This window comes from Pseudophryne corroboree, chromosome 12, assembly GCF_028390025.1.
Source record: "Pseudophryne corroboree isolate aPseCor3 chromosome 12, aPseCor3.hap2, whole genome shotgun sequence".
Lineage (NCBI taxonomy): Eukaryota > Metazoa > Chordata > Amphibia > Anura > Myobatrachidae > Pseudophryne > Pseudophryne corroboree.
This window is the reverse complement of record NC_086455.1, coordinates 73451545-73523633: the sequence shown is the minus strand read 5'-3', so window position 1 is coordinate 73523633 and position 72089 is coordinate 73451545. Positions and strand designations below refer to the sequence as shown.

Sequence of the window (72089 nt, the reverse complement as noted above, 5' to 3'; positions counted from 1 at the left end):
TGAACAACTGGCCCCCATAATCTGCAGGTGTTGCTTACTACTCCTTGGATCTTTATATCAAGGTTTTCAGCGAACCCTTACAAACAAACCAAGATGTCCTGGGCAGGCCGGCGGTGGCGGTTTACCAAGTACCCCACTTACTTCTCGCCCACGTTGGCCAGTACTGCAATCACTGTAACCAGAGCTGCTGTACCCAACTCAGGGCCCCTGTGAACCTGTGTTTACTGGAACATATGAGGGTTACCCGCAGGACACTTACTCTTTCCAGTAAAGGTGGGGTTGTTAGATAGTTCCTGAGTGACCAGCGAACTTCCCTTTAAAAATAAAAAATTACACAAATCACGTCAGAATGTACAAATAGCGTTTGTGACCACTTTACTCTAATGGTATTAGGTCAGATTACTAACTACTGCACACAATTACGTGCGGTCCAATCGTTCAGTACATAAGCACTACCTGTTATGTACTGAGAGATTAATGGAATCGATGTTTCCGGCCGCGATTCCTTCAGCACTCTTTATCTAAGCGAAGCAGACGCTTATCCCGTCAGCACTGCGAGACAACCTCCCACCCTTTGCTGGGGGGATAATGTCTGCTGATCTACCTAGTGCAGATATGAGAAGGATCGGACGAGTCCCCAATTGACAATGCTAAATTCCTTTGTCGTATAAACAACCCTTTATGAAGTCTAAGAACACTGTACGCTGCTTACTTAAGAAGTACCGTAAGGGTACGCTATTTGCGTAACGATCGCTCAGCCGTAGGCGAGACGCTCAAGCGTCACGTTCGCTCACGGCCCAGTGATCACAGGACAACACGTTATTGGTTATGACTAGAGTAATGATTCGCTATGGCGTAGCGGACGCTCGAGACCACGAGGAGATCACCAGCGGCGCAGACGCTCACAACGCTATACCTTTATGTCTAAACCTTATACCAATGAAATGCACAGAATACCTTAATGTGAGTACAGGGTGTAAGTGCAACCTTGTGTAACCTGACTAACTACAAAGCTGCTTGAGCGTCACCGACGCTCAAGTGAACACTTAACACTATAGAAAATACACAGATACTGGTTTAGGGTCCAAAGCCTATTAACTGTATTATATCTAATATACTTGTAAAAGGGGATAACAGTACAAATGATACACTACAATATAACAGAGACTTCCTAACCAAAATACAATACTATCTAATACAATACAATACTAGTCTAGGGGAGATGTGAGAGAAAAGAGAAAGGAGAGAGAGAGAGAGAGAAATGGAGAGAGATGAGAGAAATTGGCTCACAGTAAGACAATGATTACGGAGAGAAACTTACGCACAAGGGTAAACGATCGCATGCGCCTGGACATCCAGCACCCGATTTTCAGCAATGAGAACCGTTGAAGAGTGAGAGCTGGATGTGGTCGGCCTGCCTATTTATGCCCCACACACAATGCAATCCTACAGTCCCTACAATCCCATTGTCCATTGGACGTCGGAATTCGGCCCTGCATCATAACAAAAGGTCATAGGTTGATTCATACAGGTGGGCTGTGACGATTTCAAACAGCTCAGGTGGGTGGGGAACTAGGTTTCCCGCCGCATACCCGAGTATGAGTAAATAGTAGAAATGGACATAAACTTCTTATGTCCATAACTATCCGCACGAGCGATTAATACGCTCCAAACCAACACCGGAATATTGCTATTTAAATACTCTTCCGATGGGTACCAAACACTACTGCATGACTCCTGTTAGACCCTTCCTACGATACAAAGAGGGATTCCTCAGCTCAGGGACATTCTATATTAACCAAACTTTCAGAAACTATCAAAGGGATCATGATCTACAAACTACATTAATTGTGAAAATATGTAACGAATGAGTCGCACGCTACGACTACATAAACTCTACCGTAAATACGCATACCGTGCGCCCGCGGGTGCACGCTATTGCGGGTATGCGCCTTCACGGGAGAGCGTACGCATGCGCAGCGCGGACCAGTGTGCGGTGCAAATATGGCAGTGTGTATGGGGATATTTTTCCGACTTTGACAAGGCCCTTTGGAGAGACAGAGAGAGAGAGAGTATGCCAGCACACACCCCAGCGCTATATGACCCAGGAAAAAACACAGAATGTTTACCCAGTAGCGCTTTTGTAGCATGTATATGCGCCAATTATGTGCCCCCCCCCTCTACTTTAAAACCCTCTTTCACCGTGTGTCAAGCAGGGGAGAGTCCGGGGAGCTTCCTCTCAGCGGTGCTGTGGAGAAAAAAGGCGCTGGCGAGTGCTGCGGGAGAAGCCCCGCCCCCTCGGCGGCAGGCTTCTGTCCCGCTCAGATTTCTTAATAACATGGCGGGGGCTCTTTTTATACATGTACAGTGCCCAGCTGTACATATATATATATATATATATATATATATATATATATATATATATATATATATATATATATATATATATATATATATGTGTGTGTGTATTTGCCACAGGAGGTTTTTATTGCTGCCCAGGGCGCCCCCTCCTGCGCCCTGCACCGTTACAGTGACCGATGTGTGTGAGGTGAATGGGAGCAATGGCGCACAGCTTCACTGCTGTGCGTTACCTCTATGAAGATCAAGGTGTCTTCTGCCGCCTCTGAAGTCTTTCCCTCACATACTCACCCGGCTTTTATCTTCAGGCTCTGCGAGGACGACGGCGGCGCGGCTCTGGGATGGACGGCGAGGGTGAGACCTGCGTAACGATCCCTCTGGAGCTAATGGTGTCCAGTAGCCTAAGAAACAGAGCCCTGAAACTCAGAGAAGTGGGTCTGTTTCTCTCTCCTCAGTCCCTCGATGCACGGAGCCTGTTGCCAGCAGGCTCCCTGAAAATAATAAGAATTTACTTACCGATAATTCTATTTCTCGTAGTCCGTAGTGGATGCTGGGAACTCCGTAAGGACCATGGGGAATAGCGGCTCCGCAGGAGACTGGGCACAAAAGTAAAGCTTTAGGACTACCTGGTGTGCACTGGCTCCTCCCCCTATGACCCTCCTCCAAGCCTCAGTTAGGATACTGTGCCCGGACGAGCGTACACAATAAGGAAGGATTTTGAATCCCGGGTAAGACTCATACCAGCCACACCAATCACACCGTACAACCTGTGATCTGAACCCAGTTAACAGCATGATAACAGAGGAGCCTCTGAAAAGATGGCTCACAACAATAATAACCCGATTTTTGTAACAATAACTATGTACAAGTATTGCAGACAATCCGCACTTGGGATGGGCGCCCAGCATCCACTACGGACTACGAGAAATAGAATTATCGGTAAGTAAATTCTTATTTTCTCTGACGTCCTAGTGGATGCTGGGAACTCCGTAAGGACCATGGGGATTATACCAAAGCTCCCAAACGGGCGGGAGAGTGCGGATGATTCTGCAGCACCGAATGAGAGAACTCCAGGTCCTCCTCAGCCAGGGTATCAAATTTGTAGAATTTAGCAAACGTGTTTGCCCCTGACCAAGTAGCTACTCGGCAAAGTTGTAAAGCCGAGACCCCTCGGGCAGCCGCCCAAGATGAGCCCACCTTCCTTGTGGAATGGGCTTTTACAGATTTTGGCTGTGGCAGGCCTGCCACAGAATGTGCAAGCTGAATTGTACTACAAATCCAACGAGCAATAGTCTGCTTGGAAGCAGGAGCACCCAGCTTGTTGGGTGCATACAGGATAAACAGCGAGTCAGATTTTCTGACTCCAGCCGTCCTGGAAACATATTTTCAGGGCCCTGACTACGTCCAGCAACTTGGAGTCCTCCAAGTCCCTAGTAGCCGCAGGTACCACAATAGGCTGGTTCAAGTGAAACGCTGAAACCACCTTAGGGAGAAATTGAGGACGAGTCCTCAATTCTGCCCTGTCCGTATGAAAAATTAGGTAAGGGCTTTTATAGGATAAAGCCGCCAATTCTGAGACACGCCTGGCTGAAGCCAGAGCCAACAGCATTACCACTTTCCATGTGAGATATTTTAAGTCCACAGTGGTGAGTGGTTCAAACCAATGTGATTTTAGGAACCCCAAAACTACATTGAGATCCCAAGGTGCCACTGGAGGCACAAAAGGAGGCTGTATATGCAGTACCCCCTTGACAAACGTCTGAACTTCAGGAACTGAAGCCAGTTCTTTCTGGAAGAAAATCGACAGGGCCGAAATTTGAACCTTAATGGACCCTAATTTTAGGCCCATAGACAGTCCTGTTTGCAGGAAATGCAGGAAACGACCCAGTTGAAATTCCTCTGTAGGGGCCTTCCTGGCCTCGCACCACGCAACATATTTACGCCAAATACGGTGATAATGCTGTACGGTTACATCCTTCCTGGCTTTGATCAGGGTAGGGATGACTTCATCCGGAATGCCTTTTTCCTTCAGGATCCGGCGTTCAACCGCCATGCCGTCAAACGCAGCCGCGGTAAGTCTTGGAACAGACAGGGTCCCTGCTGGAGCAGGTCCCTTCTTAGAGGTAGAGGCCACGGGTCCTCTGTGAGCATCTCTTGAAGTTCCGGGTACCAAGTCCTTCTTGGCCAATCCGGAGCCACGAGTATAGTCCTTACTCCTCTCCTTCTTATGATTCTCAGTATCTTGGGTATGAGAGGCAGAGGAGGGGAACACATACACTGACTGGTACACCCACGGTGTTACCAGAGCGTCCACAGCTATTGCCTGAGGGTCCCCTGACCTGGCGAAATACCTGTCTAGTTTTTTGTTGAGGCGGGACGCCATCATGTCCACCTTTGGTTTTTCCCAACGGTTCACAATCATGTGGAAGACTTCTGGGTGAAGTCCCCACTCTCCCGGGTGGAGGTCGTGTCTGCTGAGGAAGTCTGCTTCCCGGTTGTCCACTCCCGGAATGAACACTGCTAACAGTGCTATCACATGATTTTCCGCCCAGCAAAGAATCCTTGCAACTTCTGCCATTGCCCTCCTGCTTCTTGTGCCGCCCTGTCTGTTTACGTGGGCGACTGCCGTGATGTTGTCTGACTGGATCAGCACCGGCTGACCTTGAAGCAGAGGTCTTGCTAGGCTTAGAGCATTGTAGATGGCCCTTAGCTCCAGGATATTTATGTGAAGTGATGTCTCCAGGCTTGACCACAAGCCCTGGAAATTTATTCCCTGTGTGACTGCTCCCCAGCCTCTCAGGCTGGCATCCGTGGTCACCAGGACCCAGTCCTGAATGCCGAATCTGCGGCCCTCTAGAAGATGAGCACTCTGCAACCACCACAGGAGAGACACCCTTGTCCTTGGTGACAAGATTATCCGCTGATGCATCTGAAGATGCGACCCGGACCATTTGTCTAGCAGATCCCACTGGAAGGTTCTTGCGTGGAATCTGCCGAATGGGATTGCTTCGTAAGAAGCCACCATCTTTCCCAGGACCCTTGTGCATTGATGCACTGAGACTTGGCCTGGTTTTAGGAGATTTCTGACTAGTTCGGATAACTCCCTGGCTTTCTCCTCCGGGAGAAACACCTTTTTCTGGACTGTGTCCAGGATCATCCCTAGGAATAGAAGTCGTGTCGTCGGGATCAGCTGCGATTTTGGAATATTGAGAATCCAACCGTGCTGGCGCAGCACTATCTGAGATAGTGCTACTCCGACTTCCAACTGTTCCCTGGATCTTGCCCTTATCAGGAGATCGTCCAAGTAAGGGATAACTAAAAATAAGAATTTACTTACCGATAATTCTATTTCTCATAGTCCGTAGTGGATGCTGGGGACTCCGTCAGGACCATGGGGAATAGCGGCTCCGCAGGAGACAGGGCACAAAAAGTAAGCTTTTAGGATCACATGGTGTGTACTGGCTCCTCCCCCTATGACCCTCCTCCAAGCCTCAGTTAGGTACTGTGCCCGGACGAGCGTACACAATAAGGAAGGATCTTGAATCCCGGGTAAGACTCATACCAGCCACACCAATCACACCGTACAACTTGTGATTTGAACCCAGTTAACAGTATGATAACAACGAAGAAGCCTCTGAAAAGATGGCTCACAACAATAATAACCCGATTATTGTAACAATAACTATGTACAAGTATTGCAGACAATCCGCACTTGGGATGGGCGCCCAGCATCCACTACGGACTATGAGAAATAGAATTATCGGTAAGTAAATTCTTATTTTCTCTAACGTCCTAGTGGATGCTGGGGACTCCGTCAGGACCATGGGGATTATACCAAAGCTCCCAAACGGGCGGGAGAGTGCGGATGACTCTGCAGCACCGAATGAGAGGACTCCAGGTCCTCCTTAGCCAGAGTATCAAATTTGTAAAATTTTACAAACGTGTTCTCCCCTGACCACGTAGCTGCTCGGCAAAGTTGTAATGCCGAGACCCCTCGGGCAGCCGCCCAAGATGAGCCCACCTTCCTTGTGGAGTGGGCATTTACAGATTTAGGCTGTGGCAGGCCTGCCACAGAATGTGCAAGTTGGATTGTGCTACAGATCCAACGAGCAAACGTCTGCTTAGACGCAGGAGCACCCATCTTGTTGGGTGCATATAGAATAAACAGCGAGTCAGATTTTCTGACTCCAGCCGTCCTTGAAATATATATTTTCAATGCTCTGACAACGTCCAGCAACTTGGAGTCCTCCAAGTCGCTAGTAGCCGCAGGCACCACAATAGGCTGGTTCAAGTGAAAAGCCGAAACCACCTTAGGCAGAAACTGAGGACGCGTCCGCAGTTCTGCCCTGTCCGAATGGAAAATCAGATATGGGCTTTTGTACGATAAAGCCGCCAACTCTGATACTCTCCTGGCTGAAGCCAGGGCCAGTAGCATGGTTACTTTCCATGTAAGATACTTCAAATCTACCGATTTGAGCGGCTCAAACCAATGGGATTTGAGAAAATCCAAAACTACGTTGAGATCCCACGGTGCCACTGGAGGCACAATCGGGGGCTGTATATGTAGTACACCTTTGACAAAGGTTTGTACTTCAGGCACTGAAGCCAATTCTTTCTGGAAGAAAATCGATAAGGCCGAAATTTGAACCTTAATAGACCCCAATTTGAGGCCCATAGACAATCCTGCCTGCAGGAAATGTAGGAATCGACCCAATTGAAATTCCTCCGTTGGGGCCTTCTTGGCCTCACACCACGCAACATATTTTCTCCAAATGCGGTGATAATGTTGTGCGGTCACTTCCTTCCTGGCTTTAATCAAGGTAGGAATAACTTCCTCTGGAATGCCCTTTTCTTTTAGAATCCGGCGTTCAACCGCCATGCCGTCAAACGCAGTCGCGGTAAGTCTTGGAACATACAAGGTCCCTGCTGAAGCAGATCCCTTCTTAACGGTAGAGGCCACGGCTCTTCCGTGAGCATCTCTTGAAGTTCCGGGTACCAAGTCCTTCTCGGCCAATCCGGAGCCACGAGTATTGTTCTTACTCCCCGTAGCCGTATAATTCTCAGTACCTTTGGTATGAGAGGCAGAGGAGGAAACACATACACGGACTGGTACACCCACGGTGTTACCAGAGCGTCCACAGCTATTGCCTGAGGGTCTCTGGACCTGGCGCAATATCTGTCCAGTTTCTTGTTGAGGCGGGACGCCATCATGTCCACCTTTGGTTTTTCCCAACGGTTCACAATCATGTGGAAGACTTCTGGATGAAGTCCCCACTCTCCCGGGTGGAGGTCGTGTCTGCTGAGGAAGTCTGCTTCCCAGTTGTCCACTCCCGGAATGAACACTGCTGACAGTGCTATGACAGCGAAGAATCCTTGCAGCTTCTGTCATTGCTCTTCTGCTTCTCGTGCCGCTCTGTCTGTTTACGTGGGCGACTGCCGTGATGTTGTCCGACTGGATCAACACCGGCTGACCCTGAAGCAGCGGTTTTGCCAGGCTTAGAGCATTGTAAATCGCTCTTAGCTCCAGTATATTTATGTGAAGAGACGTCTCCAGGTTCGACCACACGCCCTGGAAGTTTCTTCCCTGTGTGACTGCTCCCCAGCCTCGTAGGCTGGCATCCGTAGTCACCAGGACCCAGTCCTGTATGCCGAATCTGCGGCCCTCTAACAGATGGGCACTCTGCAACCACCACAGAAGAGACACCCTTGTTCTTGGTGACAGTGTTATCCGCTGATGCATGTGCAGATGCGATCCGGACCATTTGTCCAGCAGATCCCACTGAAATATTCGTGCGTGGAATCTGCCGAATGGAATTGCTTCGTAAGAAGCCACCATCTTTCCCAGGACTCTTGTGCATTGATGTACTGACACATTTCCTGGTTTTAGGAGGTTCCCGACAAGTTCGGATAACTCCCTTGCTTTCTCCTCCGGGAGAAACACCTTTTTCTGAACAGTGTCCAGAATCATTCCCAGGAACAGCAGACGTGTCGTCGGGGTCAATTGAGATTTTGGAAGATTCAGAATCCACCCGTGTTGTTGAAGCACTACTTGGGTTAGTGCTACTCCGACTTCCAGCTGTTCTCTGGACCTTGCCCTTATCAGGAGATCGTCCAAGTAAGGGATAATTAATACGCCTTTTCTTCGTAGAAGAACCGTCATTTCGGCCATTACCTTGGTAAAGACCCGAGGTGCCGTGGACAAACCAAACGGCAGCGTTTGAAACTGATAATGACAGTTTTGTATCACGAACCTGAGATACCCTTGGTGTGAAGGGTAAATTGGGACATGCAGATAAGCATCTTTTATGTCCAGGGACACCATGAAGTCCCCTTCTTCCAGATTCGCTATCACTGCTCTGAGTGACTCCATCTTGAACTTGAATTTCTGTATGTACAGGTTCAAGGATTTCAGATTTAGAATAGGTCTTACCGAACCGTCCGGCTTCGGTACCACAAATAGTGTGGAATAATACCCCTTTCCCTGTTGTAGGAGGGGTACCTTGACTATCACCTGCTGAGAATACAGCTTGTGAATGGCTTCCAATACCGTCGCCCTTTCTGAGGGAGACGTTGGTAAAGCAGACTTTAGGAACCGGCGAGGGGGAGACTTTTCGAATTCCAACTTGTAACCCTGAGATACTACCTGCAGGATCCAAGGGTCCACCTGTGAGCGCGCCCACTGTGTGCTGAAAATCTTTAGTCGACCCCCCACCGCCCCTGAGTCCGCTTGCACAGCCCCAGCGTCATGCTGAGGGCTTTGTAGAAGCCGGGGAGGGCTTCTGTTCGTGGGAAGTAGTTGCTTGCTGCACCCTCTTACCCCTTCCTTTGCCTCTGGGCAAATATGACTGTCCTTTTGCCCTCTTGTTCTTATAGGAACGAAAGGACTGCGGCTGAAAAGACGGTGTCTTTTTCTGTTGGGAGGTGACCTGAGGTAAAAAAGTGGATTTTCCGGCTGTTGCCGTGGCCACCAGATCCGATAGACCGACCCCAAATAATTCCTCTCCTTTATACGGCAATACTTCCATATGCCGTTTGGAATCCGCATCACCTGACCACTGTCGCGTCCATAAACTTCTTCTGGCAGATATGGACATCGCACTTACTCTCGATGCCAGAGTGCAAATATCCCTCTGAGCATCTCGCATATAAAGAAAAGCATCCTTTAATTGCTCTATAGTCAATAAAATACTGTCCCTATCCAGGGTATCAATATTTTCAGTCAAGGAATCCGACCACACCACCCCAGCACTGCACATCCAGGCTGAGGCTATTGCTGGTCGCAGTATAACACCAGTATGTGTGTATATACTCTTCAGGGTAGTTTCCAGCCTCCTATCAGCTGGATCCTTGAGGGCGGCCGTATCAGGAGACGGTAACGCCACTTGTTTTGATAAGCGTGTGAGCGCCTTATCCACCCTAGGGGGTGTTTCCCAGCGCACCCTAACCTCTGGTGGGAAAGGGTATAATGCCAATAACTTCTTTGAAATTAGCAGTTTTCTATCGGGGTTAACCCACGCTTCATCACACACGTCATTCAATTCCTCTGATTCTGGAAAAGCTACAGGTAGTTTTTTCACACCCCACATAATACCCCCCTTTGAGGTACCTGCAGTATCAGAGATATGCAAAGCCTCCTTCATTGCCGTGATCATATAACGTGTGGCCCTATTGGAAAATACGTTTCTTTCTTCACCGTCGACACTAGATTCATCTGTGTCGGTACCTGTGTCGACTGACTGAGGTAAGGGACGTTTTACAGCCCCTGACGGTGCCTGAGACGCCTGGACAGGTACTAACTGGTTTTCCGGCCGTCTCATGTCGTCAACTGACTTTTGCAGCGTGCTAACATTATCACGTAATTCCATAATTAAAGCCATCCATTCCGGTGTCGACTCCCTAGGGGGTGACATCACCATTACCGGCAATTGCTCCGCCTCCACACCAACATCGTCCTCATACATGTCGACACACACGTACCGACACACAGCAGACACACAGGGAATGCTCTTATCGAAGACAGGACCCCACTAGCCCTTTGGGGAGACAGAGGGAGAGTTTGCCAGCACACACCAAAACGCTATAAAAATGTATATAAACAACCCTAAAAGGTGTTGTTTCTGTTATATGCGCTTAATATATAAAAATATCGCCAAAATATGCCCCCCTTCTCTGTTTTACCCTGTTTCTGTAGTGCAGTGCAGGGGAGAGTCCTGGGAGCCTTCCTCACAGCGGAGCTGAGCAGGAAAATGGCGCTGTGTGCTGAGGAGAATAGGCCCCGCCCCCTAAAACGGCGGGCTCTTCTCCCGGAGTTTGCGATATATGGCAGGGGTTAAATACATCCATATAGCCTCAAGGGCTATATGTGATGTATTTTAGCCATAGAAAAAGGTATTATACATTGCTGCCCAGGGCGCCCCCCCCAGCGCCCTGCACCCTCAGTGACCGCTGGTGTGAAGTGTGCCGACAACAATGGCGCACAGCTGCAGTGCTGTGCGCTACCTTATGAAGACTGAAAGTCTTCTGCCGCCTGTTTCCGGACCTCTTCAACTTCGGCATCTGCAAGGGGGGTCGGCGGCACGGCTCCGGGACCGGACTCCATGGCTGGGCCTGTGTTCGATCCCTCTGGAGCTAATGGTGTCCAGTAGCCTAAGAAGCAAATCCATCCTGCACGCAGGTGAGTTCACTTCTCTCCCCTAAGTCCCTCGTAGCAGTGAGCCTGTTGCCAGCAGGACTCACTGAAAATAAGAAACCTAAAAAACTTTTTCTAAGCAGCTCTTTATGAGAGCCACCTAGATTGCACCCTGCTCGGACGGGCACAAAAACCTAACTGAGGCTTGGAGGAGGGTCATAGGGGGAGGAGCCAGTACACACCATGTGATCCTAAAAGCTTACTTTTTGTGCCCTGTCTCCTGCGGAGCCGCTATTCCCCATGGTCCTGACGGAGTTCCCAGCATCCACTAGGACGTTAGAGAAACTCCCTTCCTTCGAAGGAGTATCATCATTTCGGCCATTACCTTGGTAAAGACCCGGGGTGCCGTGGACAATCCAAACGGCAGCGTCTGAAACTGATAGTGACAGTTCTGTACCACAAACCTGAGGTACCCTTGGTGAGAAGGGTAAATTGGGACATGTAGGTAAGCATCTTTGATGTCCAGAGACACCATATAGTCCCCTTCTTCCAGGTTTGCAATCACTGCTCTGAGTGACTCCATCTTGAATTTGAACCTTTGTATGTAAGTGTTCAAGGATTTTAGGTTTAAAATTGGTCTCACCGAGCCGTCCGGCTTCGGTACCACAAATAGTGTGGAATAGTACCCCTTTCCCTGTTGTAGGAGGGGTACCTTGATTATCACCTGCTGGGAATATAGCTTGTGAATGGCTTCTAATACTGCCTCCCTGTCTGAGGGAGACGTCGGTAAAGCAGACTTTAGAAAACGGCGAGGGGGAGACGTCTCGAATTCCAATTTGTACCCCTGAGATACCACCTGAAGGATCCAGGGGTCCACTTGCGAGTGGGCCCACTGCGCACTGAACTTCTTGAGACGGGCCCCCACCGTGCCTGAGTCCGCTTGTAAAGCCCCAGCGTCATGCTGAGGACTTTGCGGAGGCGGGAGAGGGCTTTTGTTCCTGGGAACTGGCTGTTTGTTACAGCCTTTTTCCTCTCCCTCTGCCACGGGGCAGAAATGAGGCGCCTTTTGCCCGCTTGCCCTTATGGGGCCGAAAGGACTGCGCCTGATAATACGGCGTCTTCTTAGGTTGAGAAGCTACCTGGGGTAAAAATGTGGATTTTCCAGCAGTTGCCGTGGCTACCAGGTCTGATAGACCTACCCCAAATAACTCCTCCCCCTTATAAGGCAATACTTCCATGTGCCTTTTAAAATCCGCATCACCTGACCACTGCCGCATCCATAAACCTCTTCTTGCAGAAATGGACAGCGCGCTAACTCTTGATGCCAGTCAGCAAATATCCCTCTGTGCATCACGCATATATAGAAATGCATCCTTCAAATGCTCTATAGTCAGTAATATACTGTCCCTATCTAGGGTATCAATATTTTCAGTCAGGGAATCCGACCACGCCACACCAGCACTGCACATCCAGGCTGAGGCGATTGCTGGTCGCAGTATAACACCCGTGTGAGTGTATATACATTTTAGGATATTCTCCAGCTTTCTATCGGCAGGTTCCTTTAGGGCGGCCGTATCAGGAGAGGGTAGTGCTACCTGTTTAGACAAGCGTGTGAGCGCTTTATCCACCCTAGGGGGTGTTTCCCAACGTGCCCTATCCTCTGGCGGGAAAGGGTACGATGCCAATAACCTTTTAGGAATTATCAGTTTTTTATCGGGGGAAACCCACGCCTCATCACACATTTCATTTAATTACAGGAAAAATAAGAATTTACTTACCGATAATTCTATTTCTCATAGTCCGTAGTGGATGCTGGGGACTCCGAAAGGACCATGGGGAATAGCGGCTCCGCAGGAGACTGGGCACAAAGTAAAAGCTTTAGGACTAGCTGGTGTGCACTGGCTCCTCCCCCTATGACCCTCCTCCAAGCCTCAGTTAGGATACTGTGCCCGGACGAGCGTACACAATAAGGAAGGATTTTGAATCCCGGGTAAGACTCAAACCAGCCACACCAATCACACCGTACAACTTGTGATCTGAACCCAGTTAACAGCATGATAACAGAAGGAGCCTCTGAAAAGATGGCTCACAACAACAATAACCCGATTTTTGTAACAATAACTATGTACAAGTAATGCAGACAATCCGCACTTGGGATGGGCGCCCAGCATCCACTACGGACTATGAGAAATAGAATTATCGGTAAGTAAATTCTTATTTTCTCTAACGTCCTAGTGGATGCTGGGGACTCCGAAAGGACCATGGGGATTATACCAAAGCTCCCAAACGGGCGGGAGAGTGCGGATGACTCTGCAGCACCGAATGAGAGAACTCCAGGTCCTCCTCAGCCAGGGTATCAAATTTGTAGAATTTAGCAAACGTGTTTGCCCCTGACCAAGTAGCTGCTCGGCAAAGTTGTAAGGCCGAGACCCCTCGGGCTGCCGCCCAAGATGAGCCCACTTTCCGTGTGGAATGGGCTTTTACAGATTTTGGCTGTGGCAGGCCTGCCACAGAATGTGCAAGCTGAATTGTACTACAAATCCAACGAGCAATCGTCTGCTTAGAAGCAGGAGCACCCAGCTTGTTGGGTGCATACAGGATAAACAGCGAGTCAGATTTCCTGACTCCAGCCGTCCTGGAAACATATATTTTCAGGGCCCTGACTACGTCCAGCAACTTGGAATCCTCCAAGTCCCTAGTAGCCGCAGGCACCACAATAGGTTGGTTTAAGTGAAATGCTGAAACCACCTTAGGGAGAAATTGAGGACGAGTCCTCAATTCTGCCCTGTCCGTATGAAAAATTAGGTAAGGGCTTTTATAGGATAAAGCCGCCAATTCTGATACACGCCTGGCTGAAGCCAGGGCTAACAGTATTACCACTTTCCATGTGAGATATTTCAAGTCCACAGTGGTGAGTGGTTCAAACCAATGTGATTTTAGGAATCCCAACACTACATTGAGATCCCAAGGTGCCACTGGAGGCACAAAAGGAGGCTGTATATGCAGTACTCCCTTGACAAACGTCTGAACTTCAGGAACAGAAGCTAGTTCTTTTTGGAAGAATATCGACAGGGCCGAAATTTAAACCTTAATGGACCCTAATTTGAGGCCCATAGACAGTCCTGTTTGCAGGAAATGCAGGAATCGACCCAGTTGAAATTCCTCCGTAAGGGCCTTCCTGGCCTCGCACCACGCAACATATTTACGCCAAATACGGTGATAATGTTGTACGGTTACATCCTTCCTGGCTTTGATCAGGGTAGGGATGACTTCATCCGGAATGCCTTTTTCCTTCAGGATCCGGCGTTCAACCGCCATGCCGTCAAACGCAGCCGCGGTAAGTCTTGGAACAGACATGGTCCCTGCTGGAGCAGGTCCTGTCTTAGAGGTAGAGGCCAAGGGTCTTCCGTGAGCATCTCTTGAATTTCCGGGTACCAAGTCCTTCTTGGTCAATCCGGAGCCACGAGTATAGTCTTTACTCCTCTCCTTCTTATGATTCTCAGTACTTTTGGTATGAGAGGAAGAGGAGGGAACACATACACTGACCGGTACACCCACGGTGTTACCAGAGCGTCCACAGCTATTGCCTGAGGGTCCCTTGACCTGGAGCAATATCTGTCCAGTTTTTTGTTGAGGCGAGACGCCATCATGTCCACCTTTGGTTTTTCCCAACGGTTTACAATCATGTGGAAGACTTCTGGGTGAAGTCCCCACTCCCCCGGGTGAAGATCGTGTCTGCTGAGGAAGTCTGCTTCCCAGTTGTCCACTCCCGGAATGAACACTGCTGACAGTGCTATCACATGATTTTCCGCCCAGCAAAGAATCCTTGCCACTTCCGTCATTGCCCTCCTGCTTCTTTTGCCGCCCTGTCTGTTTACGTGGGCGACTGCTGTGATGTTGTCCGACTGGATCAATACAGGCTGACCCTGAAGCAGAGGCCTTGCCTGACTTAGGGCATTGTAAATGGCCCTTAGTTCCAGGATATTTATGTGAAGTGACGATTCCATGCTTGACCACAAGCCCTGGAAATTTTTTCCCTGTGTGACTGCTCCCCAGCCTCTCAGGCTGGCATCCGTGGTCACCAGGACCCAATCCTGAATGCCGAATCTGCGGCCCTCTAGGAGATGAGCACTCTGTAACCACCACAGGAGAGACACCCTTGTCCTTGGAGACAGGGTTATCCGCTGATGCATTTGAAGATGCGATCCGGAGCATTTGTCTAGCAGATCCAACTGAAAAGTTCTTGCGTGGAATCTGCCGAATGGAATCGCTTCGTAAGAAGCCACCATCTTTCCCGGACCCTTGTGCACCCAGAATCATCCCTAGGAACAGCAGACGTGTCGTCGGAATCAGCTGCGATTTTGGAATATTTAGAATCCATCCGTGCTGTCGTAGTACTATTTGAGATAGTGCTACTCCGACCTCTAACTGTTCTCTGGACCGTGCCCTTATCAGGAGATCGTCCAAGTAAGGGATAATTAAGACGCCTTTTCTTCGAAGAAGAATCATCATTTCGGCCATTACCTTGGTAAAGACCCAGGGTGCCGTGGACAATCCAAACGGCAGCGTCTGAAACTGATAGTGACAGTTCTGTACCACAAACCTGAGGTACCCTTGGTGAGAAGGGCAAATTGGGACATGGAGGTAAGCATCCTTGATGTCCAGAGACACCATGTAGTCCCCTTCTTCCAGGTTCGCTATCACTGCTCTGAGTGACTCCATCTTGAACTTGAACCTTTTTATGTAAGTGTTCAAGGCTTTCAGATTTAAAATGGGTCTCACCGAGCCGTCCGGCTTCGGTACCACAAACAGCGTGGAGTAATACCCCTTTCCCTGTTGTAGGAGGGGTACCTTGATTATCACTTGCTGGGAATACAGCTTGTGAATGGCTTCCAATACCGCCTCCCTGTCGGGGGTAGACGTTGGTAAAGCAGACTTCAGGAACCGGCGAGGGGGAGACGTCTCGAATTCCAATTTGTACCCCTGAGATACTACCTGCAGGATCCAGGGGTCCACTTGCGAGTGAGCCCACTGCGCGCTGAAATTCTTGAGACGGGCCCCCACCGTGCCTGAGTCCGCTTGTAAGGCCCCAGCGTCATGCTGAGGACTTGGCAGAAGCGGGGGAAGGCTTCTGTTCGTGGGAAGAAGCTGTCTGTTGCAGTCTTTTTCCCCTTCCTCTGCCCCGGGGCAGATATGAGTGGCCTTTTGCCCGCTTGCCCTTATGGGGACGAAAGGACTGAGCCTGAAAAGACGGTATCTTTTTCTGCTGCGAGGTGACTTGGGGTAAAAAAGGTGGATTTCCCAGCCGTTGCCGTGGCCACCAGGTCCGATAGACCGCCCCCAAATAACTCCTCCCCTTTATACGGCAATACTTCCATATGCCGTTTGGAATCCGCATCCCCTGACCACTGCCGCGTCCATAATCCTCTTCTGGCAGAAATGGACATCGCACTTACTCTTGATGCCAGAGTGCAAATGTGTCTCTGTGCATCTCGCATATATAGGAATGCATCCTTTAAATGCTCTATAGTCAATAATATATTGTCCCTGTCCAGGGTATCAATATTTTCATTCAGGGAATCCGACCAAGCCACCCCAGCACTGCACATCCAGGCTGAGGCGATTGCTGGTCGTGGAGACGGTAACGCCACTTGTTTTGATAAGCGTGTGAGCGCCTTATCCACCCTAGGGGGTGTTTCCCAACGAGCCCTAACCTCTGGTGGGAAGGGATATAGTGCCAATAATTTTTTAGAAATTAGCAGTTTTTTGTCGGGGGTAACCCACGCTTCATCACACACTTCATTCAATTCATCTGATTCAGGAAAAACTACGGGTAGTTTTTTCACACCCCACATAATACCCCTTTTTGTGGTACTTGCAGTATCAGAGATGTGCAAAACCTCCTTCATTGCCGTGATCATGTAACGTGTGGCCTTACTGGAAAATACGTTTGTTTCTTCACCGTCGACACTGGAGTCAGTGTCTGTGTCGACCCACTGAGGTAACGGGCGTTTAATAGCCCCTGACGGTGTTTGAGATGCCTGGACAGGCACTAACTGAGCTGCCGGCTGTCTCATGTCGTCAACAGTTTTCTGTAACGTGCCGACACTGTCACGTAATTCCTTAATTACGGCCATCCATTCAGGTGTCGACTCCCTAGGGGGTGACATCACCATTATAGGCAATTGCTCCGCCTCCACATCATTTTCCTCCTCATACATGTCGACACACACGTACCGACACCCAGCACACACACAGGGAATGCTCTGATAGAGGACAGGACCCACTTAGCCCCTTGGGGAGACAGAGGGAGAGTTTGCCAGCACACACCAGAGCGCTATATATGTATAGGGACAACCTTACAATAAGCGTCTATCCCTTATAGCTGCTTATATCTGTTATTTTGCCAAATAAGTGCCCCCCTCTCTTTTTTACCCTGTTTCTGTAGTTGCAGGGGAGATTCTGGGAGCCTTCCTACCAGCGGAGCGGGAAAAATGGCGCTGTGTGCTGAGGAGATAGGCCCGGCCCCGCCCCCTTCACGGCGGGCTCTTCTCCCGCTTTTTACTGGAAAACTGGCAGGGGTTAAATACATCCATATAGCCCAGGAGCTATATGTGATGTATTTTTTGCCAAATAAGGTAAATTCATTGCTTCCCAGGGCACCCCCCCCCAGCGCCCTGCACCCTCAGTGACCTAAGTGTGAAGTGTGCTGAGAGAGCAATGGCGCACAGCTGCAGTGCTGTGCGCTACCTTATGAAGACCGGAAAGTCTTCTGCCGCCGATTTATGGACCTCTTCTTGCTTCAGCATCTGTAAGGGGGCCGGCGGCGCGGCTCCGGGACCCATCCATGGCTGGGCCTGTGATCGTCCCTCTGGAGCTAATGTCCAGTAGCCTAAGAAGCCCAATCCACTCTGCACGCAGGTGAGTTCGCTTCTTCTCCGCTTAGTCCCTCGATGCAGTGAGCCTGTTGCCAGCAGGTCTCACTGAAAATAAAAAACCTATTTAAACTTTTACTCTAAGCAGCTCAGGAGAGCCACCTAGATTGCACCCTTCTCGTTCGGGCACAAAATCTTAACTGAGGCTTGGAGGAGGGTCATAGGGGGAGGAGCCAGTGCACACCAGCTAGTCCTAAAGCTTTTACTTTGTGCCCAGTCTCCTGCGGAGCCGCTATTCCCCATGGTCCTTTTGGAGTCCCCAGCATCCACTAGGACGTTAGAGAAAACTACAGGCAGTTTTTGCTCACCAAACATAATACCCTTTTTAGTGGTACTTGTATTATCAGAGATATGCAATACATTTTTCATTGCTTCAATCATGTAACGTGTGGCCCTAGTGGAAGTCACGTTTGTCTCCTCATCATCGACACTGGAGTCAGTATCCGTGTCTGTGTCTGCCATTTGAGGTAACGGGCGTTTTAAAGCCCCTGATGGCGTTTGAGACCCCTGGACAGGCACAAGCTGAGTAGCCGGCTGTCTCATGTCGTCAACTGTCTGTCATAAAGACCTGACACTGTCACGCAATTCCTTCCATAAGCTCATCCACTCAGGTGTCGACTCCCTAGGGGGTGACAACTCTATAATAGGCAATTGCTCCGCCTCCATCTCATTTTCCTCCTCAAACATGTCGACACAATCGTACCGACACACCGCACACACACAGGAAATGCTCTGATAGAGGACAGGACCCCACTAGCCCTTTGGGGAGACAGAGGGAGAGTATGCCAGCACACACCAGAGCGCTATATATAGACAGGAATACCACTATAAAATGTGCTTTTCCCTTTATAGCTGCTGTTAGTATTAAAACTGCGCCAAATTAGTGCCCCCCCTCTCTTTTTTTACCCTTTTCTGTAGTGCAGGACTGCAGGGGAGAGTCAGGGAGACGTCCTTCCAGCGGAGCTGTGATGGAAAATGGCGCCCGTGTGCTGAGGAGATAGGCTCCGCCCCCTTCTCGGCGGCCTTTTCTCCCGCTTTTTGGTGAGTTCTGGCAGGGGTTAAAATACATCCATATAGCCCTGGGGGTTATATGTGGTGTATTTATGCCAGCCAAGGTGTTTACATTGCTGCTCAGGGCGCCCCCCCCCTAGCGCCCTGCACCCTCAGTGACCGAAGTATGAAGTGTGCCTGAGTAACAATGGCGCACAGCTGCAGTGCTGTGCGCTACCTTGTTGAAGACTGATGTCTTCTGCCGCCGATTTTTCCGGACCTCTTCTTGCTTCTGGCTCTGTAAGGGGGCCGGCGGCGCGGCTCTGGGACCGAGCTCCGAGGCTGGGCCTGTGTTCGGTCCCTCTGGAGCTAATGGTGTCCAGTAGCCTAAGAAGCCCAAGCTGGCTGCAAGCAGGCAGGTTCGCTTCTTCTCCCCTTAGTCCCTCGATGCAGTGAGCCTGTTGCCAGCAGGTCTCACTGAAAATAAAAAACCTAAAACTAAACTTTCACTAAGAAGCTCAGGAGAGCCCCTAGTGTGCACCCTTCTCGCCTGGGCACAAAAATCTAACTGAGGCTTGGAGGAGGGTCATGGGGGGAGGAGCCAGTGCACACCAGGTAGTCCTAAAAGCTTTACTTTTGTGCCCAGTCTCCTGCGGAGCCGCTATTCCCCATGGTCCTTACGGAGTTCCCAGCATCCACTAGGACGTCAGAGAAAAAAAACCTAACTAAAATACTTTCTTTTACAGGAAACTCAGGAGAGCTCCCTGAAAGCACCCAGTCTCCACTGGGCACAGTATCAAACTGAGGTCTGGAGGAGGGGCATAGAGGGAGGAGCCAGTGCACACCCAGATCCAAAGTCTTTCTTAAAGTGCCCATGTCTCCTGCGGAGCCCGTCTATCCCCATGGTCCTTACGGAGTCCCAGCATCCTCTAGGACGTTAGAGAAAACCGAGATACTAATTAAGTCACCGGTGTTCAAGCTGGGTATCACTAAAATCAGGACTGGTATAGGCCCTACACACTGGGCGATAATACTCAAAGATATGAACAAGATACCGTTCATATCTTTCAGTGTCGAGGCACCAACGATGAGCGGCTCCGCGCTCGTTCCCCGTCGCCTGTGCATGCAGGCCAATATGGACAATCTCATCCATATTTGCCTGCACTTCTATGTAGCAGGGTGACAAGGGGAGTGAAGAAACTTCACTCCCCCCGTCACTGCCCCCCCACCTCCGGGTTGCCCGGCAGCAGATCACGCAGTGTGTAGGGCCATTTAGTGTGCCTTGAGGACCGAGGTTGGGAAATACTGCTGTATATGAAACATATGCTCCCAAGCACTGAAAAACGGCTGCTGAAATGAATTGGTTAAATCTGTTTACCCCATGCCCTCTAACATTGGATGTGGGTCATGGCTGTAGCTGTACTATCATTCCATGAACTGGGTATGGGATGAATTTGTTATCCCACCTCCTGTGTCTGCCCAATTTCTTTTTTTCCCCGTTTGTATAACCCTATTGGTGGTACTATTTACAAATGTGCCTAGAGCAGGGCACAACTGCACTATAAACTTACTTGTCTGACTCCTCCCCCTCTATGCACCTTACCTGGAAGGACCTGTTTGTAATTATGCACCCATGGAACAGGTCACATTTGTTCATCTGGGTAGGACTTTTCATCTTATTCACTGCATGTTAAGAGTTCAATTAAAGGCATGTACGGTGTCCAGGCTCCGGTGTTGATCACTAACGTTCCTGGCTCTCCATCAATGGGCACCTCAACAATTTAGGTCACCCGGCCCACGGAGTGAATTGGGATTGTGACCAGAGGCTTGTAATGGAACCGGGCCACAACCAAATTGAACAAAAATCTAAAGCTAGATACACACTAGACCATATGTCTGATTTAACTTAGCAGTACACACTAGACTGTATGCGCTCCCACACGTTGTCAGTGACATCCTCAGTCAGCCCTACATGCAGGTCCGACAGCAGACATCGCTAGCGAGGGCCATGCTGCCTTCTCCCACCTTTGCACCTGTACATACCATGTTGCAATGCAAGGGGTGCATTTATACTTTTGCATGCAGGGTAAAGGACTGCTTTAGTTCGTAGCCCGCACATGCTGGACAGCTTTAGACAACTTCCATTTCATTTTGGGAACACCCTTCTAAATTGGAAACCTCTCTGCATGTTACATTCCCCCACCTGCAGTGCAGCATGGATTTATCAAGGTGCAAAGTTACTTTCTTTTGCTTCACACGCCCTTCATAATCAGGCCCTCCGCCTGGTGCTGCCAATCCTGTTACACTCACACACTGCTAACCTGCCCTAAGGACACCTTTTCAGGCCAGAAGGCTCAGTGCGATTCTACGTGTGTCAGTGCTTCAAGTTTTTAATTTATACATACTGTCTATACAAAATATATATATATATATATATATATATATATATATATATATATATATATATATATATATATATATATATATAATAGATATGAGAGAATATTAGGGGGATGCCATTTCTAGAATTTGTTTTCTCCATTCAAGTTATTTGACTGCCGTTGGATACATTAGATATACCATAAATCAAGGACCATAAAAATACTTTTGGTAGTTCCCCTTTAAATGTGGGTCTGGGATCTTGTACATGTAATAGGCTTGAGATTGATGTTGGAGAATTGGGGCTAAAGAATTCTCAGTATAAAATGTCAATATTTAGAACTCTGGCAGAGAATAATTAACATACATTCTATATACTGTGTTTATTACATTACTGACCATCTGATACTCGAATATATTTTCTGTTACTAAACCACTACTGAATTTGCTGTGTTGACAGATAACATTAACTATTAAGCTATGGGGGGTCATTCCGACCCGATCGCACGGTGCACTTCTTCGCAGCCGTGCGATCGGGTCGGAACTGCGCATGCGCCGCAGTGCGCCGGCACATGGCAGTTATCGTTGCCTAGCAATCGCCACTGAGACGGAGACTGTCGTTAGGTGGGAGGGGGCTGAACGGCGGCGTTTAGCCGCCATTTAGGGGGAGCGGTCTGGCCAACGCAGGCGTGGCCGGACCGTTGGGAGGGGCAGGCCGCTGCAGCGGGAGCGACTAGCAACTCCCGGCCAGCCGCAAGAGCTGCGCTGGCGAGGAGTTACTTCTCAAATACAAAGGCATCGCCGCTGTGCGATGCTTTTGTATTTGTGCGGGGGGGCAGCAGACATGCGGGGCGGGCTAGCCCTGTGCTGGGCGTCCCCCCACATGTCTGAGTTTACGATCGTAGCTGTGCTAAACTTAGCACAGCTACGATCAACTCTGAATGACCCCCATGGTCGCCAGTAATAATTAGCACTATAATGGTCTATTCAATTATTGTCAGAATTTCAGACAAGTCAGAAAAATGGCACTTTCAGACCTTTTTAGATCAAATCTGGATTCCACCTATTTAAGTCCAGTGCCGTTTTTCAGACTTGTCAGAAAACACGTGGATTGGCGGATTAGTCACGGATCTAAGTATTCTGTCGAATTTGCGGGCATTTCAGACAGGTTTTTGGCCCGTTTGACAATGCCGATCCGACTTTTTTTTTTTTTTAAACCGGCAAAAACCTGTCGGAAATGCACGCAAATTGAATAGTGAAGTGTCGGATCCTCTCTCAGTCGAAGAGGATCAGACACTAAATGAATGTACTAAATGAATATACCCCATAGTCTGAGCTAGTCAGAACTGAGTGAACACAAAAGCAGTTATTAGGTTATATGTTAAGAGCAACAGTGAGTGACTGATGAAAGATATGCCATAAGTGTTTTTCAGTAGTCTTTATTAGGAAAGTTTTACTAATTGCATTTAGTCATGTGGCTATATGCAGCGGTCACTTATTTCAAGTCATTACACTCCAATCTGCCGATTGGTTGTTTTATCACAGCATTAATATGATATTCAGGGGCCGATTCAATTGTTTTTGTGCCCCCTGCTGTGCATCTTTAGCAGCGGGCATCTATTGGAGCTATTCAATTGTTGCTCCGATCAGACGCCCATTGCTAGTTAAGGCACATTTTAGTCGTCTAAAAAGCCTGAGTGTGCATCAAAAGTCTGGGTTAGGGTGTTTGGTCAGCCAAACTATGGACTAACATTTTTCTTGCACCTCCGGAGGCTGTGAGAAAACAATGCGACTGCCACAGCTAATGGACGTCTTATCAGAGCAACAATCGAATAGCTCCAAGACTGCAATTCCTTCAGAAGACCAGCAAGTTGTGCACGCCACAAAAGAATCGGCGCCTCACTGTTCAACATTTAGACATTACTATTTTAACAATTAAATACATATATTCCTCTGTCTATAGTTGAAGATTTGTTTTGTTTTTTCATATGTAGACCGTTCAGTCACTGAACACATCATTCCCCCATACTATGAATCACAGAGTAGACCACAGTGTAAGTAGCGGTTATCTAGATGACTGTTTCTGACAAATAGAAATAGGCCAATGCTAGTCAAAAATCATTTATTTGCACATCACAGCTCAACAGTTGTAACCAGTCTTACAAAATTTTAAAACATACAATGGTGGCAAAATATTTTGGCAATGCCAAGTATTAGAGACTAATTTACCATATTCCAAACAGACTGTACTGGATAAAAACAAGATCTGTACATATAACTTTAATTTGTCTATTAGTAAGTACATTGTCACCCTGAGATGCTGCTCAAACCAGACGCAGCAACCGTGAGTTCAGATAGCGGGACGCGGAGAGTTCTCTAATCAGGACAAAGTAAGTGCTCAACATTAATAGCATTTCTTTATGTTGACCCTTAAAATAGTAAGTGTGGGAGTAATCTTTAGGAAATTAAAAACTGTATTCCATGATGACAAGGATGAAATACTACAGTTTCTGAAACTGAATCCAATAAAAGACTAGCCTTCACTCCGTAGTTAAAAAATAAAAATATGAATATGGGGTATCTAATGGGGTCTCAATTTTGCTTAGATCAATAAAATCTAATAAACAGATATGGTGTGGTTATATTAAAGCCCAGGCTAGCAAATAAATGAGGCGAAGATAAGGGAAAAATCCTTAACAGTTTTATTTGAAGATCTTTGCGCTTACATCTGTTTAATCACAAAATATGAAAATTATGCAAAATGAAGAAAAACAGAAAAAAAAAAAATATATATAAAAGAGAAAATTGTGCTTTCCAAAACAATTAGTACCACACTATTGTTAAGGCAGCACCATGTTCATCTACAGTCCACAGACCATTCATTTGTCAACGCCTTTTATCTTTCCTGTCTGATTTACGGTCTCTTTCGCTTCGTGATGGTCTTTTGCCAGACCGGCTGCCTTCCGAAGTGGTTCTCTTCCGGTCAGACCTCGATGATCCTTTGTCCTTGGATCCTTTGGAGTCTCTGCTACTGACTTTTGAAGACTTGTGACTCCTTTCTACGCCAGACGCATCTCTGCGCTTTCGCTCCACACTTCTCCTGCGTTTTTCGTCACGGACATGCCCTCTACCTCTACTCCGGCTTCGACTTGCACTGCTGCTACTACTGCTTGAACTGCTATCTCTGCTACTGCTTCCACTGCTGCTGCTACTGCTTGAACTGCTGTGACTACTGCTGCTGCTAGAACTACTTCCACTACTGCTGGAGCTGCTACTAGAACTACTGCTGCTACTACGACTTCGGCTCTTGCCCGCTTTGTTCTTATTTCTTCCTCTACTGCTCTTTTTAACTTGCAGTCCTGAGGAGATATGGACCTGCTCTATTTGGGTCTCAGTCGTATTTACAGCTACTACTACAGTCTCCTGTTTCTCTATCACCGGCTGCTCTTCCACACGGTAGTGTGTTTCCAGCCTTGTCTGAGGCTCATAATTAGTTGGTGGATGGAACATCAGTTCCGTCAGTCGTTCCTTTTCTTGTCTTTCTGTAGTTTCAGTTTCTAGGTCAGGGTCTGGTTCACTTTTTTGATCTGTCTCATCAAGCTTATTTTCAGGTTGATCATCAGTTTTCTCCTCTCTCTCCACTTCCTTACTATTGTTAATGTCATCTGCCAATTCCAAGACACTTGGCTGGCTGGTATCCACTGCCTGCTGTTGATCCTCATCTACACCATCTTTCCTCTCCTCCTCTTCCTTTACCGCCTCATCAACCTCAGCTTCCTGATCTTCCCACTTACTAACCTGGGGCACCTCCACCTCTACTCTACCCTCTTCCTCAATCTTTTCCTCAGCTTTAGAGTCCTCAACATCTTCTATAAGTCTACTCTCCTGCGCCATTTCTATGTCTGTTAAACTAACACTTACATCTTTCTCTTCCTCAAAGGTGTCCTCCATCTCTATGTCATTACGCAGGTTACCTGTCTCCTCCTCTCTCTCATGCCGAGCCACCTTACCATCTTCTCGATCCTCCTTCTGTTCTTCATCGTCATCCTCGTGCTTCCTTTCTTGATCTTTCTCTTTCATGGAATGGCGCCTAGGCCTTGCTTCCATTTTATTTAATTGTTCTGCAAATTCAATGCGCCTACTTTCAAATATAGCTGAAAAAAAATAAATAAGATTTTACTTACCGATAAATCTATTTCTCGTAGTCCGTAGTGGATGCTGGGACTCCGTAAGGACCATGGGGAATAGCGGCTCCGCAGGAGACAGGGCACAAGAATAAAAGCTTTAGGATCAGGTGGTGTGCACTGGCTCCTCCCCCTATGACCCTCCTCCAAGCCTCCGTTAGGATACAGCGTACATAATCAGGAAGGATATTGAATCCCGGGTAAGACTCATACCAGCCACACCAATCACACCGTACAACTTGTGATCTGAACCCAGTTAACAGTATGATAACAACGAAGGAGCCTCTGAAAAGATGGCTCACAACAATAACCCGATTTAGTTAACAATAACTATGTACAAGTATTGCAGACAATCCGCACTTGGGATGGGCGCCCAGCATCCACTACGGACTACGAGAAATAGATTTATCGGTAAGTAAAATCTTATTTTCTCTGACGTCCTAGTGGATGCTGGGACTCCGTAAGTACCATGGGGATTATACCAAAGCTCCCAAACGGGCGGGAGAGTGCGGATGACTCTGCAGCACCGAATGAGAGAACTCCAGGTCCTCCTCAGCCAGGGTATCAAATTTGTAGAATTTAGCAAACGTGTTTGCCCCTGACCAAGTAGCTGCTCGGCAAAGTTGTAAAGCCGAGACCCCTCGGGCAGCCGCCCAAGATGAGCCCACTTTCCTTGTGGAATGGGCTTTTACAGATTTTGGCTGTGGCAGGCCTGCCACAGAATGTGCAAGCTGAATTGTACTACAAATCCAACGAGCAATAGTCTGCTTAGAAGCAGGAGCACCCAGCTTGTTGGGTGCATACAGGATAAACAGCGAGTCAGACTTTCTGACTCCAGCCGTCCTGGAAACCTATATTTTCAGGGCCCTGACAACGTCAAGTAACTTGGAGTCCTCCAAGTCCCTAGTAGCCGCAGGCACCACAATAGGTTGGTTCATGTGAAAAGCAGAAACCACCTTAGGGAGAAATTGAGGACGAGTCCTCAATTCTGCCCTGTCAGAATGAAAAATTAAGTAAGGGCTTTTATATGATAAAGCCGCCAATTCTGACACACGCCTGGCTGAAGCCAGGGCTAACAGCATCGTCACCTTCCATGTGAGATATTTTAAGTCCACAGTGGTGAGTGGTTCAAACCAATGTGACTTAAGGAACCTCAAAACAACATTGAGATCCCAAGGTGCCACTGGAGGCACAAAAGGAGGTTGTATATGCAGTACCCCTTTTACAAATGTCTGAACTTCAGGTACTGAAGCCAGTTCTTTCTGGAAGAAAATCGACAGGGCCGAAATTTGAACCTTAATGGACCCTAATTTTAGGCCCATAGACAGTCCTGTTTGCAGGAAATGGAGGAAACGACCCAGTTGAAATTCCTCTGTAGGGGCCTTCTTGGCCTCACACCACGCAACATATTTTCGCCAAATGCGGTGATAATGTTTTGCAGTTACATCCTTCCTGGCTTTGACCAGGGTAGGGATGACTTAATCTGGAATGCCTTTTTCCTTCAGGATCCGGCGTTCAACCGCCATGCCGTCAAACGCAGCCGCGGTAAGTCTTGGAACAGACAAGGCCCCTGCTGGAGCAGGTCCTTTCTTAGAGGTAGAGGCCACGGGGCTTCCGTGAGCATCTCTTGAAGTTCCGGGTACCAAGTCCTTCTTGGCCAATCCGGAACCACGAGTATCGTTCTTACTCCTCTCCTTCTTATGATTCTCAGTACTTTTGGTATGAGAGGGAGAGGAGGGAACACATACACTGACTGGTACACCCACGGTGTCACCAGAGCGTCCACCGCTATTGCCTGAGGGTCCCTTGACCTGGCGCAATATCTGTCCAGTTTTTTGTTTAGACGTGACGCCATCATGTCCACCTTTGGTTTTTCCCAACGGTTTACAATCAGGTGGAAGACTTTTGGGTGAAGTCCCCACTCTCCCGGGTGAAGGTCGTGTCTGCTGAGGAAGTCTGCTTCCCAGTTGTCCACTCCCGGAATGAACACTGCTGACAGAGCTATCACATGATTTTCCGCCCAGCGAAGAATCCTTGCAGCTTCTGCCATTGCCCTCCTGCTTCTCGTGCCGCCCTGTCTGTTTACGTGGGCGACTGACGTGATGTTGTCCGATTGGATCAATACCGCCTGACCCTGAAGCAGGGGTTTCGCTTGACTTAGGGCATTGTAAATGGCCCTTAGTTCCAGAATGTTTATATGAAGAGATGTTTCCATGCTTGACCACAAGCCCTGGAAATTTTTTCCCTGTGTGACTGCCCCCCAGCCTCTCAGGCTGGCGTCCGTGGTCACCAGGACCCAATCCTGAATGCCAAATCTGCGGCCCTCTAGTAGATGAGCACTCTGCAGCCACCACAGAAGAGACACCCTTGTCCTTGTCGACAGGGTTATCCGCTGATGCATCTGAAGATGCGATCCGGACCATTTGTCCAGTAGATCCCACTGAAACGTTCTTGCATGGAATCTTCCGAATGGAATTGCTTCGTAAGAAGCCACCATTTTTCCCAGGACCCTCGTGCACTGATGCACTGACACCTGGCCTGGTTTTAGGAGGTTCCTGACTAGCTCGGATAACTCCCTGGCCTTCTCCTCCGGGAGAAACACCTTTTTCTGGACTGTGTCCAGAATCATTCCTAGGAACAGTAGACGTGTCGTTGGAATCAGCTGCGATTTTGGAATATTTAGGATCCACCCGTGCCGACGTAACACTACCTGAGATAGTGCTACTCCGACTTCTAACTGTTCCCTGGACCTTGCCCTTATCAGGAGATCGTCCAAGTAAGGGATAATTAAGATGCCTTTTCTTCGAAGAAGAATCATCATTTCGGCCATTACCTTGGTAAAGACCCAAGGTGCCGTGGACAACCCAAACGGCAGCGTCTGAAACTGATAATGACAGTTTTGTACTACAAACCTGAGGTACCCTTGGTGAGACGGGTAGATTGGGACGTGGAGATAAGCATCCTTGATGTCCAAAGACACCATATAGTCCCCTTCTTCCAGGTTTGCTATCACCGCTCTGAGTGATTCCATCTTGAATTTGAACCTCTTTATGTAAGTGTTCAGGGATTTCAGATTTAAAATTGGTCTCACCGAGCCGTCCGGCTTCGGTACCACAAACAGCGTGGAATAATACCCCTTTCCCTGTTGTAGGAGGGGTACCTTGATTATCACCTGCTGGGAATACAGCTTGTGAATGGCTTCCAAAACTGCCTCCCTGTCGGAGGGAGACTTTGGTAGAGCAGACTTCAGGAACCGGCGAGGGGGAAACGCCTCGAATTCCAGTTTGTACCCCTGCGATACCACCTGTAGAATCCAGGGGTCCACTTGCGAGTGAGCCCACTGCGCGTTGAAATTCTTGAGACGGGCCCCCACCATGTCTGAGTCTGCTTGTAAAGCCCCAGCGTCATGCTGAAGACTTGGCAGAAGCAGGGGAGGGCTTCTGCTCCTGGGAAGCGGCTGCATGGTGCAGTCTTTTTCCCCTTCCTCTGCCCCGGGGCAGGAAGGAATGGCCTTTAGCTCGCTTGTACTTATGGGAACGAAAGGACTGAGTTTGAAAAGACGGTGTCTTTTTCTGCTGATGTGAAGTGACCTGGGGTAAAAAGGTGGATTTTCCAGCCGTTGCCACCAGGTCCGATAGACCAGCCCCAAATAACTCCTCCCCTTTATACGGCAATACTTCCATATGTCGTTTGGAATCCGCATCTCCTGACCACTGTCGCGTCCATAACGCTCTTCTGGCAGAAATGGACATAGCACTTACTCTTGATGCCAGGGTGCAAATATCCCTCTGTGCATCACGCATATATAGTAATGCATCCTTCAAATGCTCTATAGTTAACAATATATTGTCCCTATCCAGGGTATCAATATTTTCAGTCAGGGAATCCGACCACGCGACGCCAGCACTGCACATCCAGGCTGAAGCGATTGCTGGTCGCAGTATAACACCAGTATGTGTGTATATACTTTTAAGAATATTTTCCAGCCTTCTATCTGCTGGTTCTTTGAGGGTGGCCGTATCAGGAGACGGTAACGCTACTTGTTTTGATAAACGTGTGAGCGCCCTATCTACCCTAGGGGGTGTTTCCCAACGTGTCCTAACCTCTAACGGGAAAGGATATAGTGCCAATAATTTTTTAGAAATTAGCAGTTTTTTGTCGGGGGAAACCCACGCTTTATCACACACCTCATTTAACTCATCTGACTCAGGGAAAACTATTGGTAGTTTTTTCACACCCCACATAATACCCTTCTTTGTGGTACTTGTAGTGTCAGAAATGTTCAATGCTTCCTTCATTGCCGTGATCATGTAACGTGTGGCCCTACTGGACATTACGTTCGTCTCCTCACCATCGACACTAGACTCAGTATCTGTGTCTGGGTCTGTGTCGACCCACTGAGGTAACGGGCGTTTTAGGGCCCCTGACGGTGTCTGAGACGCCTGGACAAGCACTAATTGATTTGCCGGCTGTCTCATGTCATCAACCGTTCTTTGCAAAGTGCTGACATTATCACTTAATTCTTTAAATACGATCATCCAGTCAGGTGTCGACTCCCTAGGAGGTGACATCACTAACCCAGGCAATTGCTCCGCCTCCACATCATTTTCCTCCTCATACATGTCGACACACACGTACCGACACACAGCGCACACACCGGGAATGCTCTGAGGACAGGACCCCACAAGCCCTTTGGAGAGACAGAGGGAGAGTCTGCCAGCACACACCAAGCGATAGATATAGATATAGATATATATATATATATATATATATATATATATATATATATATATATATATATATATATACATACATACATATACACAGGGATAACCTTATATAAAAGTGTTATTCCCTTATAGCTGCTGTATAGTTTTTAGCTGCCAATAGTGCCCCCCCTTCTCTTTTTTACCCTGATTCAGTAGCAAGTCTGCAGGGGAGAGTCAGGGAGCCGTCCTTCCAGCGGAGCTGTGAGGGAAAATGGCGCTTGTGTGCTGAGGAGATAGGCTCCGCCCCTTCACGACATCCTTATCTCCCGCTTTTTCTGTAAAAAGTGGCAGGGGTTAAAATACATCCATATAGCACAAGAGCTATATGTGATGTATTCTTTAGCCAACCTAAGGTATTATCTGTTATATTGCGTCTCAGGGCGCTCCCCCCCAGCGCCCTGCACCCTCAGTGACCGGAGTGTGAAGTGTGCTGAGAGCAATGGCGCACAGCTGCGGTGCTGTGCGCTACCTTAGTCTGAAGACAGGATCGTCTTCTGCCGCCGATTTCACCGGACCTCTTCGCTCTTCTGGCTCTGTAAGGGGGCCGGCGGCGCGGCTCCGGGACCCATCCAGGCTGAACCTGTGATCGTCCCTCTGGAGCTAATGTCCAGTAGCCTAAGAAACCCGATCCACTCTGCATGCAGGCGAGTCCGTTTCTTCTCCCCTTAGTCCCACGATGCAGTGAGCCTGTTGCCAGCAGGACTCACTGAAAATAAAAAAACCTAAAATATACTTTTATTCTAAGCAGCTCAGGAGAGCCACCTAGCCTGCACCCTTCTCGTTCGGGCACAAAAATCTAACTGAGGCTTGGAGGAGGGTCATAGGGGGAGGAGCCAGTGCACACCACCTGATCCTAAAGCTTTTATTCTTGTGCCCTGTCTCCTGCGGAGCCGCTATTCCCCATGGTCCTTACGGAGTCCCAGCATCCACTAGGACGTCAGAGAAAAAAACATTTAAAATTACAGGACATAAGATTTGCAGATGGAACTCAATTAGTGTTTGCAGCAAATTTGTATCTGGACAAATCTTGTTGTGAAACAAGCAGTTCAAATGTAATGTCAAACTCTGGAAAGTTGTATTTTTATACTGAAATTAAGAAGTCTACGTACTAATGGGCCCTACACACATGCCGATATTACTGCACGATATGAACGATCTCGTTCATTAATGAACGAGATAACATTCATATCGTGCAGTGTGGAGTCACCAGCGATGAACGATGCGCGGCCCCGCGCTCGTTCATCGCTGGTGACATGTCGGCTGTGCATGCAGGCCAATATGGACGAGATCGTCCATATTTGCCTGCACGTCTATGGAGCCGGGTGGAGTGAAGAAACTTCACTCCCCCCGTCACAGCCCCCCCGCCGCCGAGGTGCCCGTCGGCCGAATCGCCCGTCGGGCACCTCGGCGGCACATCGCCTAATGTGTAGGGCGCATTAGAATCGTAGAAGTGCCGCAATTTTTATCAATGTACATACCCGATATGAACTAAAAGTAATTCATAGGGACATCAGTAGCGATAACCACTGCCCCTGCAAGTTGCATACCAGGGTTATCGGAGTTTTACTTCCCTTTTTTTTTTACTCTGCCTGGGAAACAAGCACGCATGAGCAGTGTCCGTTTCCAAAGGCTGTGGGAGAGGGATAACAAAATGCCATTTACTCTCTTTGCGTTCTTCCAGAGTAGTGGTTCTCAACTCTAGTCCAAACACAGAATTTGACAGTAGATAAAGGACCTCTTGGCCTAGCTAGTCTGGCATCCTTTTATCCTTTTGGTTACTTCAACTCTTTTTTCCCCAAGTTCTTTGTAAGAATATTCTTATATGTTTTAATTGCCGCCTTGGCCTCTACCACCACTGATGGGAGGCTATTCCACATCTCAGCTTTCTGTGAAGTAATTTTTCTTCAAATTTCCTTTGAACCTCCCTCCCTCCCTCCAGTTTTATTGCATGGCTTTGTGTTCTACTACTGCTCTTCCTGTGAAGATGGTTTCCCTTCTGTACCTGGTTAAGGTACCTTCAACAGGTCACGTTTTGTGGCTCTCTAATCATAGCCAAACACTAGACTATTTTTCAACCTCCATGCTTCAATACACATGGAAGGATCACCCAGTTCGAACAACATTTTGGATTAAGTAGGGTATTGCCAAAACACTGGGTGGTGACCGTGTGTGAAGACCACGCCACAAAACTCTTGTTCTAGAATACTCATGTGGCAATCCTATATAATAAAAGGCTAACGCTGCTCCTTATCTCTATGGGGTGGAATTCAAGTGCTTTGCTCGCCAACAGCCACTAGTTGGTACCTGAATGAGCAATTCAAGTGTTATTCCGTTCAAGCATGCATAGCCGACGGCGCTGACATCACCGTTATGTTGTTCTGTCATTTTGGCGGGCTGGTAACTAGTAAATTTGTAAATAGGCATAGGTGAAGAACGTAGAGATTGCTGAAGAACCTTACCATTCATCTTTTTCTGCGAATCCTCTAACAACTTTTGAGTTGGTGGGGACATTCTGCCAGGTATGTAAAACAGATGGGGTCTTGTTTTAGTCCTTATATATTTGATAATTTTGACATTGTGTTCATTCCACTCTTCTTGCTAAATAGGAGGTACAGAACGCATTAGAACCGCCACAAGCTGCATTGTACACGCAGAGAGTTAGTTTTACTAAATCTAAAAATGAAAAGTGGAGGTGTTATCTATAGCAACCAGTCTAGGATGCAATAGACAAATGAGAAGCTTCAGTAAATCTAGCCCTCACACACAGATACTCACCAAGTGTGCCAGCTCAACCTTCTGCTCCAATAGTCGCAGCTCTGTTTGTTTGGCACGTCTTTCCTCAAATAGTTCTCGACGCTCATTTTCCACCTGTTTCTTCTCTTCCTCTGCCTGCACTTCAAGCTTCTGCTCAATTTCTTGCCGTCTCTTTAGCTGAAAGTAGACAGTGAAATAATTGTCATCACTATTACCATTTTAATGGAACACAGTTTTAACCCTGTCAGGGCAGGGTGAGGTTTAATGGTAGGTTATTAAAATCCTAGCATAAGGGATATTGGGGGAATCTAGTATGATGGGGACGTCACAAAGCTTCCAGAACGGATGGGAATGTGCGGAGACGTCTGCGGCACCGCCTGCCCAAACTGGGTTTCCTCTTTGGCCAGGGTATCAAACTTGTAGAACTTCACAAAGGTGTCCTTCCCAGAACCAGGTAGCAGTTCGGCATAGTTGCAAGGCTGAGACTCCACGGCAGCCACTCAGGAAGACCCCACCGACCTTGTAGAGTGGGCCGTCAGAGACTGTTGAATAGGTAAGGCTGCCGACACACAGGCCTGTTGGATAGTAAGCCTAAGCCAACGAGCAATGGACTGCTTTGAAGCAGGGCAACTTTTTTTCTGCGCATCATATAGCACGAAGAATCTGTCTTTCTGATCCAAACCACTCTTGACATAGATCAAGACTTGCACAGCATCCAATGCCACCAGAGGAGCAGAAGTGCCAGAACTTGACGGAACCACAATAGGTTGATTCAAGTGGAATGTAGAGACTACCTTCGGCAGGAACTGCTACTAGTCCTGAGCTCCGCTCTGCCCTCATAAAAGACCAAGTAAGGGCTTTAACTCAATAAGGCCCCCAATTCTGAGACACGCCTAGCAGAAGCCAGGACCAATAACATCAGTCTTCCACGTGAGGTACTTGTCTTCTACAGTCAGAGGTTCAAACCAGGAGGACTGTAGAAATTCCAAACACTACGTTCAAGTACCAGGGTGCCATGGGCGGCACAAAAGAAGATTGAATGTGAAGCACCCCTTGCAAGAAGGTCTGAACTTCTGGCAATACCACCAATTTCTTCTGGAAGAAAATAGAGAGCTGAAATCTGGACGGAAACCAGACATAAGCCCTTATCCACACCAGCCTGCAGGAAACGCAAGAAACTTCCGAAGTCGAACTCCGCAGACGGATACATGTGGTCCTCGCACCAAGAGATATATCTCCTCCAGATATGAAAGTGTTTTGACGTCACAGGCTTCCTGGCCTGAACCATGGTAGCAATAACCTTTTTGTAAAGGCCTTTGTGAGCTAGGATGTACCGCTCAACATCATGCTGTTAAACAAAGTCGTCGTATGTCCAGGTAGACGAACGGTCCTTGTTGAAGATTTCTTCTCAGTGGCAGAGGCCAAGGGTCTTTAACGGACATGTCCAGAAGATCCGCGTACCAAGCCCTCCGAGGCAATCAGAATTGCCTGAACTCTGATTCCTGATTTGCTTGAGCACCCTTGGAAGCAATGGAATCGGAGGTAACAAGTAGACCAGCTGGTAAGGCCACGGTGACGTCCGTGCATCCACTGCCCTCGCTCGCCTGAGAGTCCCTGGCTCGTGAGAAATACCAATGAAGCTTCTTATTGAGTCGAGAAGCCATTGTGTATATGTGGGCAGCCCCACCGGTCGATGATCTGCTGAAACACCTGATGGTAAAGTCCCCACTCTCCCGGGTGGAGATCGTGACGACTCAGGAAATCCGCTTCCCAGTTGTCTACTCCCGGAATAAAGATTGCAGACATTGCTCTTGCATTTCTTTCTGCCCAGAGTAGTATCATCGACACCTCTCGCATGCAGGCCCTGCTTTTTTCCCCCTGCTTGCTGACTGATGTACGCCACTGCTGTGGCGTTGTCCAACTGTACCTGGATCACATGATACCCGAGTAGGAGGAGAGGCCTGAAGCAGAGCATTGTAGATCACCCGAAGTTCCAGAATGTTGATCGTAAGGAGGGCTTTGTGGGCTCACCACCTGCCCTGGAACTGAGCCCCCTGGGTGACAGCTCCCCATCCTCCCAGACCCGCATCTGTCGTGAGGAGGATCCAATCCTGAATACCGAAACTTCGACCTTCCAGTAGGTTTGAGGACTGTAGCCACCACAGGAGGGAAATCCTGGCTTGAGGTGACAACCGTATTAACTGGTGCATCTGAATATTTGATCCGGACCACATGCTCAGGAGATCCAATTGAAATGTTATGGCATGGCACCTTCCATACTGGATCACCTTGTATGAGGCTACCATTTTCCCCAACAATCTTATGCAAAGATGGATGGATATTTGAGTAGGCTGTAGAACCATTCGGACCATCTCCTGGAGTGTTCTTGCTTTGTCCTCCGAAAGGAGCACTTTCTGGGCCACAGTATCCAGCAACATTCCCAGGAACAGGAGCCTCTGAGTTGGCTCCAGGTGAGACTTCTGTAAATTGAGGATCCACCCATGGTGTGACAGAAGCTGGATAGTGCCGTCTATATGGAGCAATAAAAGCTCCCTGGATCTTTCTTTGATCCAGAGATCCAGGTAAGGGATAACATTGACCTCATGGACCCAGAGTTGGATCATCATCTTCGCCATAACCTTCGTGAACACCCTCGGAGCCGTGGACAGGCCAAAGGGTAGCACCTGGAACTGGTAGTGATCGTTCAGCAGGGCAAACCTCAGGTAAGCCTGATGAGGTGGCCAAATCGGGATATGGAGTTAGGCGTCTTATATTCAGGGAGACCATGAACTCCCATTGTTCCAGGCCCGCAATCACTGCTCGCAAGGATTCCATCTTGAACACCTTTAGGTAAGGGGTCAAGGATTTGAGATTCAAAATGAGCCTCATTGAACAGTCCGGTTTCGGTACCACGAACAGATTGGAGTAGTAACTCTGTCCCGGTTGTTGCAGCGGCACTGTAACAATAACTTGGAATTGGACCAACTTTAGGATGTCCTGTTGCAGCGTAGCACGCGTATCCTCCAAAGCAGTTAAGCTGGATTTGAAAAAGGGATTTTTTTGTTTCCTTACCGTAAAATCTCTCTGATTCCATCTGGGGGATGCTGCACACTTACTGATGGGGGTTAGAGTGTGGGATGGAGTTTGGCATAGAACCTATAAAAACTCCTCCTCCCCTCTAACCCCTCCCATCTCCAGCCTGATCAGCAGAATACCTCAGTTAACGTTTAGCAAAGCCGTAGGAGGCAGAACAGAACATAACCAATAAACCAGACAAAAATACGGGAGCGATCGCACCGCACCCCAGATGGAATCAGAGAAAGATTTTACGGTAAGTAAACAAAAGTCCCTATTTCTCCTTCATCCATCTAGGGGACGCTGCGCACTTACTGACGGGATTTCCCAAAGCAAGCTAATTAGAGGAGGGAGACACAGACAGCATAGCTGTCTGCAAAATTTGACAGCTAACAGAGGCAGTCTCCAAAACGAAAGTATGAAAACGGTAGAACTTTGCAAAGGTATGCACGGACGACCAGGTCGCCTCTCTACACAGCTGCTCGACAGACACCACTGCGAACAGCCCAAGAGGCTCCAACAGCTCTAGTCGAATGAGCCCTCAATGAATCAGGAACAGGTAATGTCGAAGAAACCTAAGCCTGCCGAATAGCAGAAGTAACCCAAGGCGCCACAGTGTTAGAGGCTGGCCAGCCACACTTGGGCGCATCAAAACCAACAAGGTATCCGTACAACGAATAGACTCTGAACAGGACAAATAAATGTATAAGGCTCTAACAACATCAGATAATGCTAAATGACCATCTGTTCCAGAAGACTCTGGAACAAACCCTGGAAGTACTATGTCCTGATTCATATGGAAAAGCAGACAACTTTAGGCAAGGAAGGAAGGCTTCGTAAGACCACTCGATTGTCGTGAAAAACCAACAAAGGCGGTCTGCAAGAAAGCGCCGATAACTTTGAAACATGCCTGGCCGAAGCAATGGCCAAGAGAAAAACCACTTTCAGAGTAAGAAAGCATAACTCAGATTCTAGTGGTTCAAACGGAGACTTCTGGAGAACCTGAAGAACCAGATTTAAATCCCAGGGTGGAATCGGAGGAACAAAAAGGAGGCTGAATCCTGATTACACCTTGAAGGAATGTCTGGACCTCCGGAATGAGAGACAATCTTTTCTGAAAGTACAGACAATGCCGAAACTTGTCCCTTAAGGGAAGACAAACGAAGTCCTTTTGTCAGACCATCCTGAAGGAAAGACAGCAGATGAGGTAAACGAAAGAGGTGCGGTGACAACCCACGCCTTTCACACCGAGCAATGTAGATATGCCATACTCTGATAAATACGAGGCGCGACTGGTCTCCTAGCCTGAAGCATAGTCTTCACCACTGGTCGAGATAAACCTTTTTGCTCTTAAAATGCTGGATTCAAGAACCAAGCCGTCAAAGCCAGACGATTTAAATGGTGGTGGTGACGACAAGGGCCTTGTAGGAGTAGAGGCAGACGGAACGGTTCCTTGGTCACCAAGTTGGAGAAGAGTACCACTGACGAGGCCAGTCTGGTGCTACAAGAATGACCACCGGATGCGTTGAAGTAGGCGTGGTATCAAGGGAAATGGCGGAAACATCCCAGTCGAAATTGCCACGGAGCCGTCAAAACATCGATTAGTGTTGCTTGAGGATCCAAAGTTCGTGAGCCATACAGAGGTAGCTTTCGGTTGAGACGAGATGCCATGAGGTCGATGTCGGATGTTCCCCACATACACTAGGGTCAGAAAGACTTCTTGATGAAGTTCCCATTCTCCCGGATGTATAGTGTGACGACTAAAGAAATCTGCTTCCCAGTTTTCCACTCCTGGAATGTGAACTGCGGAGATGGTTGGAATATGGGCGACCTCCTTCATGTCTCTCCAACTGCGAGTTACGCCTTGTTTATGTAAGCCACCGCCGTGGCATTGTCTGATTGAATGCGTACCGGATGACCCTGGACGCTGGTTTGTACCTGAATTAGAGCATACCGAATTGCTCTCAACTCCAGAATGTTGATCTGTAACTTCGATTTGAGTTTTCCAGAGTCCCTGGAAGTGTTGAGATTGAAACACCGCCCACCAACCAATGAGGCTGGCGTCCGTGGTGACCAACATCCAAGGCCAAACAGTGAACGGTGCCCCCTTGGTTAGGTTGGGACTGTGAAGCCACCAATGGAGAGAGACTGTTGAGTCTGAACAGACAGCCTGCACAATTGCAAGTCTAGATGTGGACCCGTTTGATTCCAAGAGCCCAGAATCTGAGCCTGAAGGGCCAGAGCATGGAATCTGGCATATGGTACCAAATCGAAGGTTGCCACCATCTTGCCCAACACTTGCAATTGGTGAGGGTCTCGATTCTCAGATGTATGTAACAAGGAGCGGACTCTGGATTGCAGATCCTGAAGTTTGTCCTGAGGTAGAAAAACCTGACTGCTCATGTCGAACAGGAGACCGAGGAAGATTTCCGGAAATTCACAAATCCATGCGAAAAATTGTAGAGTGTCCGTGGTGCGTTGTAGGTGTTGTTGAAGAAGTTCCTGTGACTGAGCTTTTAGCAACAAATCGTCTAGGTAAGGAGTAATGTTGACCCCCTGACATCTGAAGATCGCCACTACGTGACCCAATATTTCTGTAAATACTTGAGGCACTGTGAAAAGACCAAAAGGAAGAGCCTGAAACTGGAAATGCCAAGGCCCTAGTGTGAACCTCAACAAATGACGACATGGAGGTAAGCGTCCTTTATGTCGATAGATGCCAAATACTCCTCTGGTTCCATGGCTGCTATAATTGAACAAATTGATTTTGTATTGAATTTCTGGACGAGGAGATACGGATTCAAGTATTTTAGATTAAAATGGGTCGAAACGAACCGTCCAGTTTGTTTACGAGAAAAACACTTTAGTAAAAGCCTTGACTGCGTTGTAGTTTGGGAACTCAAAGAATTACTCCATGCCATAAAGCATGGCCGTTGCCTGAATCAGTGCTTTTTGTCTGGAGGGATCGCTTGGGAGAGGAGTGATGAAAAAATAAGAATTTACTCACCGGTAATTCTAGTTCTCGTAGTCCCTAGTGGATGCTGGGACTCCGTAAGGACCATGGGGAATAGCGGCTCCGCAGGAGACTGGGCACAACTATAAAGAAAGCTTTAGGTCTAACTGGTGTGCACTGGCTCCTCCCACTAAGACCCTCCTCCAGACTTCAGTTAGGATACTGTACCCGGAAGAGCTGACACAAGGAGGAAGGATTTTGAATCCCGGGTAAGACTCATACCAGCCACACCAATCACACCGTATAACTCGTGATACAATACCCAGTTAACAGTATGATAACAACTGAGCCTCTCAACAGATGGCTCAACAATAACCCTCTAGTCAAGCAATAACTATATACAAGTATTGCAGACAATTCGCACTTGGGATGGGCGCCCAGCATCCACTACGGACTACGAGAAATAGAATTACCGGTGAGTAAATTATTTTCTATGACGTCCTAAGTGGATGCTGGGACTCCGTAAGGACATTGGGGATTATACCAAAGCTCCCAAACGGGCGGGAGAGTGCGGATGACTCTGCAGCACCGAATGGGCAAACTCTAGATCCTCCTCAGCCAGGGTGTCAAACTTGTAGAATTTAGCAAACGTGTTTGACCCCGACCAAGTAGCTGCTCGGCAAAGTTGAAGAGCAGAGACCCCTCGGGCAACCGCCCAAGAAGAGCCCACCTTCCTCGTGGAATGGGCTTTCACTGATTTAGGATGCGGCAGTCCAGCCGCAGAATGTGCAAGCTGAATCGTACTACAGATCCAGCGAGCAATAGTCTGCTTTGAAGCAGGTGCACCCAACTTGTTGGGCGCACACAGGATAAATAGCGAGTCAGTCTTTCTGACTCCAGCTGTCCTGGAAACATATTTTCAGGGCCCTGACTACGTCCAACAACTTGGAAGCCTCCAAGTCTTTTGTAGCCGCAGGCACCACAATAGGTTGGTTCAGATGAAACTCTGATACCACTTTAGGGAGAAACTGGGGACGAGTCCTCAATTCTGCCCTATCCATATGGAAAATCAGATAAGGGATTTTACATGACAAAGCTGCCAATTCTGATACACGCCTGGCCGAAGCCAAGGCCAACAACATGACCACTTTCCACGTGAGATATTTCAAATCCACGGTTTTCAGTGGCTCAAACCAATGTGACTTTAGGAAATCCAACACCACGTTGAGATCCCAAGGTGCCACTGGAGGCACAAAAGGGGGCTGAATATGCAGCACTCCCTTAACAAAAGTCTGAACTTCAGGTAGTGAAGCCAGTTCTCTCTGGAAGAAAATCGATAGAGCCGAAATCTGGACCTTAATGGAACCCAATTTAAGGCCCATAGTCACCCCTGACTGTAGGAAGTGCAGAAAACGGCCCAGCTGAAATTCCTCCGTTGGGGCCTTCCTGGCCTCACACCACGCAACATATTTTCGCCATATGCGGTGATAATGGTTTGCGGTTACTTCTTTCCTAGCTTTAATCAGCGTAGGAATGACTTCCTCCGGAATGCCCTTTTCCTTCAGGATCCGGTGTTCAACCGCCATGCCGTCAAACGCAGCCGCGGTAAGTCTTGGAACAGACAGGGCCCCTGCAGCAGCAGGTCTTGTCTGAGCGGTAGAGGCCATGGGTCCTCTGAGATCATTTCTTGAAGTTCCGGGTACCAAGCTCTTCTTGGCCAATCCGGAACAATGAGTATAGTTCTTACTCATCTTCTCCGTATAGTCCTCAGTACCTTTGGTATGAGAGGAAGAGGAGGGAACACAAACCGACCGGTACACCCACGGTGTCACTAGAGCGTCCACAGCTATCGCCTGCGGGTCTCTTGACCTGGCGCAATACTTTTCTAGCTTTTTGTTTAGGCGGGACGCCACCATGTCCACCTGTGGCCTTTCCCAACGGTTTACAATCATTTGGAAGACTTCTGGATGAAGTCCCCCCTCTCCCCCTGGTGGAGGTCGTGCATGCTGAGGAAGTCTGCTTCCCAGTTGTCCACTCCCGGAATGAACACTGCTGACAGTGCCAACACGTGATTTTCCGCCCATCGGAGAATCCTTGTGGCTTCTGCCATTGCCGTACTGCTTCTCGTGCCGCCCTGTCGGTTTACATGGGCGACCGCCGTGATGTTGTCTGACTGGATCAGTACCGGCTGGTTTTGAAGCAGGGGTTTTGCCTGACTTAGGGCATTGTAAATGGCCCTTAGTTCCAGAATATTTATGTGTAGGGAAGTCTCCTGACTTGACCATAGTCCTTGGAAGTTTCTTCCCTGTGTGACTGCCCCCCAGCCTCGAAGGCTGGCATCCGTGGTCACCAGGACCCAGTCCTGTATGCCGAATCTGCGGCCCTCTTGAAGATGAGCACTCTGCAGCCACCACAGCAGAGACACCCTTGTCCTTGGAGACAGGGTCATCAGTCGATGCATCTGAAGATGCAATCCGGACCACTTGTCCAACAGGTCCCACTGAAAGGTTCTTGCATGAAACCTGCCGAATGGAAACGCTTCGTAGGAAGCTACCATTTTTCCCAGGATCCGCGTGCAGTGATGCACAGACACCTGTTTTGGTTTTAGGAGGCCTCCGACTAGAGATGACCGCTCCTTGGCCTTCTCCTCCGGGAGAAACACTTTTCTCTGTTCTGTGTCCAGAACCATCCCCAGGAACAGTAGACGTGTCGTAGGGACCAGCTGTGACTTTGGAATGTTTAGAATCCAGCCGTGCTGTTGTAGCACTTCCCGAGATAGTGCTACCCCGACCAACAACTGCTCTCTGGACCTCGCCTTTATCAGGAGATTGTCCAAGTACGGGATAATTAAAACTCCCTTCTTTCGAAGGAGTATCTTCATTTCGGCCATTACCTTGGTAAAGACCCTCGGAGCCGTGGAGAGACCGAACGGCAACGTCTGGAATTGGTAATGACAATCCTGTACCACAAATCTGAGGTACTCCTGGTGAGGATGGTAAATGGGGACATGCAGGTAAGCATCCTTGATGTCCAGCGATACCATGTAATACCCCTCGTCCAGGCTTGCAATAACCGCCCTGAGCGATTCCATCTTGAACTTGAATTTTTTAATATATGTGTTCAAGGATTTCAAATTTAAAATGGGTCTCACCGAACCGTCCGGTTTCGGTACCACAAACATTGTGGAATAGTAACCCCTTCCTTGTTGAAGTAGGGGTACCTTTACTATCACCTGTTGTGAATACAGCTTGTGAATTGCCTGTAACACTGCCTCCCTGCCTGAGGGAGTGGTTGGCAAGGCAGATTTGAGGAAACGGCGGGGAGGAGAAGTCTCGAATTCCAGCTTGTATCCCTGAGATACTATCTGAAAAATCCAGGGATCCACCCGTGAGCGAGCCCACTGATTGCTGAAATATTTGAGACGGGCACCCACCGTACCTGGCTCCGCCTGTGGAGCCCCAGCGTCATGCTGTGGACTTAGAGGAAGCGGGGGAGGACTTTTGCTCCTGGGTACTGGCTGTATGCTGCAGCTTCTTTCCCCTACCTCTGCCTCTGGGCAGAAAGGACGCGCCTTTAACCCGCTTGCCCCTATTGGGCCGAAAGGACTACCTGATAATACGGTGCTTTCTTTGGTTGTGAGGGAACATGGGGTAAAAATGTAGACTTCCCAGCTGTTGCTGTGGAAACGAGGTCCGAGAGACCATCCCCGAACTCCTCACCCTTATAAGGCAGAACTTCCATGTGTCTTTTGGAATCTGCATCTACTGTCCACTGCCGAGTCCATAACCCTCTCCTGGCAGAAATGGACAGTGCACTAATTTTGGATGCCAGCCGGCAAATATCCCTCTGTGCATCCCTCATGTATAAAAGTGCGTCTTTTATATGCTCTACGGTTAGCAATATAGTATCCCTGTCTAGGGTATCTATATTTTCTGACAGGGAATCTGACCATGCAGCAGCAGCACTGCACATCCAGGCTGAAGCAATAGCCGGTCTCAGTATAACACCCGTGTGTGTATATATAGATTTCAGGATAGCCTCCTGCTTTCTATCAGCAGATTCCTTCAGGGCGGCCGTATCCGGAGACGGTAGTGCCACCTTCTTTGACAAGCGTGTGAGCGCTTTATCCACCCTAGGGGATGTTTCCCAGCGTGACCTATCCTCTGGCGGGAAAGGGTACGCCATTAGTAACCTCTTAGAAATTACCAGCTTTTTATCAGGGGAAGCCCACGCTTCTTCACACACTTCATTTAACTCCTCAGATGGAGGAAAAGCTACTGGTAGTTTTTTCTCTCCAAACATAATACCCTTTTTTGTGGTACCGGGGGTAACATCAGAAATGTGCAACACATTTTTCATTGCCTCAATCATGTAACGTGTGGCCCTACTGGAAGTTACATTAGTCTCATCGTCGTCGACACTGGAGTCAGTATCCGTGTCGACATCTGTGTCTGCCATCTGAGGTAGCGGGCGTTTTAGAGCCCCTGATGGCTTTTGAGACGCCTGGGCAGGCACAGGCTGAGAAGCCGGCTGTCCCACATTAGGTATGTTGTCAAACCTTTTATGCAAGGAGTCGACACTGTCACGTAATTCCTTCCACAGCACCATCCACTCAGGTGTCGACCCCGCAGGGGGTGACATCACATTTACAGGCATCTGCTCCGCCTCCACATAAGCCTCCTCATCAAACATGTCGACACAGCCGTACCGACACACCGCAAACACACAGGGAATGCTCTGACAGAGGACAGGACCCCACAAAGCCCTTTGGGGAGACAGAGTATGCCAGCACACACCAGAGCGCTATATAACACAGGGATCCCACTATAAATGAGTGTTTTCCCTTATAGCTGATAGATATATCTATCTATCTATCTATCTATCTATCTCTATCCTGCGCCTAAATTTAGTGCCCCCCCCTCTTTTTTACCCTTCTGTAGTGTTCATACTGCAGGGGAGAGCCAGGGAGCTTCCTTCCAGCGGAGCTGTGAAGGAAAAATGGCGCCAGTGTGCTGAGGGAGATGGCCCCACCCCTTTTCCGGCGGACTTCTCCCGCTTTTTCTGGAATACTGGCAGGGGTATTTTTACATCTATATAGCCTCTAGGACTATATATGATGTAGATTTGCCAGCCAAGGTGTCATATTGCCCTCAGGGCGCCGCGCCCCCCCCCCCCCCCCCCCAGCGCCCTGCACCCATCAGTGACCGGAGTGTGAGGTGTACATGAGGAGCAATGGCGCACAGCTGCAGTGCTGTGCGCTACCTTGGTGAAGACCGAAGTCTTCTGCCGCCGATTTTCCGGACCTCTTCATGCTTCTGGCTCTGTAAGGGGGACGGCGGCGCGGCTCCGGGAACGAACATCAAGGTCGGGTCCTGCGGTCGATCCCTCTGGAGCTAATGGTGTCCAGTAGCCTAAGAAGCCCAAACTACCACCTGTTAGGTAGGTTCGCTTCTTCTCCCCTTAGTCCCTCGCTGCAGTGAGTCTGTTGCCAGCAGATCTCACTGTAAAATAAAAAAACTAAAATATACTTTCTTTCTAGGAGCTCAGGAGAGCCCCTAGTGTGCATCCAGCTCAGCCGGGCACAAGATTCTAACTTAAGTCTGGAGGAGGGTCATAGTGGGAGGAGCCAGTGCACACCAGTTAGACCTAAAGCTTTCTTTATAGTTGTGCCCAGTCTCCTGCGGAGCCGCTATTCCCCATGGTCCTTACGGAGTCCCAGCATCCACTTAGGACGTCAGAGAAAGCAGTTGAGACCCAAAATGTAACCTCGTGTTATGACCCCCGTCACCTACCAATCCGGTTGTGACAGGAGCCACACTTCTTTGAACTGTAGTAACCATGCTCCCACCACCAAGGATCCCTCCGGAGACCTCCCCGCGTCATGTGGCAGGCTTGTCTGCCGGTCTGCGAGGTGCCTGTGAACCTCTACCATGGTATGCACCTTTGCGTGGAAATCTTGAAAAGGCTCAAAAGGACTGGAAACCGCCCCTGCCTTGAGTACGAAAGGACCGAAATGTATTTGTTTTCAGCTTCTGAAGAGCAACTGGAAGAAACGGGTTCTTGCCACCCGTAGTTTCGGAGATAATCTTCGTAAGTTCCGAACCAAAAAGGAATTCTCCTTCAAATGGAATGTCTGTCAACGTCTGTTTTGAATCAGTTAGCGTTCCAAACCCGAAGCCAGAGTGAACGCCTCGCTGTAACAGCTAGAGCAGATACACGCAACTGTAGCGAGGCAGAGTCCAACAAGGCCTCACCAACATAAGCGAGAGCCTCAGAAATTTGTTCAGCTAGCTGAATAGCCTCCGATGGGTCATCAGACTGCATGCCAGATATCACTTGAGCTAGCCAGTCATCTACGGCCTTAAGGACCCAGGCGCCAGCGCGGACTGGACGCAGAGATATACCAGATAAGGCAAAAATGGATTTAAGAATTGCCTCAATCTTCCTATCTGTTGGATCCTTCAACGTCACTGATTGTACCAAAGGGATTACGGTAGCCTTCGCCAAATGAAAAATAGGCGCATCCAACTTCGGAGCAGTTTCCCAGAATTTTGTGTTAGCTTGAAAAAGGCTGTCGAAGTCTCCGCCTCCATATCTTGAAGATTAAGAGTCTGACGGATGGCCTCTATCAATAACCTGACACCTGAACATGTAGATTTTCCTCTTCTTCCCAAGCGGAAGCATCCTCCCACTCAGAATCCAGTTCACCTTCTTCCAGAGGGGTGGCTACCAAATCTAACTACTCTCCTGGGAAGGTGATAGCGGGCAGTGGATGCTGTCGTTTAGTGGCCGCTGTGCTTGAAGCAGTCACAATTTTGCTAATAGACTGTGCCAAGTCTGAAAGACCTTTGCCCATATTTCTTGCCCATGGTGGCTCCACAGTAGATTGACCGGAATCAGTACCTGACTGGGATTGACGCAAATCAGCCATGTTACTGGCCCACAGAGGGATAGACTGATCCGTAGACCCACTAGGCTGCTCTACAGCAGGCGTCACGGAGCATGCAGTGCAGAGAGAACCAGGATCCGTACTACCCTCTGAAAGTTTGGAGCCACACTGAGAACAGGCAAGATACAAAGCTGAGCCTGCTTTCCCTTTAGCAGATTTGTCCAGTTTACTGGCCATTGTTAAACTCCATCAGTGGCCTATTAAGCAAACAATAAGTAAATTTAAAAAAATAAAAATAAAAACACACCAGACAGTAGTTCTATAGAGTTAAACTTATAAAAGATTTCCCTCTAATTATGTGTTGTAATGTTGTGTACCCCACCTGTAGAAGTCAGTGTGAGTAATAAAAGAACCTAGAGTCTATAAAAACTAAACTAACTCCACAACATATGAATAGCTGTGCTATACTTGCTAAAGGTGTTCAAGATGGAATCCTTGCGAGCAGTGATTGCGGGCCTGGAACAATGGGAGTTCATGGTCTCCCTGAATATAAAAGACGCCTAACTCCATATCCCGATTTGGCCACCTCATCAGGCTTACCTGAGGTTTGCCCTGCTGAACGATCACTACCAGTTCCAGGTGCTACCCTTTGGCCTGTCCACGGCTCCGAGGGTGTTCACGAAGGTTATGGCAAAGATGATCCAACTCTGGGTCCATGAGGTCAATGTTATCCCTTACCTGGATCTCTGGATCAAAGCAAGATCCAGGGAGCTTTTATTGCTCCATATAGACCGCACTATCCAGCTTCTGTCACACCATGGGTGGATCCTCAATTTACAGAAGTCTCACTTGGAGACAACTCAGAACTGGTGCTTTGGTTCCTGGGAACCTACAGCTGCTGGCTTTTTTTGCCTTACCTCTGGTGCCTCATGCAGTGTTTGAAGCGCCTCTGGTTCAAGATCGAAACATAGCGGTCCGAAAGGACTGAGTAGATGGCCCCCGGGTAGGGCCCCAGAGGGGAGAAACGTGGAATTCCCCGCAGTAGTTTTGGAAATCCACAAAACCAACTCAACCCTGAATAGCCACTCCCCTGAGAAAGGGAGAGAGACCACATAGACTACGCTTAGAATCTGCGTCCGCTATCCACTGGTTTAGCCATAAAGCTCTGCGCGCTGACACTGCAATGGCAGTAGTACTCATATTAATAGCGCCTATCTCTTTAATAGAGTCGCACAGGACACATGCAGTATCCTGAATGTGTTTGATCAGAGTAACCATACTCTGATATATCCCCCGCGAGGCCCTCCTGAACTGGCCCAGGTGTGAATGATGTGTGTCAACCAGCAACCCGCTATCACAGGTCTTTGTGATATACCAGCTGCTGTGGAATAGACTTCAGTGTAGTCTTCTAGTTTTCTATCCCCAGGGTTCTTCAAAGCAGAGGAGCCAGGGAACGGTAACACCACCTCTTTAGACAGGCGTGAGAGACGTCAGCCGGGGGATCTTCCCAGATTTTCCTGCCTTCAGGAGAAAATGGGAAAGTTAAGTATCTGGCCACCTGGAATTTATCAGGATTTTTCCAGGTCAACCCTAAAACATATCTAATTCCTTAGAATCAGAGAAAGTGACGTTAACCTTTTTCTGTGAGGAGAAAAATGACTGCTTTACTGCATATTCTACTGGGAGTTTTAACACATCCCTGACAGCAATTATGAGGGGCTCAAGCCCTTGTGCAGGAGATGAATCAATAATAGGTTCCATCTCCTCCACCTCCTCCTATCCCTCTTCATCAGTTAATGAAAGTAAGCAGGCAGCCCACATGTATGTGGCCCTGAGCTAGGGAGAGGGGTCTGTCCTCTGCCTCTTGCAACCAGGTCTGCTATACAGCCTGCTGCAGTCGCTGTGTCTTATGACTATCTGCAGAGGTCTGAGAGAACATGTCCGCCATCCAGGGAGTCTAACCAGGATGGCCGCTGCACCTCCCCGCCCCTCCAGCATCCTTGCAGCTTGTGAGGACTTGCAACATTGTTCATGAGAAGGGAGGGGGACAGGTTGCATGTGCAGAAAAATAAGAATTTACTTACCGATAATTCTATTTCTCGGAGTCCGTAGTGGATGCTGGGGTTCCTGAAAGGACCATGGGGAATAGCGGCTCCGCAGGAGACAGGGCACAAAAAGTAAAGCTTTAGGATCAGGTGGTGTGCACTGGCTCCTCCCCCTATGACCCTCCTCCAAGCCTCAGTTAGGTACTGTGCCCGGACGAGCGTACACAATAAGGAAGGATTTATGAATCCCGGGTAAGACTCATACCAGCCACACCAATCACACTGTACAACCTGTGATCTGAACCCAGTTAACAGTATGATAACAGCGGAGCCTCTGAAAAGATGGCTCACAACAATAATAACCCGATTTTTGTAACTATGTACAAGTAATGCAGATAATCCGCACTTGGGATGGGCGCCCAGCATCCACTACGGACTCCGAGAAATAGAATTATCGGTAAGTAAATTCTTATTTTCTCTATCGTCCTAGTGGATGCTGGGGTTCCTGAAAGGACCATGGGGATAATACCAAAGCTCCCAAACGGGCGGGAGAGTGCGGATGACTCTGCAGCACCGAATGAGAGAACTCCAGGTCCTCCTTAGCCAGGGTATCAAATTTGTAGGATTTTACAAACGTGTTTGCCCCTGACTAAATAGCCGCTCGGCAAAGTTGTAAAGCCGAGACCCCTCGGGCAGCCGCCCAAGATGAGCCCACCTTCCTTGTGGAATGGGCATTTACATATTTTGGCTGTGGCAGGCCTGCCACAGAATGTGCAAGCTGAATTGTATTACACATCCAACTAGCAAAAGTCTGCTTAAAAGCAAGAGCACCAAGTTTGTTGGGTGCATACAGGATAACAGCAAGTCAGTTTTCCTGACTCCAGCCGTCCTGGAACCTATATTTTCAGGGCCCTGACCACATCTAGCAACTTGGAGTCCTCCAAGTCCCTAGTAGGCGCAAGACACCACAATAAGCTGGTTCAGGTGAAACACTGACACCACCTTAGGGAGAGAACTGGGGACGAGTCCGCAGCTCTGCCCTGTCCGAATGGACAAACAGATATGGGCTTTTTTGAGAAAAAAACCACCAATTTGACATTCGCCTGGTCCAGGCCAGGTCCAAGAGCATGTTCACTTTTCATGTGAGATGCTTCAAATCCACAGATTTGACTGGTTTTAAACCAATGTGTTTTGAGGAATCCCAGAACTACGTTGAGATCCCACAGTGCCACTGGAGGCACAAAAGGGGGTTGTATATGCAATACTCCCTTGACAAACTTCTGGACTTCAGGAACTGAAGCCACTTCTTTCTGGAAGAAAAATCGACATGGCCGAAATTTGAACCTTAATGGACCCCAATTTGAGGTCCATAGACACTCCTGTTTGCAAGAAATGCAGGAATCGACCGAGTTGAAATTTCTTCGTGGGGCCTTCCTGGCCTCACACCACGCAACATATTTTCGCCACATGTGGTGATAATGTTGTGCGGTCACCTCCTTTCTGGCTTTGACCAGGGTAGGAATGACCTCTTCCTGAATGCCTTTTCCCTTAGGATCCGGCGTTCCACCGCCATGCCGTCAAACGCAGCTGCGGTAAGTCTTGGAACAGACATGGTACTTGCTGAAACAAGTCCCTTCTTAGCGGCAGAGGCCATAAGTCCTCTGTGAGCATCTCTTGAAGTTCCGGGTACCAAGTCCTTCTTGGCCAATCCGGAGCCATGAGTATAGTTCTTACTCCTCTACGTCTTATAATTCTCAGTACCTTAGGTATGAAAAGCAGAGGATGGAACACATACACCGACTGGTACACCCACGGTGTTACCAGAACGTCCACAGCTATTGCCTGAGGGTCTCTTAACCTGGCGCAATACCTGTCCCGTTTTTTGTTCAGACGGGACGCCATCATGTCCACCTTTGGTAATTCCCAACGGTTTACAATTATGTGGAAAACTTCCATGAAGTTCCCACTCTGCCGGGTGGAGGTCGTGCCTACTGAGGAAGTCTGCTTCCCAGTTTCCATTCCTGGAATGAAACACTGCTGACAGTGCTATCACATGATTTTCCGCCCAGCGAAAAGTCCTTGCAGTTTTTGCCACTGCCCTCCTGCTTCTTGTGCCGCCCTGTCTATTTACGTGGGCGACTGCCGTGATGTTTTATCCCACTGGATCAATACCGGCTGACCTTGAAGCAGAGGTCTTGCTAAGCTTAGAGCATTATAAATTTACCCTTAGCTATATTTATGGGGAGAAAAATCTCCAGACTTGATCACACTCCCTGGAAATTTTTTCCTTGTGTGACTGCTCCCCAGCCTCTCGGGCTGGCCTCCGTGGTCACCAACATCCAAAACTGAATGCCGAATCTGCGGCCCTCTAGAAGATGAGCACTCTGTAACCACCACAGGAGAGACACCCTTGTCCTTGGATATAGGGTTATCTGCTGATGCATCTGAAGATGCGATCCGGACCATTTGTCCAGCAGATCCCACTGAAAAGTTCTTGCATGAAATCTGCCGACTGGAATTGCTTCGAAGGAAGTCACCATTTTTTTTACCATGGCCCTTGTGCAATGATGCACTGATTTTAGGAGGTTCCTGACTAGCTCGGATAACTCCCTGGCTTTCTCTTCCGGGAGAAACACCTTTTTCTGGACTGTGTCCAGAATCATCCCTAAGCACAGGAGACTTGTTGTCGGGATCAGCTGCGATTTTGGAATCTTTAGAATCCACCCCTGCTGTTGTAACAGTATCCGAGATAGTGCTACTCCGACCTCCAACTGTTCCCTGGACTTTGCCCTTATCAGGAGATCGTCCAAGTAAGGGATAATTAAGACGCCTTTTCTTCGAAGAAGAACCATCATTTCGGCCATTACCTTGGTAAAGACCCGGGGTGCCGTAGACAATCCAAACGGCAGCGTCTGAAACTGATAGTGACAGTTCTGTACCACGAACCTGAGGTACCCTTAGTGATAAGGGCAAATTTGGGACATGGAGGTAAGCATCCCTGATGTCTCGGGACACCAGATAATCCCCTTCTTCCCGGTTCGTTATCACTGCTCTGAGTGACTCCATCTTGATTTGAACCTTTGTAAGTGTTCAAATTTTTTTAGATTTAGAATAGGTCTCACCTAGCCTTCTGGCTTCAGTACCACAATATAGTGTGGAATAATACCCCTTTTCGTGTTGTAGGAGGGGTAATTTAATTATCACCTGCTGGGAATACAGCTCGTGAATTTTTTCCCATACTGCCTCCTTGTCGGAGGGAGACCTTGGTAAAGCAGCCTTCAGGAGCCTGCGCAGGGGAAACGTCTCGACATTCCAAACTGTACCCCTGGGATACTACTTGTAGGATCCAGGAGTCCTGTACGGTCTCAGCGTCATGCTGAGAGCTTGTCAGAAGGGTTGGAACGCTTCTGTTCCTGGGAATGGGCTGCCTGCTGCAGTCTTCTTCCCTTTCCTCTATCCCTGGGCAGATATGACTCTTATAGGGACGAAAGGACTGAAGCTGAAAAGACGGTGTCTTTTTCTGCAGAGATGTGACTCAGGGTAAAAACGGTGGATTTTCCAGCAGTTGCCGTGGCCACCAGGTCCGATGGACCGACCCCAAATAACTCCTCTTCCTTTATACGGCAATACACCTTTGTGCCGTTTGGAATCTGCATCACCTGACCACTGTCGTGTCCATAAACATCTTCTGGCAGATATGGACATCGCACTTACTCTTGATGCCAGAGTGCAAATATCCCTCTGTGCATCTCGCATATATAGAAATACATCCTTTAAATGCTCTATAGTCAATAAAATACTGTCCCTGTCAAGGGTATCAATATTTTTAGTCAGGGAATCCGACCAAGCCACCCCAGCTCTGCACATCCAGGCTGAGGCGATCGCTGGTCGCAGTATAACACCAGTATGTGTGTATATACTTTTTATGATATTTTTCCAGCCTCCTGTCAGCTGGCTCCTTGAGGACGGCCCTATCTATAGACGGTACCGCCACTTGTTCTGATAAGCGTGTGAGCGCCTTATCCACCCTAAGGGGTGTTTTCCAACGCGCCCTAACTTCTGGCGGGAAAGGGTATACCGCCCATATTTTCTATCGGGGGGAACCCACGCATCATCACACACTTCATTTAATTTATCTGATTCAGGAAAAACTACGGTAGTTTTTTCACATCCCACATAATACCCTCTTTTGTGGTACTTGTAGTATCAGAATATGTAACACCTCCTTCATTGCCCTTAACGTGTGGCCCTAATAAGGAATACGTTTGTTTATTCACCGTCGACACTGGATTCAGTGTCCCTGTCTGTGTCTGTGTCGACCGACTAAAGTAAACGGGCGTTTTAAAACCCCTTACGGTGTTTTTGAGACGTCTGGACCGGTACTAATTGTTTGTCGGCCGTCTCATGTCGTCAACCGACCTTGGCGCGTGTTGACATTATCACGTAATTCCCTAAATAAGCCATCCATTCCGGTGTCGACTCCCTAGAGAGTGACATCACCATTACAGGCAATTGCTCCGCCTCCTCACCAACATCGTCCTCATACATGTCGACACACACGTACCGACACAGCACACACACAGGGAATGCTCTGATAGAGGACAGGACCTACTAGCCCTTGGAGAGACAGAGGGAGAGTTTGCCAGCACACACCAAAAACGCTATAATTATATAGGGACAACCTTATATAAGTGTTTTCCCTTATAGCATCTTTTTTATATATTTCTAACGCCAAATTAGTGCCCCCCCTCTCTGTTTTAACTCTGTTTCTGTAGTGCAGTGCAGGGGAGAGCCTGGGAGCCTTTCCTCCAGCCTTTCTGTGAGGGAAAATGGCGCTGTGTGCTGAGGAGATAGGCCCCGCCCCTTTTTCGGCGGCCTCGTCTCCCGCTCTTAACGGATTCTGGCAGGGGTTAAATATCTCCATATAGCCCCCGGAGGCTATATGTGAGGTATTTTTAGCCAAAAAAGGTTTTCATTTGCCTCCCAGGGCGCCCCCCTCCCAGCGCCCTGCACCCTCAGTGACTGCCGTGTGAAGTGTGCTGAGAGGAAAATGGCGCACAGCTGCAGTGCTGTGCGCTACCTTAAGAAGACTGAGGAGTCTTCTGCCGCCGATTCTGGACCTCTTCTCGTTTCAGCATCTGCAAGGGGGCCGGCGGCGAGGCTCCGGTGACCATCCAGGCTGTACCTGTGATCGTCCCTCTGGAGCTAATGTCCAGTAGCCAAGAAGCCAATCCATCCTGCACGCAGGTGAGTTCACTTCTTCTCCCCTAAGTCCCTCGTTGCAGTGATCCTGTTGCCAGCAGGACTCACTGTAAAATAAAAAACCTAAGCTAAACTTTTCTAAGCAGCTCTTTAGGAGAGCCACCTAGATTGCACCCTTCTCGGCCGGGCACAAAAATCTAACTGAGGCTTGGAGGAGGGTCATAGGGGGAGGAGCCAGTGCACACCACCTGATCCTAAAGCTTTACTTTTTGTGCCCCGTCTCCTGCGGAGCCGCTATTCCCCATGGTCCTTTCAGGAACCCCAGCATCCACTAGGACGATAGAGAAAGACCCAAAGAAACAGTAGATAGAAATTTAGTGCTGTATAACCCGTACTCTGTAGAGTGGGATACAGGAGGGAGACTCGCCCCACTTCCAGGATCGATCAATACGTTAGCAACCGCTGAGTGGATCCAGACGCTACTAGTGTACACTGCCGCTCCGGTAATTTTTAGTGGACACAGACGCTCAGTGAACATTAGCGCATGCAGACGCTCATGTCTGCGACCCAGTCTCTTAGCGGTAAACCTTAGTGTATACAGACGCAGCGGCCTATGCTGCGACAGAGACCCCTCGTGGAAGCGCCTGAGACGAAAGTGAGGCAATCAGTTCATGGAAAACTCACGGAAACTGGTCATGAACTGGGGGGGGGGGGGGGGGGTAAGACCGTCTTACTCCCCCCCCCCCCCCCAGGAGACCGTCTGACTCCCCACTGCTGACATCAACCCTAGGGATCGCAGCCTCAAACTGATCCTGGTGCCTTATGATCCCTAAAGCCTAGCGCTGGAGCATCTGTGGTGGCGGCGCGCCAGCTACTGTTTGGTAGTCTCCTCCCAAAACAGTGCGGCTGTGTACGAATTCCCCTTCTAAGCGGAACAGATGCCTTACCTTCTCCCCGTGCTCCGGCCACAGCCTGGTAACGTCTGCTGTACCTGCTAGTAACATCCGACACAGATGCCCATCGAGACAGCACTTGTACCGTGGGTAAGCGTTGTTGTGACCTGGCGGAGAGTTGGAGCAACTCTTTCCAATATGCGTGTAAGACGCCGTTAGGAAAGATCACTCAGAAAACATAGTAAGACTATACAAATAAATCAAATAAAGCTTAGGGCTGCCAAACACAGCAGCCCTGTGACCATGGTCCAGCTCCTGCCGCACCAAACAAAAAAACTGATTTGACCGAGTCGGTGGGCGGGGTTATATGGACGAGCCCGTTGCATCCTGGGAGGCCAGAAAGCTTGTGATCGTTTGGTGCCAATCCGCTGTCGCTCCATCATATCCCAATGTTATCCTGTGGATAACCTGTGGACCCTGCCGGAGAAATTACCAGCACACCAAGCCTAAGACTCAGGAAAACTGCAGGCTGTAACTTTATACTGTGACTCAGTGCAACACCTGTGTTTTTTTTTTCCTTATGACGACTATTTACAAGTATAATAGTTGCTCTACCAGTGGTGGCCAACCAGTGGCTCTTGAGCCGCATGCGGCTCTTTCTTAATTCAAATGTGGTTCCCAACACTCTATAGCATGTGACCACAACAGATACAAAAACCCGCTGCACTCTAGCCAGACACACAGCAGCACTACAAACTGAAAACTGAAGGAGCCAGATACTAGAGGTGAGACACCCACTGGAAAACAGAGGACATATAAGGGGCTGCTGCAATGGCACGAATACACGAGGGTGGGCTAGTTTGACACAAGGCGGAGCTGGCTGGAGTGACATAGGAGGGTGGTAGCAGGAGTGACACATGGGAGAGCTGGCTGAGGTGACACAGCAGGGTCCTGGCAGTAGTGACACATGGGAGAGTTGGCTGAGGTGACACAGGGGGGTGCTGGCAAGTGACTCACGGGGAGCTGGCTGGAGTGACATAGGAGGGTGTTAGCAGGAGTGACACATGGGGGAGCTGGCTGGAGTGACAGCAGAGTGTTGGCTGGAGTGACACATAGGGGAGCTTAAGTTTATTATGTGAATCTGGCTTTTTCAGTTATTTTATGTGAAAGTTGCTTTTTCAGTGGATCAGGTGTTAAAAATTTGTTTTATGTTGTTCTGGCTTTTTCAATATATTTTATACCAGGGATGTGGTCTAGCAGGCACAAGGCCACATTCCATTTTTGCATGTGTGCCTTCGGCTCGATGTCGGCTCTTTCACGTACCTAACAAGGTTTTTTGGCTCTTTGTCACTGACTAGTTGGCCACCCCTGCTCTACCCCTTTCTAACACCCCTATATGTATCTGGAGCGTTGGAGCTGTGTGCCTGCTGCTGGAAGCAAAGGAAGGCGCCAAGAAGCCACTGGACCCGCTCTGAGGTAGCTGCGCCCCCCTGCAATGGCACCGGAGCTATACACTTATTTATACTGGCAAATGTCTCCTTTTGGTGTAAATCATAATAAATACCTGTTTTTACAACCGCGTGCCAGTGTACACAAGGGGGTATAGCGGGTCCCCCCCAGGAGGGTCCGATATGTTGCCCATGCGTTTTTGCCGCACCAAGAACCGGGGGGACACCCCCTAGAGGAGCCCCCGGTTTCTGCTCACCACTGTCGCCACCTTCAGGCAATGTTAGGGGTGTGCAGCCTGTAGCGATTGTGACCGCAAAGGCACAGTGCCCTGCTGTACAACAACCTTTCACGGCGATGGTCCTGCAGCGAGGAAGCGGCTCTAACACCTCACAAGGCCTGTGACCCCCCCCCCCCTTGCAGATATTGAGACTTAATGAAAGTTGTATAGAGCTCAATTAGACAGCAATTTGGGGACAATATGGTTTAAGACCCTTTGTGAGGAGAGAAGAGGATTAGAAGTCATAATGTGTGGTTCTGTAAAGAAACACTTATAGCAGACTTTCACACACTACTACAGAAGCTAGCATGGTGTCTGAAATTGGAAACCGAACATTCAGCTGATTTGCACATGACCGATACTAAACAAAATGAGACAGTGCAGATATTTTAAAATAACTTACTCTTTCTGTAGCAACATTTGATTCTTGCTTAAACTTCTGAAGGGTACCCATCAACAGGCCAAATATACGCCGATTTCTAGAGAGGTAAGGTGGAAGAAAAAAAAAATACAAACCATCCAATATATTACAGTATAATATGTATCAGTCTAACGAAACAGACATGAAAAGTAATGGAATGCTTGCAAAAGGAATAATTTATTGTTACGATTACACTTAGACCATACAGTTTTAGGGTACCACAGATAATGCTAAAACAAATAAACGCAACTTTGTCAATGCTACAACTTGCAAAATCCATAAGGGGTCAGAATTACTTTGTTATTGTCCATTGTGATTCAAGTAAAAGGGAACCATGGTCTGTATGATAGTGTCTGGTATGTTCCTCTTATAACATAAGTCTTTATAAAGAGTGTTTAATAATTCTGAGCTATGCTGGCACAGTCATTTCTTAATCTGTTACACTGTACTTAAGGCATCAGCACTGGTGAAATCTGCATTCACCATCATGTCCGTATAGTGAGGTATTAAGAGACAACAAAAACTTGAGTTTAAAAAGATCCAGGGGTACACTGCTGCTGCCACTACCATCACCAACCCCCTCAGACAAATTTTATGGAAAAAATTGTTGACATTTTAATTCTACAGGGTTTTACCTCTGCTTTCCTTTTTCGTCCATGTTCTGATCTTGTATAAGATCTCGGCGTGTACGTTCCTTGGAGGTAGCAACCACTGAGGACTGCAACGCTGGCTATATGGTGTGGGGGGGGGGGAATAAAAAATAGCACATTGACTGAAAGTTTTATCTTAAATTTTAACACACTCCCATTTTTACCCACTACCAAAAAAAACAGACACAAAAAACAAACATACTTTTTTATCATCCTCCTCCTCAGCGTCGCTTTCCTGGCGTGACTCTCTCCTCGGCCGACGGTCCCCACTCAGCCTGAGAAAAAGTAATGGAGTTTACATAACGCTGCATCATGATTTTCATGACAGGTGGCCATCAGTAAATCTAAAGTCTGTCAAAAACCTCAAACTTCTTGATTAGACGGGGAAAAAAAAAAATGTTTCATATAAAAAATGCTCACTTATTCTCATTATATTTTGCTTTCCCTCAACACTGTATATAATAAAATGAAAAGTAGCTGCTCACAAGACTACAAAAACTACAAAATACTTTGAGAAAAAACAAACATTTCTTGCTAGTGAAGTTTAAAGGCTTTTTCATTTAGCAACTGAAGTAACGCTGAGCAGAACTAGATAAAAAGGCCAGTATTTTAGAAAACCAGGCTCCTTGGCAGCTATAGAGTGATGAAAAAGAATTAAATGGTCATATTCACTATAATTTCATTGGGGAATTTTACAGCCATAAGTTGAAAAGCTTTTATATTAGACTGTAGTATACCAAATGAATAGATTAGAACCTATACCCAATAATCATAAAAAGTCTTCACCTGCTCAATGCACCTTCAAAGTCCCGCTGTTTGGCTGGGGGTCCTCCTCCACTATCCGAGAGTCCACGCCTAAGGATGGAAATATAAGGTAAAGTGCTACCAGAACTGACATAACAAAAAGTTAAAACCTTAAAAATCAAGAGAATAAACATTACAGTAACAATTTCAACAGATTTAAAGTCTACTGTTAATACTGAATATAAAATCCACATACCGTAGCACAATGCCACCACGGCCTCTACCTCCAATTGCATTTGGACCTGTGATGGTCAGCCGTCTTGCTGGTGCAGGCCTGCAACACAAAACCAAATACATAATGAACCCCATAGCAACGTACAAAAACAAACAAAAAAAAAAAAAAAACAACAACTGATAACAAGACAATCATGTTTTTTTTTCTGTATTTACCATAGACTAGCACATAAGCGTCATGGGAAAAAAATACAAAGTTATTCAAAGAATTGCAACAAAATTATTTTTTTCAATGAGCTGCTCGAGCACCATCTTACTGGGCTCCATGGGTCCAATTACTAGCAAGGGGTGGGGTTCTTGTAACTATCTGAATGGCTGCTACAGTTTGACCTACGTGTGAAGGTGCTAATAGGGGACAGCATGCTGAAATAAACCAAAATTTGTCTGAATAAAATTTTTTTTTTTTTTACATTTCTGGCAAATGATCCTAAATAATATAAAGCTTTCGCTGCTCCTCACGTGTGTGAGTGTGTGTGTGAGTGTGTGAGTGTGTGAGTGAGTGAGTGAGTGAGTGAGTGTGAGTGAGTGATGGGGGGACGGGAATTACAGTTATGCTGTACCATCATTTTGACAGGCTGGTATCTAGTCACTTGATAAAAAAAAAAATGATCTGAATAAGGGCTCATGCCCAGACCACAGCAGCAAAGCAGTCTTTGCTAATAACAGAACCTTAGAAGAACCTTCTTAATGGTTCACAGCAGCATAATGTACCGAATGAGCATTCTCACATAACCCCATCATATAGCAAGCACAGACAGATCTCAGTGCTAAAGGAATGCCAAAATAAACGCAGCGTACTGTTTCATTAGATTAATCCACAGGTTCTCAAACTTGGTCCTCAGGACCCCACACAGTGCATGTTTTGCAGGTCTCCTTCACAGAATCACAAGTGACATAATTAGCTCCACCTGTGGAACTTTTAAAAATGTGTCAATGAGTAATTAATGCACCTGCTGGGTTACCTGCAAAACATGCACTGTGTGGGGTCCTGAGGACAGAGTTTGAGAACCACTGGATATTTAATAAGCAAGAGTAATGCCTAAAATGTGGTATGAGGGTAATTGTACATAATACCTATGCAAGTTGCTTTTTATTTAATATGGAACATATTCTCAAAAAAAATAAAAAATATATATATAAAAAAAAAAAAAAATAAGGAAACCACTGTGTAAGGTCTTTTATGGAAACTGAAGTGACTATTGCATATTCTAGCAACTAAGCTCGAGTGCTGCTTAAGGGGGGGTACATAAGGAGCAATTACTTAATTTCTAAGCAATCTTGACTAGATTGCTTAGAAATTAAGCAAACATTGCTCCATGTGAAGTGGTGCCGGCGACACCAATGCGCAGTCCCGCGCGTCGCTATCGCCGGCTCTAGATTGGGCAGGCATGCCTGCCCAATCTATTGAGATCGCTCACTTCACTGGGTGAAGTGAGCTTTTTTTCTTCCACCCCTCACTCGCTCACCACACATCTCTGGGATAAATCTACCCGTGTGTACGGGGCTTTACAAAGACCTTAATGCGATTAATGTGTCTTCTGCGATCCTTCAGATAAAGGGCCAGATTCAATTAGCTGCGGGCTAATTTGTCTGCCAGGGCTATTCACTTACCGCCTGCACTATGCACTTGGATTTCAAGACTGATGAGGATCAAGCAGAAATGTGCGGTAAAGTGTCTTTATCATGGGTACAGCAAACACTAACCTATTACTCTGGGTACTTATACCGGGACCCATGGGTTAACATGTCAGATTTTCCACACAAAGAAAAAAAAAAAAACACAACAACACACGGGACTGCAATTGAATAGCCTTAGTCGTTGAGACTGGCGGTTATGATGGATTCTCCCATTCACCACTCAACTCAGAATCCTCCATCTAAATACTGTGAGCTTCAGTGCTATAAACGGCTGTCTGTAACAAATGGGCAACAGCCCAGGAAAGCCATCAGCATGTAGTAGCCCTGTTACTCATGCTAAGAAAGCAGCACATCAGTGAAATATTCCCCGGCCTAGCTGGTAGTGCAGAGCTCTGCAGCCACTCACCAGAATATAACGGCAAGTTGATTTTGTCGTTATCGGCTTTAAATAGACTTCTATCAGAATTTAATATGAAGGCACAATACACAGACTTTCCTAGAACATACAGACTGCACAGATAGGGCTGTGTTAAGGAATTGCACTCTTGACATCAGTGCTGCAAGACAATGCCGACCATTAGTCCAACCGTCCACATTTACAAACCCACTTTGCAGTGACAGCATAACGTACACACCATCCGCAGCACACACGGGGGCAAATTTATTAAGCCTGGTGAAGTGATAAAGTGGAAGGTGATAACGCACCGGCCAATCAGTTTTAACTGCCATGTTACAGGCTGGGTTTGAAAAACGACAGTTAGGAGCTGACTGGCTGATGCGTTATCACCTTCCACTATCACTTCACCAGGCTTAATACATCTGCCTCACGGTCCTAGGCTGGCTGCAGCTTCATTAGGTTAGAATTGTTGGAGAAGCTGTTAATACAACGGGCTATAACGCACAGCAAACGAATGAATGAACGAACGCACTCCGAGCGGTCATATCCAAGCACTGCCTCTGAGGCGCACATGCAGCAGCTGGGCCAGGCTCCCGGTCTCATCCAGGCCGAGACTCTGCAGAGCAAAAACATGGGGGCCTCCCGCCTCACAAGACCATCCATACACCGTGCAGCCCGCGTCTGAGGGCCACGACCATGCGGCTCCTGTCTGCCCGCGGCCAGGGCCACGCCTCCGGGCCCACACGGGCCTCCTGCTCACCTGGTGTCGTTGGGGTCGCGCCCGGTCAGCTTCCGGATGTTTTCGTCCACGCTTTTCAGGCTCTCCTTCGCTTTTTCCAGCTGCTCCTGCAGGGTGCGCACGGCGACCGCCATCTTGTCCTCCCAACTCCGCCTGTCTCAGTCACTTCCGGGTTGTGCGCGTATAAATCGTAGGCGCGCCCGAGAGAGAAGGAAGTGTCGTCAGTGAGAACTTGACTTCTCCCGCCCCTTACAGTGCTAACCAATCCGGGGAGGGGCGTGGCAGAGACACCCGCCTACTAGCTGTCTGGGTCTGGATTGGAGCAAGAACAGCCACCACATGACCACACTGCCGAGAGCTTGGAATATTATGAATGTCTCTCAGACTCAGTCACTTCACAAGAGGTTTTAGTGCTACATGCATACATCGCAACGTGACCCATTCCGGGTGGGACAAAATGCTCCTCTTCTGGACTTCTTTCTTAATTTATGATTGCCCTCACCTGTGTTGAACTAATTAATTGATAAGAAAGGTGTTTCACCACAAGTGATGGCAATCATACATTAAGAGGGAAGTACATGAAAAGAGCATTTCTCTTACGTCCTAGAGGATGCTGGGGACTCCAAAAGGACCATGGGGTATAGACGGGATCCGCAGGAGCTTGGGCACACTAAAAAGACTTAAGACTGGGTGTGAACTGGCCCCTCCCTCTATGCCCCTCCTCCAGACCTCAGTTAGACTTTGTGCCCAGGAGTGACTGGATGCACACTAGGGGAGCTCTCCTGAGTTTCTCTAGGAAAATACTTTTTGTTAGGTTTTTTATTTTCAGGGAGCCCTGCTGGCTACAGGCTCCCTGCATCGTGGGGGAGAGAAGCAGACCTACTTCTGTGAGTTTCAAGGCTCTGCTTCTCGGCTACTGGACACCATTAGCTCCAGAGGGTTCGATCACTTGGTGCGCCTAGCTGCTTGCTCCCGGAGCCACGCCGTCACCCCCTCACAGAAGCCAGAAGTCAGAAGTCGGGTGAGTATGAGAAGAACAGAAGACTTCAGTGACGGAAGGTAAAGCACAGCGGTAACGCTCCCACACACATCACCAACGGTAGTCACTGGATGCAGGGCGCTGGGGGGGGGCGTGTTACTGAGCCGGCAAAAGATCGTAGGTGCCGAGGCACTTTATTACAGACCCCCACCGGGTATTTTTTGTATGTTTAAATTTGTCGGGCCGAAGCCGCCGGGAAGGGGGCGGAGCTTCGGTCCGCAGCTCACTCGCGCGCCATTTGCTCCCTACACAGCACCGAGGGAGAGACGCTGCCGGGACCTCCACGTTTTCTGCAAGTATAGGGGGCATCTCCAGTGGGGAGCCGCTGTGGGGTACCAATTGTGAATTATAAGGCAGCGCTGGGTACACTTAATCTTCTGTGTCCCAATACAGGCGCTGGGGTGTGAGCTGGCATACTCCCTCTGTCTCCTCTTCTGGGCTGAATTGTGGGCCTGTCACCTTGCTGGGACGGTTCTGGGTGTTGTGGGTGTCGGTACTGCGTGTCGACATGTCGGAACCTGAATGTTATTCACCAGAGGAGGTTATAGGAGGTGGGGATGCGGGGCTAGAGCTAGCACTGTTGACGCAGCCGACTCCTGATTTACTAGCACTCCTTACTACAATAAATTCCAATGTAGCTTCTTTATCTAAGAGGTTAGATAAGTCTGAGTCACAGACCCAGGTGTGGAAAAAATCTATGGAGGAGGCTTTATCTCAGGTACAGACCCCATCCGGGTCCCATAAGAGGCCTTTTACTCAGGTGGGGGATACGGATACCGACACGGACTCTGATTCCGAGGTCGATTTCACTGAGGCGGCGTTACATCCACGTTTGGTTAAGAGTATTCAGTACATGATTGTGGCTGTAAAGGATGTGTTGCAGATTTCTGATGAACCTGCGGTGCAGGAAACAAGGATTTGCTTATTCAAGGGGAAGAAACCTGAGGTAAAGTTTCCCCCCTCTCATGAAATGAATACTCTTTGTGAAAAGGCTTGGGAATCGCCGGATAAGAAATGGCAGATTCCCAAGAGGATTTTTATGGCGTATCCTTTTCCCTCTGATGACAGGGAAAAATGGGAGACATCTCCAACCGTTGATAAAGCTCTATCCCGTTTGTCTAAGAAGGTGGCGCTTCCGTCTCCTGACACGGCAGCTCTCAAGGATCCGGCGGATCGCAAGTTGGAGACGTGTCTGAAGTCCATTTTCGCTAATACGGGTGCATTGCTCAGACCTGCTGTGGCGTCGGTATGGGTGAGTGGTGCTATTGCTAAATGGGCGGAGAATTTAGCTAGTGACATGGATACTCTTGATAAAGGTAATGTCCTTCTAACTCTCGGTTATATTAAGGACGCTGCAGATTACCTGAAGGACGCGGCAAGGGACGTCTGTCTCTTGGGATCAAAGACCAATGCCATGTCGATATCTGCCAGGAGGGCCTTGTGGATCCATCAATGGAATGCTGATGCCGACTCCAAGAGGTCTATGGAAGCTCTACCCTTTAAAGGTACGGTCTTGTTTGGGGACGGCCTGGCGGACCTAGTCTCGACCGCGACTGCGGGTAAGTCCTCTTTTCTTCCTTATGTTCCCACACAACAGAAGAAGGCAACACATCAGCAAATGCAGTCCTTTCGTCACAATAAATACAGGCGTGGAAAGGGTTCGTCTTTCCTCGCCTGAAAGGGTAGAGGACGGGGAAGAAAAATTCCTGCAACCTCAGGTGCACAGGACCAGAAGTCCTCCCCGGCTGCTACCAAGTCCACCGCATGACGCTGGGGCTTCCCTGGGGGAGTCCAGACCGGTGGGGGGCCGTCTTCAGGTGTTCAGCCAGGTCTGGATTCAATCAGACCTGGATCCTTGGGTGTTAGAAATAGTGTCTCAAGGATACAAACTGGAGTTTCAGGAGATTCCCCCTCACCGGTTCTTCATTTCGGCATTACCAGTGGTTCTTCCGGACAAGGAGGTGGTCCGGGCGGCCATTCAAAAATTGTGTCTACAGAGGGTCATTGTTCCCGTCCCTCCGTCCCAGCAGGGGGAGGGGTTCTACTCGAGCCTCTTTGTGGTACCGAAACCGGATGGTTCGGTCAGACCAATTCTAAATCTAAAATCCCTCAATCCGTACTTGAAAGTCTTCAAGTTCAAGATGGAATCCTTTCGAGCGGTGATTGCCAGCCTGGAGGGGGGGATTTTATGGCGTCAGTCGACATAAAGGATGCCTACTTACATGTGCCGATATATCCTCCGCATCAGGCTTTCCTCAGGTTTGCGATACAGGATTCTCATTACCAATTTCAGACGTTGCCGTTGGGGCTTTCCACGGCTCCGAGGATTTTCACCAAGGTCATGGCGGAAATGATGGTTCTTCTTCGCAAACAAGGGGTTTCAATTATCCCGTACTTGGACGATCTCCTGATAAAGGCGAGGTCCAAGGAACGATTGCTGACAAGTGTAGGGTTGTCTCAATCGGTTCTGCGACAACACGGATGGGTCCTCAAATTGCCGAAATCCCAGTTGATTCCGACCACTCGGCTTCCTTTTCTGGGCATGATTCTGGACACAGAGTTACAGAAGGTAATCCTTCCAGAAGAAAAGGCTCTGGAATTGCAGACGATGGTCAGAGAACTTCTGAAGCCGACGAGTGTGTCGATCCATCATTGTACTCGGGTTCTGGGGAAGATGGTTTCGGCGTACGAAGCCATTCCATACGGCAGATTTCACGCCCGCGTGTTTCAGTGGGACTTGCTGAGCAAATGGTCTGGGTCTCATCTACACATTCACCGGAAGATAAGTCTATCTCCCAGAGCCAGAATTTCTCTCCTGTGGTGGCTACAACCTCATCACCTCCTGGGGGGACGCCGATTCGGTATCCAGGATTGGGTACTTCTGACAACAGATGCAAGTCTCCGGGGCTGGGGCGCAGTCACCCAAGGAAGAAATTTCCAGGGAAAATGGTCGCTCCAGGAAGCCTGTCTCCACATAAATGTTCTAGAGTTAAGAGCCATTTACAACGGCCTGCTCCAAGCAAGAAGTCTTCTTCAGGGTCGACCGGTCCTGGTACAGTCAGACAACATCACAGCGGTGGCCCATATAAACCGGCAAGGAGGAGCAGAGCAGCAATGGCGGAGGCCACAAAGATACTTCGCTGGGCGGAACAACACGTCAGCGCACTGTCAGCAGTTTTCCTACCGGGGGTGGACAACTGGGAAGCGGATTTCCTCAGCAGACACGACCTCCATCCGTGGGCTCTGCACCAAGAAGTATTTGCAGAAGTGACAAGACGCTGGGGAATTCCGTTGATAGACATGATGGCGTCTCGTCTCAACAAGAAGCTCCCAACGTATTGTTCCAGGTCAAGGGACCCACAAGCCATGGCGGTGGACGCCCTGGTGTCTCCGTGGGTCTTCCAGTCGGTGTAGGTGTTCCCTCCTCTTCCTCTCATTCCAAAGCTGCTGGGGATCATTCGTCGAGCAAGGGTTCAGGCGATTCTCGTCGTCCCAGATTGGCCAAGAAGGGCCTGGTACCCGGATCTTCAGGACTTATTGGTGGAAGATCCTTGGCTGCTTCCTCTAAGAGAGGATCTGTTGTTACAGGGTCCATGCGTGTTTCCGGACTTACCGCTGCTGCGTTTGACTGCATGGAGGTTGAGCGCCAGATCTTAGCTCGTAAGGGTATTCCCAGGGAGGTCATTCCAACTCTCATTAAGGCTAGGAAAGAGGTTACGGCGAAACACTATCACCGTATCTGGAGGAAATATGTTTCCTGGTGTGAGGTTAAAAAGGCTCCTGCGGAGGAGTTTCACTTAGGTCGTTTTCTCCACTTTTTACAGGCGGGTGTAGATGCAGGCCTGAAATTGGGTTCCATCAAAGTGCAAATTTCGGCTTTGTCTATTTTCTTTCAAGAAGAGTTAGCTGCCCTCCCAGAGGTTCAGACTTTTGTGAAGGGTGTAATGCATATCAATCCACCGTTTGTACCGCCTGTAGCGCCATGGGACCTTGATGTCGTCTTACGGTTCCTCATGTCTTCCTGGTTTGAACCTTTGCGGACGGTTGAATTAAAATTTCTCACTTGGAAGGTTGTTATGCTTTTGGCGCTGGCATCTGCCAGGCGAGTATCGGAATTGGCAGCTTTATCTCATAAGAGTGCGTACTTGATTTTTATGCGGATAGGGCGGAATTGAGGACTCGTAAACAATTTCTACCGAAGGTGGTTTCGTCATTTCACATTAACCAACCTATTGTGGTTCCGGTAGCTACGGAAGAAGTGGCGATTCCAAAATCTCTGGATGTTGTAAGAGCGTTAAAAGTTTACGTTTCTAGGACAGCTGTTACTAGGAAAACTGAAGCGTTGTTTGTTTTGTATGCGGCCAACAAGGTTGGTCATCCCGCGTTAAAACAGACTATTGCACGCTGGATTTGTAGTACGATCCAGCAAGCTCATTCTTCGGTGGGGTTGCCGGTGCCGAAGTCGGTTAAAGCCCATTCTACCAGAAAGGTGGGCTCATCTTGGGCGGCTGCCCGAGGTGTTTCGGCACTACAGCTTTGCCGAACGGCTACTTGGTCGGGTTCGAACACTTTTGCTAAATTCTATAAGTCCGATACCCTGGCCGATGAGGACCTGGCGTTTCCTCAGTCGGTGCTGCAGAGTCCGCACTCTCCCGCCCGTTCTGGAGCTTTGGTATAATCCCCATGGTCCTTTTGGAGTCCCCAGCATCCTCTAGGACGTAAGAGAAAATAGGATTTTGGTACTCACCGTTAAATCCTTTTCTCCTAGTCCGTAGAGGATGCTGGGCGCCCGTCCCAGTGCGGACTATTACTTGCATTATATATTTTCTTACTGGTTAAGTTCGTTTATACACGACTTGTGTATTGGTTTGTTGCAGCTGGTTGCTGGAGTTTTATGCATACTGTTATCTGGTTTGGCGTTATTCCGGTTGTACGGTATGTTTATGGTGTGGCCTGGTAATTTGGTAGCCCTTACTTAAGACAAAAATCTTTCCTTGTAATGTCCGTCTCTCCTGGGCACAGTTCCTATAACTGAGGTCTGGAGGAGGGGCATAGAGGGAGGGGCCAGTTCACACCCAGTCTTAAGTCTTTTTAGTGTGCCCAAGCTCCTGCGGATCCCGTCTATACCCCATGGTCCTTTTGGAGTCCCCAGCATCCTCTACGGACTAGGAGAAAAGGATTTAACGGTGAGTACCAAAATCCTATTTTATCTCTCCTGGAATTGGTCATTTTAGGAGGTATGCAACGAGTTTTCCAGTCACTGTGATTGATGCAGTTGTTATTGTGAGCTGATATTCTGTCTAGAGATATACTGACCAGTACTAATAGTGATTTCTGGCTGGGTTGGAGATTTTAAACTACTGTAACTTTAAAATCTGAGCTCCTCCCCCTGCAACCCCACAATTCCAGTGTTCTTTAGGTGCCTCAAGGGGATCGGTATGGTATACTGCCGCACGGGATGCCGATGGTCAGTACGCTCCCCACAGATTCTATTCGCCCTGTATGCGTGTCATGGCCACCCATAGAGGGGCAATCACCTACTTCGTCGGTATACCGGCGTCGTTATGGTGCCCCAGTCGGGATCCGGCAGACCACCGGAATCCAAAGACAGTGCACAACCTCAGCTTTCTAGAGGGTGCTGGACGTAGTCTGTATCACCTTAATTTTATGTTCTCTCATACATCCTGACACCAGGTGAATTGCTACCATGAGAAATACCATATGACACATGATGGCAGGAAGGTTTAGAACAAGAGACTGAAAGTTCATCCTTGCAGTCTCGCTTCGCTCGCTACGTTCCGTCTTGATGGCTCGCTCTGCTTCGCTCTCAACAGATTACTAAAGGGAATAGATGTTGACGTGAATAGTAAAATTGCTAGCCCACCGACTTTGCCCTTTCCTCTGGCGTTGCAGTTCACATGGTATTTAACATGGTATTGTGCTGTTCACATGGTCCCAAGGGGCCGCCATGTTACATGCAGGGGGTGGAGCCAAACGCTGGCGCTTTTGGAGACTTCCATCTCCGTGCTAGTACTACCCTGCTGCTGTAAAGGAATTGATCGCTTGTAGACATGCTGTATGTATGTAGTATCCAGTTATATCGGGTTGGGATTGAAATGCCAGCAATCAGGATGCCGGCAGTCATAATACCAACTGCGCCCAAAAGGGGAAGGTAAGTATACTTACCCTAGCCCAATGGCCCCTAACCCCCCTCCCTACAGCCTAAACCAAACCCCACCCCCACCCCGCAGCCTATCCCATATCCTCCCAGGGTGTACCTAAACCTAACCCCCCGCCCCACAAACTAACCCTATGTCTCCCCCCGCAGCCTAAACCTAACCTCTGCCCCCCCACCTCCTTAGAGGCTAACCTGTGTGACGGGTAGCAGACACTCGTTCGGGGTCCCAGCGGTTGGGATTCCGTCACTGGGCTTGTGACCCTATTCGGGATGCCAGTGATGACCCTATTCGGGCTACTATCCAAAAGATGGTCAGCTGGCTCTTCTTGCTATCTACATACTTTACCCTCACAGGGTGGTGGTCCGGGGGTGCACCAGACCACCCATTAGCTTTAAACCCGATTTATTAATTTATTAGTTTAATTAATGTCCTCCCGGTCAGGAATGCATTTGCTGACCGGGAGGACAATACCTGCACTGCAGCTCCGCCCCCTGTGTGTTACCATCCAGTTGAGTTCTGTTGCGGTGTGCGCACTCTCCGCACTCACCCGCCCCCGGTCGCCAGATTAAAAGTTCTCCGTTCTTCACATATTTGCTTTACTTTATCCACTACACTACAATGACCATCCAAGGGTTGACGCTACAGTGGCGAGTTTAGCTAAACACACAGCTCTTCCTGTTCATGGCTCCGTGTTTTTTAAAGATCTGCTAGTACACTAAAATTTGTGCGGTTGTCTCAAGTCCATTTTTATAGGCCCCAGAGTCATCATCCAATCTTTATTTGTCGCTGGCATGGGTGACTCTAGTTAGGGAATAATGGGCCATAAAGCTCATTAAGGGTCCTTACAGCATTTTATTTTTTCAGAAATTCCCTACCTGAAATTGGTGTAACCACTGAATTTGGGCCAGAAAAACATGCCATTATTGCTCAGGCTACCCGTGGAAAAAGGAGATTTATGGTAAGAACTTACCTTTGTTAAATTTCTTTCTGCGAGGTACACTGGATTCCACAGGGAATAACATCAGGGTGTAGAGTAGGACTGATCCGAGGCACCAACAGGCTAAAAGCTTTGACTGTTCCCAAGATGCTCAGCGCTGCCTCCTCTATAACCCCGCCTCCATGCACAGGAGCTCAGTTTTGTTAACCAGTCCAATGCAGTAGCAGGTAAAAGAGACAACAACTGTTAGTAGCCACGTACACCACATTCTCACAACAGGAGAAGGTATCAGCGGCTAATGCCATACAAACCCAAAGAAGCTAAGTGCGTCAGGGTGGGCGCCCTGTGGAATCCAGTGTACCTCGCAGAAAGAGATTTAACAAAGGTAAGTTCTTACCATAAATCTCTTTTTCTGCAGCGGGGTGCACTGTATTCCACAGGGAATAACATCGGGGATGTCCTAAAGCAGTTCCTTATGGGAGAGGACGCACTGTAGCGGCCACAAGAACCCGGCGTCCAAAGGAAGCATCCTGGGAGGCGGAAGTATCGAAGACATAGATTCTTATGAACGTGTTCACTGAGGACCACGTAGCCGCCTTGCACAATTGTTCAAGGGTCGCACCACAGCGGGCCGCCCAAGAAGGTCCAGCAGACCGAGTAGAAGGGGCTTTGATGGTAGCAGGGACTGGAAGGCCAGCCTGTACATAAGCATGTGCAATCACCATTCTAATCCACCTGGCCAAGGTCTGCTTGTTAGCAGGCCAGCCACGTTTGTTTAAACCACACAGTACAAAGAGAGAATCAGACTTCCTAACGGAGGCTGTCCTCTTCACATAGATACGGAGAGCCCGTACCACATCCAAAGACCGCTCTTTGAAGGATAAATCTGGAGAGACAAAGGCCGGAACCACAATCTCCTGGTTAAGGTGAAAAGAAGACACCACCTTAGGTAGATAACCAGCAGAACCGCCCGGTCACAGTGAAAAATCAGATTGGGGGACCTACAAGACAAGGAACCCAAATCTGATACCCATCTAGCAGAGACAATAGCCAGCAGAAACAAGACCTTGAGGGAAAGCCACTTAAGGTCCGCAGATTCAAGAGGTTCAAACGGAGACTCTTGCAGAGCCTCCAGAACAACCGACAAATCCCAAGGAGCCACTGGTGGGACATAGGGAGGTTAAATCCGTAAAACACCCTGAGTGAATGTATGAACATCAGGCAGTCACAAGTTTTCTCTGAAACCATATCGACAAGGCAGAAATATGAACCTTGAGGGAGGCCAGCCGAAGGCCCAAGTCCAGGCCGTGTTGTAGGAAGGCCAAAAGTTTGGCCGTGTTAAACTTGTAAACGTCATGATAGATGTGCACCAAGCAAAGTAAGAATTCCAAACCCTATGGTAAAGCTGAGCATAAGCCAGCTTACGGGCCTTCAACATAGTTTGAATGACGCCTCAGAAAACTCTTTGGCCCTCAGTACGGAAGCTTTAAGAGCCACGCCGTCAAAGCCAGTCGGGCCAAATCCTGGTAAACCCACAGGCCCTGAACAAGGAGGTCTGGTTGTTGCGGAAGCAGAAGCGGATGCTCTAGCGAGAGACCCTGTAGGTCTGAGAACCAATGTCGTTTGGGCCATGCTGGAGCTATTAGAAGAAGGATTCCTCCTTCTTGCTTGAACTTCCTAACTACTCTGGGCAAGAGTGACACCGGAGGGTACACATACGGTAGCCGAAAGTTCCATGGAATTGCCAGTGCGTCCACGAACGCCACTTAAGGATCCCTTGTTCCTGCTCCAAAGACCGGAACCTTGTGATTGTGTCGAGATAACCAGGGCGAGTTCTAAGAACCGCACAGTCATGATGAAAAATCAGAAAGGGTGACCAACAGGATAAGGCACCCAACTCCGAAACCCTTCTAGCAGAGGCAATAGCCAGCAAAAATAAGACCTAAAGTGTTAGCCATTTAAGATCCACAGACTCAAGAGGTTCAAACGGAAACTCTTGTAGGGCATCCAGAACAACCGACAAATCCCAAGGAGCCACAGGAGGAACATAGGGAGTTTCAATCCGTAAAACATCCTGAGTAAAGGTATGAATGTCAGGCAGAGTTGCAATCTTTCTCTGAAACCATACCGACAAAGCTGAAATATGAACCTTGAGGGAGGCCAGACGAATGCCTAAGTCCAGGCCCTGTTGCAGAAAAGCCAAAAGTTTGGCAGTACTGAACTTGTAAGCATCATAATTCTTAGCCGCACACCAGGTGAAGTAAGAATTCCAGACCCTATAATAAATCGGAGCCGAAGCCGGTTTACGGCTTTCAACATAGTTTGAATGACCGCCTCAGAAAATCCTTTGTCCCTCAGAACTGAAGCTTCAAGAGCCACGCCGTCAAAGCCAGTCGGGCCTGATTCTGGTAAACACAAGGGCACTGAACGAGGAGGTCTGGGCGTTGCGGAAGTAGAAGAGGACACTCTATCAAGAGACCCTGCAGATCTGAGAACCAATGCCGTCTGGGCCACGCTGGAGCGATTAGAAGTAGCAATCCTCCTTCTTGCTTGAACTTCCTTATAACCCAGGGCAGGAGTGACACTGGAGGGAACACGTATGGCAGCCGAAAGTTCCATGGAATTGCCAGTGTGTCCACAAACGCTGCTTGAGAATCCCTTGTCCTTGCTCCGAAGACCGGAACCTTGTGATTGTGTCGAGATGCCATCAGGTCTACACCTGGTAGGCCCCACTTGTCCACTAGGAGTTGAAAGACTTCCGGATGATGACTCCACTCTCCGGCGTGTACGTCCTGATGACTGAGGAAGTCCGCTTCCCAGTTGAGGACCCCCGGAATGAACACTGCCAATATGGCTGGCAGATGGCGTTCCGCCCATTGAAGAATCTTTGACACTTCCATCATTGCCATGTGGCTTCGAGCGCTGCCTTGATGATTTATGTTTGCCACCGTGGTGGTGTTGTCTGACTGTGCTTGAACAGGCCTGTGCAGTACCAGATGCCGGGCCAGTTTCAGAGCATTGAACACTGCCCGCAATTCCAGAATGTTTATTGGGAGGAGAGACTCCTCCCTGGTCCACCGACCCTGAAGAGAGTGTTTCTCCAACACCGCGCCCCAACCCCACAGACTGGCATCTGTCATCAGAAGGACCCAGTTGGAGATCCAGAAGGGACGACCCGTGCTCAATCGTTGGACCTGTAGCCACCAGGTCAGATGGACCTCTGGAGACAAGGAGATCATTTAAGACCTAATACGGTGAGACAGGCCGTCC

At 48.5% G+C, this 72089-nt stretch overlaps 1 protein-coding gene across 3 annotated transcripts; it reads right to left on the bottom strand.

The window, feature by feature from the left end:
* Window positions 1–23396: 23396 nt before the first annotated feature.
* On the bottom strand, window positions 23397–60850 carry PNN (pinin, desmosome associated protein). Of its 3 annotated transcripts, none has more exons than XM_063947645.1 (9): window positions 60686–60850; window positions 57853–57930; window positions 57639–57707; window positions 57055–57127; window positions 56838–56932; window positions 56185–56260; window positions 33020–33175; window positions 32704–32842; window positions 23397–25445 (listed from the first exon to the last, which is right to left on the bottom strand). In XM_063947645.1, the coding sequence occupies exons 1-9, from the start codon at window positions 60796–60798 to the stop codon at window positions 24178–24180; spliced, it is 2067 nt and encodes a 688-aa protein (XP_063803715.1). In that variant the 5' UTR covers window positions 60799–60850; the 3' UTR covers window positions 23397–24177. The 3 variants fall into 3 exon arrangements, with proteins under 3 accessions (XP_063803715.1, XP_063803713.1, XP_063803714.1); XM_063947643.1 differs by lacking the exon at window positions 60686–60850 and adding an exon at window positions 60431–60664; XM_063947644.1 differs by lacking the exon at window positions 60686–60850 and adding an exon at window positions 60458–60664.
* Between the last annotated feature and the right edge of the window lie 11239 nt (window positions 60851–72089).

Bases quoted from the DNA above. Each gene is read 5' to 3' on its own strand.
- PNN (XM_063947643.1), bottom strand. From the start codon at position 60,588: ATGGATGGTCTTGTGAGGCGGGAGGCCCCCATGTTTTTGCTCTGCAGA. The intron at 57,708-57,852 runs GTATGTGGATTT...TTCCATCCTTAG, and splicing joins CGTGGTGGCATTGTGCTACG to GCGTGGACTCTCGGATAGTG. The intron at 56,933-57,054 runs GTATGTTTGTTT...CACACCATATAG, and splicing joins AGGAGGAGGATGATAAAAAA to CCAGCGTTGCAGTCCTCAGT.